The sequence below is a fragment of the Triticum aestivum genome, chromosome 5D, assembly GCF_018294505.1.
Source record: "Triticum aestivum cultivar Chinese Spring chromosome 5D, IWGSC CS RefSeq v2.1, whole genome shotgun sequence".
Classification (NCBI taxonomy): Eukaryota; Viridiplantae; Streptophyta; class Magnoliopsida; order Poales; family Poaceae; genus Triticum; species Triticum aestivum.
The window spans coordinates 568,900,619-568,972,707 of record NC_057808.1 but is presented as its reverse complement, the minus strand read 5'-3'; the positions used below and the strand labels follow the sequence as shown (position 1 = coordinate 568,972,707).

At 43.8% G+C, this 72,089-nt stretch overlaps 2 protein-coding genes and 1 pseudogene across 2 annotated transcripts; 1 reads left to right on the top strand and 2 right to left on the bottom strand.

The window, feature by feature from the left end:
* The first annotated feature begins 579 nt into the window (after nt 1–579).
* LOC123126312 (protein MIZU-KUSSEI 1-like) lies at nt 580–1,808 on the top strand. The gene has a single exon (XM_044546676.1). It carries the CDS (start codon nt 706–708, stop codon nt 1,627–1,629), a length of 924 nt encoding a protein of 307 aa, XP_044402611.1. The 5' UTR covers nt 580–705; the 3' UTR covers nt 1,630–1,808.
* A 10,502-nt stretch (nt 1,809–12,310) lies between these two features.
* On the bottom strand, nt 12,311–15,457 carry LOC123126311 (4-coumarate--CoA ligase-like 7). Its single transcript, XM_044546675.1, has 5 exons — nt 14,420–15,457; nt 13,071–13,257; nt 12,826–12,971; nt 12,685–12,752; nt 12,311–12,539 (listed from the first exon to the last, which is right to left on the bottom strand). Exons 1-5 carry the CDS (start codon nt 15,455–15,457, stop codon nt 12,311–12,313), a joined length of 1,668 nt encoding a protein of 555 aa, XP_044402610.1.
* Nucleotides 15,458–24,928: 9,471 nt separating this feature from the next.
* LOC123121263 (disease resistance protein RGA2-like) lies at nt 24,929–67,579 on the bottom strand (annotated as a pseudogene).
* Between the last annotated feature and the right edge of the window lie 4,510 nt (nt 67,580–72,089).

Genomic DNA, 72,089 nt, shown 5'->3' with positions numbered 1-72,089 from the left:
GGGCTGTGTCCCTGGCCACTCCTTGCGTGGGTTTCACTTTTACTCTCTGTTCCGCTTCTTATTGTAAGACTTCTAGACTGCTCGTGGCTTCGGCCTGGTTTCTATAATGAAAATTGGAGGGGAAACCCTCTTTTGCTCAAAAAAAAAAGCTAGGCTGGGGTACGGTGTTGAAGACCAGTCTTTTTTTTTTTGCCAAGTCAGCATTGATAAATGGACCTCACCTTGCTATCATAAACCCTTTCTTTCAGAAAGGTATGTTCTAGAGTGTGATTCTGATCCTGTGATTGGGTGCTTCGAAACTCTTGAACCCACCAATCAGTGTTTTATGCAACGAAATTACCCGTGAGTAGGTGTTACTTACTATCACAAATTCGTAGCTCGGTGGTTTCTGCAAACCTAGTCCATGGTTTTTGCAATTGATGCATGCTTTTTTATTTTATTTTCTCCAATCAAATTACTTTTGTACTGTATGATATGATCGGATCCAAGCCCAAAAATGGCGGGCAGCTTGGACGACGACCCAGCAAAGCAACCCTAACCGCCAAAACAGAAACGGCCTCCCAGCTCACGCTTTGCCTTCCTTAATTTGGCACCACAAGATAACAACAGCCAGCCATCGAATCGAAACCACCTGCAACCCCGCACGAGGGATCTAGCCGCCATTCGTCTCGGTCTCCGGCCTCCGGCCACCGCGCCCGCGAGCCAATGGGCTTCGCCAAACGTCCTAATAAGGTCGACGGCCCGCCAAGCCGGACCAGCAGCGTGGCCTCCTCCGGCACCAGCGCCAGCGCCCGAACGTCCTCCATCTCCAGCGATGACGGGAACGGTGGACGGCCAGGCCAGTCCCCGGCGCGCGGCGCCCCGGGCCACACGCTGGAGGCGCCGTCGCGGAAGAACCGGCCCGCACGTAGCCCCTCCCGGCCGGCGCTGCTGTTCCAGAAGCTTCGCCGCGCGCTCCCCATCCTGGCGCCCCGGTGCGGGAGGACGCCGGCGGGGTCGGCGCGCGAGGTCGCGGCGTCGACCTCCTCGGGCGCCGCCGACTCGCACCTCATGTCGCGGCACGTCGCGTCGGGCGGCGGGAGGCGGCCGTGCCGGCGTGTGACGGGCACGCTGTTCGGCCGCCGCAAGGGCCGCGTCGCGCTGGCGCTGCAGGAGACGCCCCGGAGCCTGCCGAGCCTGGTGGTGGAGCTGGCGCTGCAGACGCACGCGCTGCTCCGCGAGCTCGGCAACCCCGCCGGCGCGCGCATCGTGCTGGAGACCGAGCGCCGCCGCGGCGGCACTGGCGAGGGGCCTAAGCGCGCGCCGCCGCTGCTGGACGAGGTGGCGTGGACCATGTTCTGCAACGGGAGGAAGACCGGGTACGCGGTGCGGCGGGAGGCGACGGACTACGACCTGACGGTGATGGAGACGCTGCGGGCAGTGTCCATGGGCGCCGGCGTGCTCCCGGTCCCAGCTGGAGCTGGAGCTGGAGGTGGGGTCTCGGGGTCGGCGCCGGACGACGAGGTGGCGTACATGCGCGGCTGCTTCGAGCACTTGGTGGGGTCGTGGGACTCGGAGTCGCTCTACATGGTGACGCCCCAGGGCGGCGGCACCGGCCCGGAGCTCGCCGTGTTCTTCGTCAGGCTCTGACCAAAACGCCCTCTCCTTAGGAAGGAGATGGGCGGTGGAAGATCCGTACGTGATCGGTGATGGTCGGGTCGCCCTGCTATAGTTGCACGGATGTATAGATTTTGATTAGATTTAATTTATTTATTCTTGCCCAAAAGCATGCACGACCCTTGTATATATGGTTGAAAGAAGTAAAGCTAAGCTATGCTGATCAAGATGCCATCAGCATATACTATATGGGGCATGGATCATACATTCGTACTGCTAGCTATTTTTCAATGGTTTTTTCTTCTTCTTAAAAGTTAAAACCCACCTCAACTACAAATCTGCCAGGAGAGGCTTCAAGGTACTATAATGTTATTGACAATTGCAGCTCTGGCAGGATGATCACACGATTCTTTCGCTGCATGCATGATAGCAAATTCTATACTTTGTTGTGTTGCTTGAACTTCCAGTCAACACCATGAATGTCGCACGCAAATAGGTCCTGCTGCTGTGTCTGTGTGAAATCCTGACACACAAATTAAATTTTACTGGTAACAGCAAAAGGTCACAGAGAGGATGAGAAGTAGAGAAGGTTATACAAGAGGCGGGAACAAGCGCTCAGCTACATCGCGGGGCACAGAGCACCCCCAACTAGTATTGACGTCGCTACTCGTCACCGTCTTCCAATAGTAATTCACTGGCTTGTTCACGATGCCCATCTCGGCGGGCAGTTCGTGGGAGATCTGCTCTAGGTTCAGCGGCTGCAGCTTCATGAGAGCGTACACTTCTTCTGTCTTTAGATCCGCCTAAAAAGTTTCTCACCAAAGCTCAGCATCTGTAGAACTGAAACAGGCAGTAGGGATTCAGATTGTGGATTCTACATTCCCAACAACACAAATGTGTTTGCTTGATGAAGAACCAATGTGAGTTACATCCTAATAATTTTCCGCTCATGCATTCTAAAGTAATGAACATAGGTTTGACCAGCATTTCTCGCCGATTCCTTCTTGAGAGTTTAATTCGCTGAGCTTTGAGTCGATTACCCTCGCTCGAGTTCTATAGAAATGGCTTGTTGTTATAAGCCAATGCGTACTACATTCATGAGGGAATGCCCTTCTTTTGTGATAACTTCCATACTTTAGAAATATGGGCAAGGGGGCCGATGCCCCCCGTGCACACATAAAACCTATACTCTGCTATGTTGTGATCCAAATTCAAGTATAAAGTAAAAGGCCAACTTTTGTACTGAACAATTCTAACTTTCTCTCGATCAACAAGAATTTCTCAAACAGTTTTCAACCTGGCAGCATACAAGAAGGTCTTTGAGAGCAAGAAAGGACCTGAGATTTGATGTTTAGATGCTCATTTGGTTGCTGTTAAATACTACTCCCTCCGTCCGGAAATACTTGTCATCAAAATGGATAAAAGGGCATGTATCTAGATGTATTTTAGTTCTAGATACATCTCTTCTTATCCATTTTGATGACAAGTATTTTCGAACGGAGGGAGTAGGAATGATGTTCATGCATGGTCTCTGCATTATGTCCATGTGGTCCTTGTGTACTCTGAAATTTACAGTAAATGATGTGGTATATTGTTCAGTAAATGATATTTGATACTGTTCATTTGCTGTATTTAAAATGATCTTTGGTGCTGTCCATGTGCTGTCACTAAAATGATCTTTGGTGCTATTCATTTGCTGTCATGTACATGATCTTTGGTACTGTCAATTTACTCTATTTATTGACGCCACCATGTATTATGCACAAAATGAAAGTACGCTTATGATCAAGAATAGTTTGCTTATTTGAACAAACTGTTTGTTGTTCATTTGTGATGCCGTCCAATAGTTGCTCATGATCATGTACATAAAAACTTTAGATGGTACAGGACTAGCAGCTCACAGTCAATAGTTTGCTAATTTGCATCAGCAAGAATGTTTTTGACTGAACAACATACAAACATTTTCTGATAAATTCTTAGCAAGAAGCACTACTCATGTGAATTACAGCAGGCACTACTCATTTCTACATTTTGCTAATTTCTCTGCAAGTCTTGTACTACTGATGCGTCCTTGAATTGCTTCTCATTCACAAACAACTTCCTGCCATCTCCAGTCAACTACCTACGCCATGCAAGCTTCAGCCTGGATGCATTTTTTTTAAAGGAGGAAGACCCCCGGCCTTTGCATCTGGACGATGCATGCAGCCACTTTATTAATTATTGAACAAGACCTTACAAAAAATACAACAGTAAGTCTAAATCCACCATCTAGGCAACATCTATGGCTAATCCTATCTAATTGATGAAGGGATGCTGATAGTCGGGGCCTAATATCATAGACCTCGCAGCCAAGCCTAACATCTAAGACCTGAGACTTCAACCAAGCCACTCGCCGGGTACGGGGCACACGCCGGTCCGGTGCGCTCTCAGAGGCCGCTGTCACCAACTGCCACCACTCAAACTTCAGAGCTGTATTGATGCATCATCCTTGCCCGGTCTAGCTGCCGTCGACGCCACCACGGCGCCCAACGCCACCACCTCCCTGCATGCGAACTACTGAGCACGTCGCGGTCGCCGCAAGTACACCTCAGCACCATGCCACCAAGTACCACCAGCCGACACGGCTTGAAGTCTCTGGAAGATCTGTCGTGCGTAGCACTTGCCAACCAGGCATGACAAAGCGTAGCACCTATCGGCTAGGCATGACTTGACATCTCCACCGAAGCTCCGTGCAAGACGAAGCCGCTCAACCTCCTACCTCTGACTTCCAGCGCTGCTCCACAATCGATGCTCCCAAGAGAGAAACGACACCACCGTGCCGCCATCGTCCGATCTGGAAAACCAGATCCTAGGGTTTTCCCGGAGAAGCACGAGTGGGTCGACAGTAGTTACACGATGATGCCTTCATCAAGGTAACGACACAAAACACCGCCATCGCCTGCCGTCGGCTCAATTTTCACCGGCAACTCGGTCTCCCCAACTCGCAGCCGGGACTAGATGGTGGATCTTGAGATCCGACCACCCAGGCTCTGACCAAAACGCAACGGCATCCCCTTCCCATTAGGAGATGGCCAGTGGAAGGTGTCATCGGTGATGGTCGGGTGGCCCTGCTATAGCTGCATGCATTGCATGTAGGGTTGTGAGCTACCCTTCCTCAAATGCAAATGCTCATGCTTAGTTTTTTTATTAGATTTAAATTTATTTATTCTTACCCAAAAGCATGCATGCATGCATGCACAGCCGATGTATATATGGTTGAAAGAAGTAAAGCTAAGCTATACTTAGCAAGATACCATCGGCATATACTATATGGAGCATGGATTATACATTCATACTACTAGCTATTTTTCAATGTTTTTTTTTCTTACAACCCACCTCAACTGTAAATTTGCCAGGAGAGGCTTCAAGATACTATACGTTATTGACAAATGCATCTCTGGCAGGATGATCAGACGATTCTTTCACTGCATGAGAGCAAATTCAGGAACAAATATATCGCAAAGCTCTTAAGAGGCAAAAATGGTTTATTGCAGAAAGAGAACAACATTAGATGGGCTAATTTTGGCGACCAGAATACCTAGTTCTTCCCATGACCTGTTGCTAGACAGGCTGCAGGACATCCGGCTCTCCCTCGGCATACTCGCGGAGAATGGCAACCGCCAGGCGGCCGTCTCCTTCGCGGCGGTCTCCTTCAACGTGAGCTTCGGCAGCACCATGATCTTCAAGCTGGGCGCCAATCCCTTCGACGTGGCGAGCAAGGCCACGCATGCCCTCCACTAATCGACCGGCAACAGATGGAGGAGGCACTCAAGAGCGGCGTAGTGGTCTTCAACCAAAAGAGAGCATGATGGACTTCAGATTGTGGATTCTACAGTCCCAGGACCCAACCAAGCGCCAGGACCCAATACGTACTCCTACACTTGCGAAGTAAGGAGTAGCACGTTGAGAGGAAGATGCAAGGTGGCGAGGAAGCGAATCATGTGCTCGAGGGAGCGCACGCCAGGAGGGCTCGCGCCCTTGCTTCTGCTGCAATGCAGGGCTTGGCACCTGCCACTGCGACGACCGCAGCGCTTGTGAGCACCCGCGGGAGGATGCTCCCCACTGACGTCGAGTCCGGCGTGCTCTCCGCGATCCTGCAGGTACGTAGGGATTTGAGCCGATCATGTCAGTCAAATTTGAGTTCATTTTGAGCCTGTTTCTTTTTTTACTTTTCCACTCCCTTGGTTGCAGGGCATGGTACATGTGACCTTCGGCGAGATCACCAGCGGACCGCGCGACGGGTCGATGACGATGCGTACAGTTCAGGGCCTCGCCCTGGTGATGGCCTACGGCGTTGGAGGGGTTGTTCCCCTTGCGGGACAGTGGATCGGTGGCATCCTGGGTACTGCGGTGGCGGCCACAACTGTGGCCTCGCCGTCATCGGGGGCGCCACGACAGAGTATGCCGGCAGGAACTCAGGTCTTCTACTCGTTGTTTGTGGTATACTAGCATTCGGAGCGAGTTACATTGTGCTCATCTATCACGGCAATCATTGACCGGCTGGCGGGTCTTCCAACTTCCGAGGCGGGTTGTAGTCGTCCTTCCAGTATATGAACCTGCATAGTGGTCTGCTGGTATGCCCTTGCTAAGATATGAACTGTTAGTAACTTGTAGTCCTACTGTTTGGAGGTCGAGGAGTATATTTGTCACCCGTATTTAAATCTGTGAATGGGTGGGTAACTGAACCAAACCTAAACTGAACCCACGTGATGAGATTTTGGAAACCAAACCTAAACCAAACCCACGTAATTGGCATTGGCGCCCAGGCCAAACTAAACCACATGACAAATTTACCAAAACAGAACTAAACCATTGTAGGAACTATGGTTTTAGCCTATGGCTCTAGATCAGTTCCCCACCCGTACAAAGTACGATCCTGCAATTGACAGCTAGAAACATAGCACCAGCTTAAAACACATACAAATATTGCACTTGACAACTTACATATTCTGCAGTACAAAACGCAGATTCTACAATCCCAGGACCCAATACGTACTCCATTCATGAGGGCAATGCCCTTCTTTTGTGATAACTTTCATATTTTATAAATATGGGCAAGGGGGCCGATGCCGCCCTCCCCCCATGCACAAATAAAACCTATACTCTGTTATGTTGTTATATGATTCAATTATGTTAGCGTTGTTAAGAGATTGCACTAGCGAAAGTATAAACCCTAAGCCTTGTTTTCAAGCATTGCAATACCCTTTGTGCTCCATTTTATCACTTGCTACCTTGCTGTTCAGATGACAAAAACCTATATCTATTATCCATACTACACTTGTATCACCATCTCTTCGCCGAACTAGTGCACCTATACAATTTGCCATTGTATTGGGTGTGTTGGAGACATAAGAGATTTTTTATATTTGGTTGTAGGGTTATTTGAGAGAGATCATCTTCATCCTACGCATCCCACGGATTAATAAAACTTAGGTTATCCATTTGAGGAAAAGTTTTTACTGTCCTACAAAACTCTGCGCTTGAAGGCCCAACACGAATGTGTAGTAGATATCACGCCGTTGGACTAGTAGAATCTCTGGATGCAGGCGAGGTACATCCACAACTCGAGGTCGACCACCGCACCGTCCTTCAAGTATGTCCTCGTTTGGCCGGTGAGGTTGAAGGCTGCCACACCCGTTTTAAGCACGTGCTCTATTTCTCCATGGACGACTGACACAACATTCATGTCATGTGCACAATGTAGTTGAGAGAAGATGTGCACTCTTTACTTGGCACGTCGAAGGGAGTGGCTCCCAGGATTCAAAATGAGATTGTTGTCGAAGGTGAGGTGAAAAAGGAGTCGTCCGTCCGGCGGTTGCTGTTCTCCATGGGAAAGTTGGATGTTTGGGGGCTCATCTTGATGTCGGACGTAGGTGCATCACTGCCATATTTTTATGCATGTTTTGGTCATGGAGGTATTTTTATTAGTTTATAAATATTGTAAATAGCTCAGCTGAATGTTCTAGGATTTTTTTAAAACTCCTTTTCTTTGTTTTATTTTTCATTTTACCTTCTTTTTAGAACATTTTTCTTATTTTATTTTACCTGGGCCACACCTATTAGCCTGCCAAACTTCTTCTTCCCTCACCTTACGCGTTTCGGAAATAATGTAAATAGATCAGGTGGAACGGTGTCAAGTGAAGCGAGAGGGTCACTGCCATATATCTACTCACGTTTTGGTTGTGGAGATGCATTTACTAGTTCATAAATATTCAAAGTAGCTTTGGTGTATCTTCTAGGTTTTTCTTTTAACTCATTTGCTTTCTTTTATCTATTTTTTTTTTGCCCGGGCGACACCAATTAGCCAGCCAAACTTCTTCACTTGCCCTTTCCATCACATTCATTTATTCACCCCCTTCTGAACAGGCCGAAGCCATAGCCAGTCTAGTTCATCTTTTCCTTTTCCATTTTTTTTTGCTTTTACTCCACCGAATGAATGGGCACAGTAACTGAAGAGTCTAGTGGTATCAGCTTCTTCCAGCCTGACGGCACAGTAACTGAACAAGTGTTTTTATGACTTGGCACTAAATGAGTTAATAATATGCGGTGGTGGATCATTGAGTGCAAGCGGGTGAAGGGGATACGTGAATCCGATTTAGAAACCTTCTGGAAGGTTCAATCTAGTCTGGTTTGAATTTTTCTGTTTTTCTTCCTATTTTTTGTTTTTTTCTATATAAAAGTTTTGGGAAACATTTTTTAAGAACGAAAGTTTTGAAAAATGTTCATAAAAAATATATTTGGATTTTAAGGACATGTTTGTGATTTAAAATATGTTCCCATGTCAGTGCAAATGTTTTTTAATTTCTAAGACTATTCACAATTCTTTTAAAAAATGGAGTTTAATTTTTCAGAATTTTATTAAATATTCATGTTTTACTGTTTCTGAAATTTCTATACAGTTTGTACGTTTGCAATTTTTTTTGAAAAAACGCGTGCTACAGTGCTTCGAGTCAGCACGGTGTAGCCTTAGTCGCATGAAAAAAATAACTAAAGCACGTGAATGTCACTTAATGGGCCGCCTGTTCGCTCGTGGGCTGTGCTAAGATTATGTACTATCTAACACAGAGTGCGTCATATAGGAATTGCTGTTTTTTCTTTGTGTCCGGGTCAACTAATGCCCTGCAAGGAATAGACTGGGCCCAGTTTCTATTCCGCGTCTTAAGCGCCGGTTACAGGGGCGCCACTAGTTAACGAGCGCTTCTTCGGGAGCCTCACAACGATCAGCGCCACTTGGCACGCTCTCAGCTATTCGCCACGTGTCGCGCTCTGGACGCTCGCTTCGGGTTTTATTTTTTTATTTTTTCGCACGCGTTTTCGGCTATTTAAACGGTTTTTTTTCAACATTTTGGTTTTCCACCGGTCTTCCTTAGCTTTTCGATAAAAAAACATTTGCGCGAAAAAACGCGTTTTCTTTTGTTTTTCCTTCCGCGAGAGTCACGGTTTTTCTTTCGCGGGAGGCACGGTTTTGCTTTCGCGAGAATCACGGCCGTGCCTCTCGGAAACGGAAAAAAACGCGTTTTTTGTTTTTTTTGTTTCACAAGTCACGGTTTTGCTTCCGCGAGAGGCACGGTTGTGCCTTCGCAAAAGTCACGGCCGTGCCTTTCAGAAACGAAAAAAAACACGTTCTGTTTTTTTTCTTTCGTGAGAGTCACGGTTTTGCTTTCGCGAGAGGCACGGGTGTGTTTTCGCGAGAGTTACGGCCGTGCCTCCTCATAAATGAATAAAAAATGCGTTTTTTCCTTCGGCAAGAGTCACGGCTTTGCTTCCGTGAGAGACACGATTGTGATTTCGTGTGAAGCACGAGCGTGCCTCTTTCGAAAAGGGAAAAAACCCGTGCTCCCGGTTCGGTTTTTTCTTAAAAAAAAGTTCGTAAAAACCTGTCAACATAGGATTTGTTTTGAAGGTCTCGACGTGAGGAATCCAACGGTGAAAGCGATTCAAGATTTGGACGCATGTATTGAGAGATAAAACGTTTTGAATAAACGGATTTACGAAAAAAGGAAAAACTCCCAGATTGCGACAAGTGGCGCACAAGCGCTTTGCATGTGCGCCACTTGTCGCAACCTGAGGAAATGGAGTGATCTTGCAACGAGTACTCCTCAACTAGTGGTTAAGTTTTATTATTGTTGATAAAAAAAATGAATGGTTAAGTTTTGGCTGCCGTTTGCGCCTAACGTTGCAGTGGAGGTTAACCACTAATGTTGTCTTCACTGTGAAGTCTATGTACGTGGATCTTACAGATTCTAGACCTATTTTTTGCAGAAAACACATTTGAAAGACAAAGGTTTCTTTCAAGATCAAAGTTTTCATGTGGTCTTTTGCAGAGAAAGGTAGTTCTTACCAAAGATAACCTTACTAAGCGTAACTGGCATGGCAGCAAAAAATGTTATTTTGTGATTGGGAGGAGATAATTCATCATTTATTTCTGTCATGTCCTTTTTCTACATTGATCTGACGCACGGTTCATGTTTCATACAATTTAGCACCACGAAGGAGTATTTCAAATTTATTCGGAAACTGGTTAGATGGTATTCATCATAAGTTGCCGGTCCTCGCTGAAGACCTCTTGTGAGCAACTGTGCTGAGACTTCATTCGTTAATTTGTAGTCTTGGAAACTAATACAAGCGGCACCTCTCTTCGGACCCAAGTGAACGCCAGGAGGCCACAGTGTTACAAGCAGTCCAACCACGTTATAGTGGCTCGGAGTGGAACCGGTGAGCAGCTTGCTTCTCTCCCTTATAGCGTGTGGTGGTGGTGGTGGTGGTGGTGGTGTGTGGGTGTGTGTGTGTGTGTGTGTGTGTGTGTGTGTGTGTGTGTGTGTGTGTGTGTGTGTGTGTGTGCGTGCGTGCGTGCGTGTGTGCGTGCGTGTGAGGGGGGGGGGGGGGGGGGGGGTCGAAGATCGGAACCCTGAACCAGCCACCTATAGCGTCTACCTCTTCACCCACCTCCCGGCTCTTCTCTTCCAGATCCCCTTTCTTGGTGCTACTTGGGCTACATGTACCTGATATTCATGAGAGATAGATCACTAATCCGCTTGAGGTAGTTAGATCTGTGTCGTAGGACCCCTCCTCTAACACTCCCACGGTCCCACCCCACTTCCCCATGTCCTCTTATTATTTACTAGTAACCATGCATGTGCGACGCACTTGTCGACTTATATGTTTGAGTTAATCATATTCGAAGGATATGAAATTTAGAAGCCATATTTATGGTGCATTTATTTAAAAATTAATCGAGCGAAAACATATAGGACATACAATTGTCTTTTTGAGAACCATATTGTATAGTTCCTCCACCCGGTTTTATTGGGCCCCCTCGTATGTCAGGTAAAATGTTGACCATCTATATGACTAACAAAACATGATGTATATTCTACCAAAAATATAATATTGGATTCGTATTCGAAAGATTTTTCACACGGTATATTTTTGGTGACATGAAGTTTACATATTATTAATTAAATCTTTTACCAAAATTTGACATAAAATACAAAGGGTCTTAATAAACCAGAATGGAGGAAGTAATACGCAAGTAAAATTCGACATATCATCAATTACATCAGGTTGTGAATTTAAAAGCCGTTAGTCCCAAATCAGTTGGGATAGGCTAGAGGTGAAACCCATAAGATATTACAACCAACTCATGGTTCTGGCACATGGATAGCAAGCTGTAAAATACAGGAATGTAATATACATCACCTCCACTAATAGTAGCTTTAAATTAGCACCTGATATACATGTTCTCGGGTTTCTTTCTGCCGTTCGCCATCATTAGTTTAATCTGAAATACCTCTTTGGCGGCCACATTGTCCCTTCCGTGAAGCAAACATGGAAGTAGTTAACTAGAAAATAAGGACATCAACAAACCCAGTAGAATTCTAAAGCAAGTGGATCGCTAGAAGCATGAAACTGTTACAACTCGTCACAAGAGAAACTATTCACCACATCTGCGTTCATCAGTGTCGCTAGCTGCCGTGTTCCATGCTCCTTGCCTTGTGCCTACGACCATCTCCCATGCGGATCCTTTCTTTTTCCTATGTTTCACCAGATATGATGCATTATTTCTTTCCTTAATTAAGGTGTTTTATTCCTAATTAAGGAGTTTTGATGTGATACATCATTTGGAGGATCTGGTGCGTTGGTGTTCGGGTGTGAGGGGTTAGGATTTGTTGGATTCACACAATTCCCTCCTTTTTTACGTGAGAATTCGCTCTTTTATAAGTAGTGGAGATTTTCTAAGATGTTTAACGACCATCAACCTGTGGCATTAGTTTAGACTTGCGCAGTTGCAATCAAACAAGACCCCCAAATTCAAATACGACATATTTTCTACACCCGTCGCCAGCAAACTATGCCCACCCTCATTTCTTTTAAACAATATCTGCACTCTCGTGGTCAGCATGCGTCTACGTAGGCAGTGTAGTCCTGGCGATTTGGAAGTATAAATTCTAAGGAAAAAATAATGCATCGCGCCATGTTCGAAGATAGCACTGCAAGGTTTGAGCAATAACTTTGAGCAGTCCACAGTTTGAATCTATACAACATATACAATGGGATGGAATCGTGATTTACCATCCATTTAAATTTTATTGTATCGGTTTAGGAGCATGCATGCCTGCCACTCTTGTTTTTGCCCATTGCAACACATACGGAAGATGGTCACGATGGAGCTTCATCACAGTCTCGACACATGACACGACGGCACAAGGTTTGGCAACTGCCTCCTCAAGATCTTCCCAGCCGGCGATTTGGGTATGGAGTCGACGAACACCACCTTGCGCACCTTCTTGTACGGCGCGACCTGCTTCGCCACATGCTCCATGACTTGTGCCTCAGTGACCTTGCTTCCGGGTCGCCTCACCACGAGCGCCATTGGTATCTCTCCTGCCTCTTCATGAGGATATCTGCAGGTCCACTCGCACGGTCAGTACTGCATGACCGACCGACCGAGTAGAGTCTCCATGTTCATTGTCAAATTCACAACATTTATATTATATGGTATGCGGTAAGCTGTCACGATCCTTCTCGGAATAATTTCAGTGGACTTACGGCATAACAGCGGCGTCAGCAATTTCTGGCAGTGATTGCAGGATAAGCTCCAGCTCTGCAGGTGCGACCTGCAGTATTCAGTTTATCTAGCTAAGCATCCATCATTAGAGGTAAATTGTTCACGAGCTAATAAGAGCAGACCTGATAGGCCTTGTACTTGATGAACTCCTTGAGCCTATCGACAATGAACACAAACCCATCCTCATCAATGTAGCAAAAGTCGCCGGTCCTCAGCCAGCCTTCCGAATCGAAAGCGGCCGCGTTCGCCTCGTTGTCGCCTACGTAACCTGCACCGACATAGAAGATAGAACCATAAGTGATCTCAGTGCACCTGAAAGAACCAAGCGAGGGCGACGTGCATTGCAGGAAGATGTTCGTGGGGTCACCTGTCATGATGGAAGGACCTCTCACGCACAGCTCCCCTTTCTGGCCGACCGACAAGGGCTCGCCGGTGACGATGTCGACGATCCTCACCTCGACGTTGTGGTAGATGCGGCCGGTGGAGCCTACGCGGGAACACTCCTCCTGATTGCTCATCAAGGATATGCCCCCAGTCTCCGTTGAGCCATAACCCTTAAGCAAATTTACAGCAGAAGATTTTAGAATATGTACCGAAAATCTCTTAGGCTTGCACAAATTTGACACGTACGGTGAGCATATCTTATCGCTGCGGATTGCAGTCGTCATAGGGTGCCATCTTATAATGGTCTGTGTTCAAAAGTAAAGCAACATTCTATGGTCAAAAGCGTCTGGGATGGATGATGCTCGTCTGAAGATTTTGCAACACCCTTTGTGCGATCCCAGTCCAATCACATGGTTCGTAATCCGTCATCGAAGATTCAGGCAATTGCATGAGTGACGCTGAGACATGGGAAGCCAGTAGCATGGGAGCATGTGAATCCCGTAGCGCTTACCCTTTTACATGTTCATGTTCAAGTTGTTTAAAATTTTCAAATAGATTCAGTTTGTGCTTGGTTCAAAGGATCAAAGGCTGAAAATGGAAACCGTGGTTCTAGAGTTTTTTGTTTATGAAATATTTCGAGAAAAGTTGAAACACTGAAATTTTGGTTGTTGCGGTTTTCATCTCGATTAGTGACCAAATGTTCACATCAACTTGACTGAATTTCAATAAAAAAATTCAAATGACTAGATTATAGTTCTACTATTGTTTGACTATGTCCCGAACTGGTTTTTTTGACTTAAGATTATAATATTATACTTGTATTGTTGATGTATGCCCAATTGGCATGCCACATTTCTTCTGTGAGTGGCAGTAGGCTTGGTGGCTTGAGATATGCCAGAGCTCACACTTCCGCCTCACGCATGTTGAATGTGAGATTTAATTTAGTTTATCTTTAAAAAAAGTGGAGGCAAAATACTGCTACAGGGCCATAAACACATTTCTCTTCCCAACATGCATGCTGCACTTTTGGTCGATATGCATTTGCTAGATTACGAAATATTTTACGTAATTTATTTTTACCCGTATGTGTGCATGCTTAGTTAGCAATAGCAGTGCGAGCACGGTCAACGTCAAGCACAAACATCGCTGGTGTTATATTAATTATGTTTTGCAGTTTTGCTAAAGATTAAGAGGGTGTTTGTTTTCAGGGACTTAAAAAAGTCCCTATAAATCCCATCTAAACCTGCAAAATTTCTTCGCGCTAGTCACTTCCGTCCAAACGAGGGTCCATGACGAGGGTGGATGAATAAGATGAAAGGAAATACTACTCACCACGCAGAGATCGACGTGAGGGAACCGCCGCCGGAACTGCTCCGCCACCGATCCTGGCAGAGGGGCGCCGCCGCAGATCACCCGCAGCAGACTCGTCAGCCGGCGCGGGTGTTTGGTTATCCCCAGCACCACGGGAGGCGACGCCATTATCTCCGTCACCTCCCACCGCTCTGCTGCCCCCAGCATCCCCCTTAACCCCGTCCCCGTCCCGGTGTCCGTCATCACAACAGTGGTGAGTCCCCGCGCCAGCCCGTTGAGCGCGAAGAAGAAACCCATGGCGTGGAACATGGGAGCACCCATCAGAGTCCTCTCCTTCACCTTCCGCGACTTGACGTGCAGGTGCAGGGCGTGGAACCCCAAGGCCTGCGCGATCAAGCTCCGGTGCGGCACCGCCACCGCCTTCACCGGCCCTGTGGTGCCAGAGGAATAATGGATCGTCGCTGTCGCCGACTGGCACACTACTCCAGTACTGTCCAGCTCCAGCGGCGCCGGCTCCTTTTCATCCCTGCCGTTGTGGAGGTGGAGGAGGGAGCGGAAGTGCGTGGAATCCAGGAGGACGGTGGGGAGGCCGGCGGGGAGCTTGGCGGCGGTGGAGGAGACGGCGAAGGCGACGGACGCGCCGGACAGGGACACGAGGCGCGACACCTCGCCGGCGGTGAGGGCCGGGTTGGCCGGGGACACGACCACGCCGACGGCGAGGAGCGCCAAGTGGAGCACGGGCACGTCGAGCCGCGCGGGAGCGAGGACGAAGGCCACGTCGCCGCGGCCGAGCGGGACCAGGCGCGATCGCAGGGCGCCCACGAGCGCGCGCACCTGGGACAGGAAGGCCGGGTAGGAGATGGCCTCGCCGGTGGCGGCGTCGAGGAGCGCGGGCTGGGTGGGGAGAGGCGACGGCAGCAGCGACAGCACCAAGGCCGGGAATGTGAGTGGGACTTCCGCCGCCGGCAGCGGCGGGCGAAGGCTGACGAACGATTTGGTCGTTGCGCAGTAGCCGGCGCCGCTGCTTCCCCCGTGGCCGTGGCCGTGGGTGCTCGACATTTTGGACTGGGAAACTGTCGTGGGTCGTCAGTCAGAGTTTGCATATACTAGTACTATATCGATATATATATAGATCGAGTGGAGGTCTCGTCTTGGCGATTGGCGCCCAAGGAGGTCTTCCACACCCTCTGGACTCGTCGCTTCCGTGCCCCGTCCTTCAATATAATATCCTGCTTAAAGCTGAGCCAGACCAAGTCGCCAAACTGCTTGGTTCTCTAGTCCTAAGACTTTTTCTAGTCCCTAAAACTTTTTGAAAAATACTCTTAAGGAGGTGCTTCTAAGGACTTTTAGAAAAAGTCCCAAAAAAGTCCCACCCTGTTTGGTTTACTAGGGACTTTTTCTAGTCCCAACACAAAAAAGTCCCTGGAACCAAACATCCCCTTAAGAACAAGTGCGCGCCTTGATCCCATCAATGTGGAGCCTGAGACGGCATGCCAGCTCGCTGCTGTGTTCGGATGCCCCGTCGCCGACTTCCCACAACAATACCTGGGGCTACCTCTCTCTGCTTCTAAACTCAAGCTGGCTGACTTCTATCCGCTGATCGCAAGGGTGGATAAATGGCTTGCTGCTCTCCTCTGCTGCCAAATGGACCCTGGTACATGTTGTCCTCACGTCCTTGCCCACCTACGGCTACGCCATAGGCTCCATTCAACTGGCAGAAGGTACCCACGCCACGCCAGCTTTGAGAAAAAGTGCCGAGCCTTCTTCTGGACAAACCACACCACAGTTAGCGGAGCTTGATGCAAAATTGCTTGGACTCAAGTCTGCAAGCCTCGTGACCGGGGTGGTCTAGGCGTCCGGGATATCAGAGGATTCATGTCCCCTCTGACACCGGTTGGTAGACATGGTTCTCCTCCCAATATGGTTGGGCCGGCACACGCGACCTTGGTGACGCCGGTCGCCTTGATGTCTCCCTCTGGAGATGGAGATGCTCCCGCACTATCTGCAAATTTATCTTAGAATCATGGGTGCAGTGTTCTGCTGCCTTGCTGTAGATTCTTAGTTCTTAGTCCCTGGTTCCTTTTCTTTCTGATCCCACTGCCCCTGGTGGGGTTTGTAAGTTGTTACCTCTCTCTCTCATTACCCTTGTATGACAGGCTTTTGAGCTGATTATATGAAAATTCAGGTGGGCATTCTTTTCTGTCCCCCGGTGACGTTTCAAAAAAAAAAAGCTTGTGATGTTAACTTTTTGATAACAGAAAATTGTATACACATTCTTTTATAAAGGATGCTTTTATTGAGTCAAAATGTAGCATCAAGTAAATACAACTCATGATGAGCAACATCCAGCCTCTGCATAACTAAAATGCACACAGTCAAACCAACAGTCTAACAAAAGAAAAATGAAAACCGACATACCGGCAACAGAAGAGTCATATAACCGATGGCCCTTTCGATCATGCATATTTTGATATGTATGCATAAGAGCGATATTACCGAGAAAAATGACATCTAAAATCTCAATAAGACCCTATCTCTTACTTCTAGTTCATAGTTTTTTTTTGCGATGGAGTTCCTAGTATTCATTGTGAGAGAACAAAACTAAAAGGGGAGGAAGCTAAACCTTACCAATAACAGGGGAAGGGCCTCGAATGATGACCAACGCTGCCGGCTTGCCGGAGGTTGATGTGACTCACACCCATATCAAAGGCCGCACCTAAGTTTTCTATTTTGGAGAGATTTACACGGGAAGATGAACTCTGCCATGCCATGACTCATTAAACCGGACATGCATCATATTTGCTTGTGCATCATGCCATGATTATGCTTGTTGGTTTACCGTGTTGTTTGCTTCTTTCCGGTGTTGCTTCTTCTCGATAGTTCGCGGTTACGTTGCGATTGTGAGGATTCGTTCGACTGCGCCCGTTCGTCTTCTTCATGGACTCGGTTTTCTTCCTAGCGGGATTTCAGGCAAGATGATCATTAACTTGGATATCACTGTCTTTGCTTTGCTAGTTGTCTCGATGCTATCACTATGTCGCGCTATCTACCACTTATTTATCAAGCCTCCCAATATGACATGATAAGCTTCTAACATTTTTCACAATCCCAGCAAACCATTGGTTGGCTATGTTACCGCTTTGCTCAGCCCCTGTTATAGCATTGCTAGTTGCAGGTGCAGTTTCAGGTCGTTTCATGTTGGAACATGGATATCATGGGATATCACAATATTTCTTATTTAATTAATGCATCTATATAATTGGTAAAGGATGGAAGGCTTGGCCTTTTGCTTGGTGTTTTGTTCCATTCTTGGTGCCTTAGTTTCCGTCATACCGGTGTTATGTTCCTTAATTTTGCGTTCCTAACACGGTCGGGGTTTATGGCCCCCCTTGACAGTTCGCTTTGAATAAAACTCTTCCAACAAGGTCCAACTTTGGTTTTACCATTTGCCTAATAACAACTAAAACTTGCATTGGGACTTCCCGGGCCCCGAGGATAATTAATCAACAACCCGGGCTAGTGCTCCTCATGAGTGTTGGTCCAAACTAGAGCAGCTTGCGGCACCGCTCGGGGCAACTCATGGATTGGACGCTGTAACCATAGCTCATTCGTCGTGGCCTGAGACGAGATACGCGCGGCTACTATCAAGGTGTCGGAACATCGGGAGGTCTCATTGGTTTTGTTTTACCATTGTCGTAATGTCTTATGCACTGGGATTATGAGTTTGATCGGGTTGTCCCGAGATGGAGACTTACCTTGGTGGATCATGAGAGTTTGTGATGGACTAAGTTGGGACACCCCTGCAGGGTTAAATCTTTTCGAGAGTCGTGCCCGCGGTTATGTGGCAGATGGAAAATTTATAATATCCCGTTGTAGAGAACTTGACACCAGATCCGAAATAAAATACACCAACTGCGTGCGTAACCGTAAGTAGTTCAGGATCACTTCTCGATCATTACTAGTTTGCGACTGTTATGCGTAGTTTCTCTTCTTATTCTTATACTTGTAAGTTAGTCACCATACAATGCTTAGTACTTGCTGCAACCTCACCACCTATCCATTCTATACCCATTAAACTTTTTTAGTCTTGATGCCCATGATAATGGGATTTCTGAGTCCTTGTGGCTCACAGATTACTACAACAACAGTTGTAGGTACAGGTTAAGCTATGCTTTGACGTGAGAGCGATGCTTGCTTATTTTGGAGTTCTTCTGCTTCTTCTTCGATTAAGGGATAGGTTCCGGATCGGGAGCCTGGGATTAGCAGGGTGTATATCGTTCTTCTTTTTCTTTTGATTTCATCCTTAGTCGGATCCTGCTCTTCTGTATGATGATTGTTATGTATCGATGTATTCATGATGTAGCTTGTGGTGAGTGTAAGTCTTTATCTTGTATTCTCATCTATTCAGTACATGGTATGTTGTAATGATATCCACCTTGCTATGTGCTCGAAATGCTGTTGTGCCCTAATCATGAATTGATCAATTAATAAGGGATAAAAACGCATTCGGTCGCTAACCATAATGTTGTAACAAAGACATAAACAGGGTAAGAACAAATGTAGACCCAGAACTAAAGAAAATCGAATGTAGACCACAACTCAAAAGAAAGAAGGAATGTAATTATGTAAACCACACCTAAAGCAACTTGATGGCCTCTTTTCTCTTGGATTTGGGTCTACTTGCAGTGTATCCCCTACAAGCTCAATTCGTGATAATGATAAAGACAACTAAATTAAATCGAATGCTTTTGATATAAGACAGGATAAATGAACAAACTAATTGGGTCTATGCATCGATCGATGCACATGGAAGGAGAAGACGGAAAGGCTATATCCTGCCTGTTGCAAAATATACATTGCGCTTGCCTTTAGCACCCCGACATGGGTCATTGCCCAATACTGGACGACAAAGAAGTGCTTTTGTATGATTTCTTTTTTTAATGCGTTTTTCCTGGTTTTTAGCCCTTTCTTGTGACCGGTTTTACTCACTTTAGCATAATTTCTTTTGTGTGTTTCTATTTCCTTTCAATCTTCATTATTTCCATATTTTCTTCCAATTTATGTTTCTTATTTATTTATTCTTTATGTTTAAAAAATACACAAACAATATTATAAAATATTATTTAAAACATGAAAAATATAAAAAATTAACATGCATAATTTTTGAAAATGTGAAATTTTGCATTTGCGAACAAATTTTGAAAAAGCAAATATTTATTAAGATTCCAAAATAGTTTTTGACAGCACGAACAATTTTTTGAAAATTAGCAAAAATTAAAAAAGGAAATTCATTGTTTTTTTTAAAAAAAGTGCATAAATTTGGCAAGTTGTTAATTTTTGTAAAAAGCTTGATTTGTTTTTGAATTGTTTTAACATAATTTTACAAAATCTGAAAAAATTTGAAACGCGAAAAAAAATTGTAACTTCTAACATTATTTGAGAAAACGGACAATGTTATAAGGTTCTGAGTATTCTTCTAAGATTTGAACATTTTTAAAATTTATTAATTTATGAAAAACTTAAATGAGAAATAAGAAAGAAAGTACGAAAAAAATGAAAAAAGATAAACAATAAAAAGCAGTAAATGAAACAAAACCCTCTAGAAGGTTCCAAAAACCGTACTGAAAAGCTATGTCTACAGCTGAGATGGGCTAGGCCAATATATCGACAGTGCATGTGATTGATAAACGATTTGTCATAACGTGCTGTCTGGGCCTCGGGCGCGGGAGGTCCTGTTCGGCGCCTTAAGCGCCCGAACAGTTCCCTGGCGCACACAGCCGCACCTTGTTGGGACGGCCCATGAAGACGGAGCGCAGAAATCTATAACGCCAAAAAACGCAAAAAGTGCCTTCTCCAGGATTCGAACTCAGATCGTTGTGATCTTAACACGAATTTAGCTAACCACAAAAACAATTGGTCATTCGTGGCAGATCTTAACACAAATTTAGCTAACCACTAGAACAATTGGTCATTCGTGGCAGATAGTAGTGCCCACTGTATAAGAACAAGACAGGCGCGCTATTTATTTGACCAAATGCAATCTATTATATCACTTCGATTTGTGAATTATTTTGAAAAAAAACTCGTCAATTTGAAAACGTTCGTCTTTTCTGAAGAAAAGTTCACAAACACAAAAAAACTTCATCAGTTTTGAGAAAAGTTCATGAAAAAATGAAAAAAGTTCCATCAACTAAAAAGGTCATCGATTTTGAAACAATATCATCAAATTAAAGAAAAGTTCATCAATTTTGGAAAAACTTCATAGAATTTAAGAAAATGATCATCAAATTTGAAAAAAAGTTCACAGAAGTTTAATAAAAGTTCATCGAATCTGAAAAAAAATTCATCGAATTTGGAAAAAGTTCATTGAATCTGAAAAAAAAAGTTCATCAAATTTGAATAAAAGGTCACCGAATTGAAAAAGATCATTGGATTTGAAAAAAAAGTTCATCGGATTTTAAAAGAAGTTCATTGATTTTTCTAAAAGTTCACCAATATGTTAAAAAAATTGATTTCGGAAAAAAAGGTAACCGAATTTGAAAAAATAATCATTGAAATTGAGAAACGTTCATCTAGTTAAAAATGGTTCACAATTTTCAGAAAACTATGCATTAACGAAAACGAAAAAGGATGAGAAAAAAAGGAAAAGAATAAACCGAACTGGAGAACAAACTAAATGGAAAAAAAGAAGTACCGGTACACCGTCGGGGTGATCGTCTGGTGGTTGGAGTTGACTGCTCGTAACGAACGCGTCGGACGTTCGACTCCTTGTGCCCGCATGTTTTTTCCGTTTGCAAATTGCACTGTAACGGACGCCTGAAGCGCCTAGTAAGATTTGCGCTCGGGCGCTGCTCTCCTCTCTGCGGGGGCTCCTATTCGGCGCTTCAGGCGCCAGGGAAGCTCCATGTAGTTTGTACTGTCCTCACTAGTGAAAATCATGTGCATCAGTCTAAGGCAAACATCTAAGAAGTAAATTTTATAGCTTCCATTTGTTTTTCTCATATCTAGTATATATGTAAGAATAAATAAAATAAATGGGACACATTGCTAACAGTAAAACCAAATTACATATATGCATAGTGTAGGGATGCCCTGGCTGGAACAAGATAAAACTCAACTTTGGTGTACAAACCAGTATTTACTATGAACAAGTAGATTAAATAGATCCTTAAACAATAGGACCCCCTGACAAAAATAAACACCTCCCATGAAAGCGTCACACAAGAGTTATGGGTTGGTTGCTGTCATGGTAGTTAAAAAGCAGCAAACAACAAAGAATGAGCAAACTATTGTAGGCAATTATATCTGCTTACAAGTTACAACATAAATAATGTATCATTTTAGTTTCAGATGTTTATACTGTAATTATTCTAAAGAGAAAAATATACTTTTCGTCCCTCAATTTTTGGCGGAGTCTAGATTTGGTCCCTTAACTTTAAAACCGGACAACTTGCACCCTTAACTTCTAAAACCGGACAAGATTCATACCTGGTCACGGCTTTGACCGGTTTTGGTGCTGTTCCACCCCGGTTTTGACCGTGCCGACTCAAATTCGTGTACTTTTTTCAAGTCCACATAATGTTTTCAAATTCTGTTACTTTTTCAAATGCGTGAACTTTTTGAAATTTTGTGTACTTTTATCAAATCCACGTACTTTTTCCAAGTTCACGTACTTTTTTCAAATCTGCGTACATTTTGAAAGTTCATGTATTTTTTTTAATTGATGTACTTTTTCATATTCGCATACATTTTTTGGAAAGAGTTCATGAATTTGAAAAATTTATGCGAACTTGAGAGAAGTACGTGGATTTGGATTTTTTTTTTACGCATAAATATGTGGATTTTAAAAAATTATGTCAACTTGAGACAAGCACGTGAATTTCAAACAAAGTTCCTGGAATGGAAAAGGAACACGTACTCGAAAAAAATACATGAACTTTAAAAAGTACCCTGATTTGAAACAAGTACGTGAATTTCAAAACCAGTTCATGGATTTGAAAAAACATACTTGGATTTGATAAAATTACACAAACTTGGGAAAAATACGCAGATTTAAAAAAAAGTATGCAAATTTTAAGAAAACACGAATTTGAAAAAAGTACGTAGATTTCAAAATAGTTCACTGATTTGAAAAAGTATATTTTTTTTGAAAAAATTACGTGACGTTGAAAAAACTGCGCGGATATGAAAAGTGTGTGTGTGTGAATTTCAAAAAGTTCACGGATATAAAAAAAGTTTCCACGAATTTGAGTGAGCACCGGTCAAAACCGGGGCGACTCAGCACCAAAACCGGTCAAAACCGAGACCAGGGACGAACCTTGTCCGGTTTTAATAGTTCGGGATGCAAGTTGTCCGGTTTTGAAGTTAAGGGACCAAATCTAGACTTCACCAAGAGCTGGGGGACGAAAAGTATACTTTTCTCTATTCTAAATTTGTAACCACACACTCTCTGGTTTCTCAATCAGAACCCTAAATGAGAAAAGCAACAAAGAAAATTACGAGGCACGACACATGCCTCTGGCCAACTTCGTGTTGCTGCGTTCATGTGTGTGTTCTGGTCTCGGTGTGTGCGTGAGCGCCGGCGAGATATCAAGTGCTACAGCTATAGTTCTTATACGTCGAGGCGAGTTACGTGTATACAACCAGTTGAGCTACAGCGTGATCGTGTGTTCGATCCTTGGGAAAAGCCAACATACTTCTCTAGACACGACAAAATCAAATCAGGGCACCATTTTGAATAACAGTCAATTTGCGGAATGAGTTTGTCTACCATCTGATTCCACACTCTCCAGCTTCAAAAAGTCATGTATAAGTTTGTACATACACAACGGTTAGGGGTTGTTTGTTCTTGCTCTCGTTCATGACGGCCGAGCCAAAGGACCTCGTCGCCGGCGACCGCTCGAAATGACGGACTGATGACTTCTCGTGCCAATACACTGATGCCAATGGCTGCGCAGACTCCTCGTCGACAGTGGCTACGCTACGCGGCTCGTCTGCTAGTGCCGTGAAGAAGGCACCGCAGAACTGCCGTGGAGCATAATCTCAGCCGTTCTTATCTCATCAAGCTGATCCAACGAACAGCAAAACAGCCCCGTCCACGCAGGGCGCGCGCCAAATCTCTCCTTCCTTTCTTTCGCTGGCGCCAAAAAGCAGCCGCCGGCTCGTATTCTGGCGCCAAAAGTTAGGTTCTCGGCTGGGCACGGAGAGACGAAGACGATCATCCACTGGCGCGCCGCTGTGGCCGCCGGCGATCATCGCTGAAGACGGCGATCAACTCGGAAGACGGTGGCCGACGGCATCCGAACGCCGCTGCCTCCCTCCATTAACCCTCACGCTCTCCATATTCTTCAAGGTAAAACACAATCCACCGGCGTTTGTTGGGCCGGCCCATGTATATTTTACTTTTTTTCGTAGTTTGCTTGATCGCATTTGGCAAAAAAGCAAAAAAAAAACCGAAATAACTCGCAAAGATAAAAAAATTCATGAACTTTAAAAAATGTTCATCAATTTTAAAAAAAGTTCATAAAACTGCAAAAAGTTCATCAAATTTGGAAATAGGCTCATTGAATTCGAAAATAGGTTCACGGGATTTTATAAAAAGTACAAAGATGTTTTAAAAAAAACTGTGCATTAAAGGAGAAAAAATAAAATTAAGAAGGACAAGAAAATAAAGAAAGAGAAAAAGGAAAAAGAAACAAAGCGAACCGAAGAGGTGAAATAAAGGAGCAAAACGAAGTTGGTGTATGTGAGTGGATGAGCGGCTAGGTGGTTGTTGCGCTCCCTTCGAACCTTGAGGTTGGCAGTTTGATCCCCACAGCCAGCATCTTTTTGGGGACTTTTAACAAAAGAAAAATGAAGGGGAATGGGCCGGCCCAGTGTGGTGTGGCAGTGTGGTTTGCAGTTTATACTGCAACGGACGGGCGTCTGAAGCGCCCCTCTCTGCTCCCAAATTGAAAGAAATACAGTTGCCCAATTTCTAGGAAACACGATAAGGAAATCGTATCAGGCAGAGTAAACAAGACATGGAAGAACCTAAGACAACAAAAAAACCAAAGCAGTGACAATGTAAACTGACCTATACCTAGTAAATTACTACTAGTACAGAAAACATAATATAGATTAGCACGCCCGGCAGACTGCCCACAAAAGTTTTTTAGTATATGTTAGTACCAGTAATGAAAAATACTCCAGCAAACAATGAAAATAAATTTAATAAAAGGAACAATAGGAGGTGGAAAACATCCAAAGGAAATACTCGAGGAAACAATGAAAGGACTCTCGCAATAAGATCACAAGACAGAATCTAAGATCATCATCTTAAATTCTTAGTTTGTAGGAGTATATATGAAAGTTGCAACAGTGTGTCGATAACAATCAGTCCATATATACATATACCTTACAAAAAACAGACAGTCCATATATAGCTGGCAGGCAATATCCCCGCAACACGCAGAAACATCTCATGGCATAGCAGCGGCATCAGCACACACGGGGTTCTGAATGAAGCAATTAGAACCCCTTATAAATGACTTATAAAAGCAGGTTGGGGTAATCCTTGATACACAATTCTTCTAGACAAGTCAACTGTCCCGGCCATCCCGGTAATGCTTCCAGGCCTTTGCACCCCATCAATCTCAGTCTTTTAAGAGCGGTGAGGTTCTTCATGCTTTCAGGCAAAGATGTCAGGTTGGGGCAATCACCAATATAAATCTCTTGTAGAGAAATCAACTGTCCCAAACATCCCCGTAATGCTTCCAGGCCTTTGCACTCTGTCAAGATCAGTTTTTTAAGAGCGGTGAGGTTCTTCATGCTTTCATGAAAAGATGTCAGATTGGGGCAATCATTGATCAAAATATATTCTAGACAAGTCAACTGTCCCAAACATCCCGGTAATGCTCCCAGGCCTTTGCACTCTGTCAAGCTCAGTTGTTTAAGAGCGGTGAGGTTCTTTATGCTTTCAGGCAAATATGTCAGGTTGGGGCAATCACAAATGCTAAATGTTTCTAGAGAACCGAGGTTGCCCAACCATATTGGGAGTGTTTCCAGATCCTTCACCGAAGATAAATATAGTTTAGTGAGTGAGGTGAAGCATAACATGACCTCTGGCAAAGCCCTCAAGCCACTGATGGAGTTTAACTGAAAAATCTCAAGGGTGGGAAAGTGTTGAAGTCTATCCCACTTGTCTTGAGAGAAACTACACCCCTTTATAATCACCTCAGAAAGTAGAATTGAAGACGAGAGCTTTCCAAATCCTTGTTCTGGCAAAACAGTCTAGCAATTTTCCAAAATCCAAATCATGCTTCTTGGAGGATATGGTAGGAACTTCAACTTCGGGCAATCACATACCGCCAAATGATGCAAATTAGGGATTAGAAACTCTTGGCTGTCGTCACTTGACTTTGTTGTCCACCATTCCACCAAATTCTCCATCAAATCCAGTATCAGTACTCTTAGTTTCAGACAAGGTCCACCCCTTCCATAGAATTCCTTACCGACTTTCCTAATGTTAGGAATGTTCCCCAGACCCAGTTTTCTTAAATTTGGCAGTGCCCCGAATGGAGGAAGACAATCACATGCTTCCAAATCTTGAAGACTCAGTTCGCTGAGAAAAGGGAGGTAGGAAGAGATGTGAAACATCCAATCAGGGAAACTCTTGCTCCTATACCCATTTAGCAAAAGGTTTTCTAGAGTCCGAGGAGGTTTCAGCCTGTCCAACACAGATTTATCCCCTTCGTTTTCCCATAGAAGTCTTAGTACTCGAATATCTGATTTATCATGCAGTTTGACTCTATCTGCATCTTCCGGATGCTTGACATTTTGAAGGTCGTAAAGTATCAGCTCTGAACAAGTCAATCCCACAAGATCCACTATACTGCTGCATCTTGTACTCTCTATCTCATGTACAAAATGCTCTACTGTGTCCACAAGATTTAGCCGCTTCCGAATGGCTTCAACTTTTTCCCGCAAAGCAGAAGTAGCGCTATCCATCACAATATGGGTGAGACTAGACATGTCACCAATGCTATCAGGGCAGTCAAACATAGCTAGAAGGCCATTTATGTGCAATATTTGAAGCTTAAGGTCACCAAATGAGGAGGGGAACTCACGGAGCCTCAGACAGTATGACAAATAGAGACACCTCAGCTTAAGCAACTTGCATAGTGACCCAGGCAATTGGCGGAGCTTCGGACTGTTGGGGAACGTAGTAATTTCAAAAAAAAATGTACGCACACGCAAGATCATGGTGATGCATAGCAACGAGAGGGGAGAGTGTTGTCCACGTACCCTCGTAGACCGAAAGCGGAAGCGCTAGCACAACGCGGTTGATGTAGTCGTACGTCTTCACGATCCGACCGATCAAGTACCGAACACACGGCACCTCCGAGTTCAGCACACGTTCAGCTCAATGACGTCCCTCGAACTCCGATCCAGCCGAGCTTTGAGGGAGAGTTCCGTCAGCACGACGGCGTGGTGACGATGATGATGTTCTACCGACGCAGGGCTTCGCCTAAGCACCGCTACGATATTATCGAGGTGGATTATGGTGGAGGGGGGCACCGCACACGGCTAAGAGATCAAGAGATCAATTGTTGTGTCTTTGGGGTGCCCCCCTGCCCCGTATATAAAGGAGCAATGGGGAAGGCGGCCGGCCTAGGAGGAGGGCGCGCCAAGGGGGGAGTCCTACTCCCATCGGGAGTAGGATTCCTCCTTTCCTTGTTGGAGTAGGAAAAGGGAAGGGAGAAGGAGAAGGAAGGAAGGGGGCGCTCCCCCTCCCTAGTCCAATTCGGACTAGTCCATGGGGAGGGGTGTGGCCACCCTTTGGGGCCTTTCTCTCCTTTCCCGTATGGCCCATTAAGGCCCAATACGAATTCCCGTAACTCTCCGGTACTCCAAAAAATACCCGAATCATTCAGAACCTTTCCGATGTCCGAATATAGTCGTCCAATATATCGATCTTTACGTCTCGACCATTTCAAGACTCCTCGTCATGTCCCTGATCATATCCGGGACTCAGAACTCCTTCGGTACATCAAAACACATAAACTCATAATATAACCGTCATCTAACTTTAAGCGTGCGGACCCTACGGGTTCGAGAACTATGTAGACATGACCGAGACACGTCTCTGGTCAATAACCAATAGCGGAACCTGGATGCTCATATTGGCTCCCACATATTCTACGAAGATCTTTCTCGGTCAAACCGCATAACAACATACGTTGTTCCTTTTGTCATCGGTATGTTACTTGCCCGAGATTCGATCGTCGGTATCTCCATACCTAGTTCAATCTCGTTACCGGCAAGTCTCTTTACTCGTTCCGTAATACATCATCCCACAACCAACTCATTAGTTGCAATGCTTGCAAGGCTTTAAGTGATGTGCATTACCTAGTGGGCCCAGAGATACCTCTCCGACAATCGGAGTGACAAATCCTAATCTCGAAATACGCCAACCCAACAAGTACCTTCGGAGACACCTGTAGAGCACCTTTATAATCACCCAGTTACGTTGTGACGTTTGGTAGCACACAAAGTGTTCCTCCGATAAACGGGAGTTGCATAATCTCATAGTCATAGGAACATGTATAAGTCATGAAGAAAGCAATAGCAACATACTAAACGATCGTGTGCTAAGCTAACGGAATGGGTCAAGTCAATCACATCATTCTCCTAATGATGTGATCCCATTAATCAAATGACAACTCATGTCAATGGCCAGGAAACATAACCATCTTTGATCAACGAGCTAGTCAAGTAGAGGCATACTAGTGACACTCTGTTTGTCTATGTATTCACACATGTATCATGTTTCCGGTTAATACAATTCTAGCATGAATAATAAACATTTATCATGATATAAGGAAATAAATAATAACTTTATTATTGCATCTAGGGCATATTTCCTTCAGTCTCCCACTTGCACTAGAGTCAATAATCTAGATTACACAGTAATGATTCTAACACCCATGGATCCTTGGTGCTGATCATGTTTTGCTCGTGGAAGAGGCTTAGTCAACGGGTCTGCAACATTCAGATCCGTATGTATCTTGCAAATTTCTATGTCTCCCACCTGGACTAAATCCCGGATGGAGTTGAAGCGTCTCTTGCTGTGCTTGGTTCTCTTGTGAAATCTGGATTCCTTCGCCAAGGCAATTGCACCAGTATTGTCACAAAAGATTTTCATTGGACCCCATGCACTAGGTATGACACCTAGATCGGATATGCACTCCTTCATCCAGACTCCTTCATTTGCTGCTTCCGAAGCTGCTATGTATTCCGCCTCACACGTAGATCCCGCCATGACGCTTTGTTTAGAACTGCACCAACTGACAGCTCCACCGTCCAATGTAAACACGTATCCGGTTTGCAATTTAGAATCGTCCGGATCAGTGTCAAAGCTTGCATCAACGTAACCATTTACGATGAGCTCTTTGTCACCTCCATAAACGAGAAACATATCCTTAGTCCTTTTCAGGTATTTCAGGATGTTCTTGACCGCTGTCCAGTGATCCACTCCTGGATTACTTTGGTACCTCCCTGCTAGACTTATAGCAAGGCACACATCAGGTCTGGTACACAACATTGCATACATGATAGAGCCTATGGCTGAAGCATAGGGAACATCTTTCATCTTCTCTCTATCTTCTCCAGTGGTCGGGCATTGAGTCTTACTCAACTTCACACCTTGTAACACAGGCAAGAACCCTTTCTTTGCTTGATCCATTTTGAACTTCTTCAAAACTTTGTCAAGGTATGTGCTTTGTGAAAGTCCAATTAAGCGTCTTGATCTATCTCTATAGATCTTGATGCCCAATATATAAGCAGCTTCACCGAGGTCTTTCATTGAAAAACTCTTATTCAAGTATCCCTTTATGCTATGCAGAAATTCTATATCATTTCCAATCAGCAATATGTCATCCACATATAATATCAGAAATGCTACAGAGCTCCCACTCACTTTCTTGTAAATACAGGCTTCTCCAAAAGTCTATACAAAACCAAATGCTTTGATCACACTATCAAAGCGTTTATTCCAACTCCGAGAGGCTTGCACCAGTCCATAAATGGATCGCTGGAGCTTGCACACTTTGTTAGCTCCCTTTGGATCGACAAAACCTTCCGGTTGCATCATATACAACTCTTCTTCTAGAAATCCATTCAGGAATGCAGTTTTGACATCCATTTGCCAAATTTCATAATATAAAATGCGGCAATTGCTAACATGATTCGGACAGACTTAAGCATCGCTACGGGTGAGAAGGTCTCATCGTAGTCAATCCCTTGAACTTGTCGAAAACCTTTTGCAACAAGTCGAGCTTTATAGACAGTAACATTACCGCCAGCGTCAGTCTTCTTCTTGAAGATCCACTTATTCTCAATTGCTTGCCAATCATCGGGCAAGTCAACCAAAGTCCACACTTTGTTCTCATACATGGATCCCATCTCAGATTTCATGGCCTCAAGCCATTTCGCAGAATCTGGGCTCACCATCGCTTCTTCATAGTTCGTAGGTTCGTCATGGTCCAGTAACATAACTTCCAGAACAGGATTACCGTACCACTCTGGTGCGGATCTTACTCTGGTTGACCTACGAGGTTCAGTAATAACTTGATCTGAAGTTTCATGATCATCATCATTAACTTCCTCACTAATTGGTGTAGGTGTCGCAGAAACCGGTTTCTGTGATGAACTACTTTCCAATAAAGGAGCAGATACAGTTACCTCATCAAGTTCTATTTTCCTCCCACTCACTTCTTTCGAGAGAAACTCCTTCTCCAGAAAAATTCCGAATTTAGCAACAAAAGTTTTGCCTTCGGATCTGTGATAGAAGGTGTACCCAACAGTCTCCTTTTGGTATCCTATGAAGACACATTTCTCCGATTTGGGTTCGAGCTTATCAGGTTGAAGCTTTTTCACATAAGCATCGCAGCCCCAAACTTTAAGAAACGACAACTTTGGTTTCTTGCCAAACCACAGTTCATAAGGCGTCGTCTCAACGGATTTTGATGGTGCCCTATTTAACGTGAATGCGGCCGTCTCTAAAGCATAACCCCAAAACGATAGCGGTAAATCAGTAAGAGACATCATATATAGATCACACCATATCTAGTAGAGTACGATTATGACGTTCAGACACACCATTACGCTGTGGTGTTCCGGGTGGCGTGAGTTGCGAAACTATTCCACATTGTTTCAAATGAAGACCAAACTCATAACTCAAATATTCTCCTCCACGAGCAGATCGTAGAAACTTTATTTTCTTGTTACGATGATTTTCAACTTCACTCCAAAATTCTTTGAACTTTTCAAATGTTTCAGACTTATGTTTCATTAAGTAGATATACCCATATCTGCTCAAATCATCTGTGAAGGTGAGAAAATAACGATATCCGCCACGATCCTCAATATTCATCGGACCACATACATCTGTATGTATGATTTCCAACAAATCTGTTGCTCTCTCCATAGTTCCGGAGAACGGCGTTTTAGTCATCTTGCCCATGAGGCACAGTTCGCAAGTACCAAGTGATTCATAATCAAGTGGTTCCAAAAGTCCATCGGTATGGAGTTTCTTCATGTGCTTTACATCGATATGACCTAAACGGCAGTGCCACAAATAAGTTGCACTATCATTATCAACTCTGCATCTTTTGGCTTCAACATTATGAATATGTGTATCACTACTCCGAAAAATACCCGAATCACTCGGAACCTTTCCGATGTCCGAATATAGTCGTCCAATATATCAATCTTTACGTCTCGACCATTTCGAGACTCCTCGTCATGTCCCTGATCTCATCCGGGACTCCGAACTCCTTCGGTACATCAAAACACATAAACTCACAATATAACCGTCATCTAACTTTAAGCGCGCGGACCCTACGGGTTCGAGAACTATGTAGACATGACCGAGACACGTCTCCGGTTAATAACCAATAGCGGAACCTGGATGCTCATATTGGCTCCCACATATTCTGCGAAGATCTTTATCAGTCAAACCGCATAACAACATACGTTGTTCCCTTTGTCATCGGTATGTTACTTGCCCGAGATTCGATCGTCGGTATCTCAATACCTAGTTCAATCTCGTTACCGGCAAGTCTCTTTACTCGTTCCTTCATACATCATCCCGCAACCAACTCATTAGTTGCAATTGTAACATCCCAAAATTCTAAATTTTGGAATGTTATAATAAACAGATAGATTGGATTGATTGCTTGATTGATTGACTGGAAGTGAGTGAATTCGAAATCTTTTGAAATTAAATGAGAGGGAATAAAAGGACTTTCCCAAACTTTCATTTTGCTTTTATGATCTCCGTGAATTCAAATTCTTTTCATCACAAAACCCTGGAGAGAAGATGACACGACTTCTTCCATTTATTTAAACGACAAGGGGTGTTGAAAATATTTGAATTTCATTTGAAAATATTTCACATTTCTGAAACTTTATGCAACTCAATGATTTTCACGAGAGAAGATAAAATGACTTCTTCAAAACATATGAAATATGAGTTGGGAGTTTCAAAGGTCAAATTCAAAGTCCTTTTGGAAATTATTTTTTATTTGGAGTTATTTGAATCTTATTCAAATTATTTTTCTCCAAAATAAAAATATACAGAAAATAGGGTAACATGATTCCCTACATCAGAAAATTGGAGAAAAATAAATTTGAAATCATTTTGGTATTTTTAAAATGATTTTTATTGGATTTTATTAAGGCAGTAGCACTGTTTGATTTATTAAAATTTGTGTGGACTTGATTTGACTCTACAAAAATGTTCATGCTGTAGGAAATCTTTTTCTGCAAATTTCGATATATAATATGCCTATATAAAGTTTTATTTTTATTTTCCTTATTCAGTTTTTCCTTTCCTGTCTCTATTTATAAAAAAAAAACTACATGCGCGTACTCTGTGACTATATGTCGCCCTCATGCGCAGTATAGTAGCTTTTGGCGCCCCATTGTTTTTTTTCTCTTAAATAGGCCAGGCCCAGCCGGCCATATTCCTCCCCATATTTTTTTTCTATAGTTTTTTTCTTTCTTTTCTTTCTTTTCAATGCTAAAAAAAAAGACTGCCGCGCGGCCGGCCGAACCGCTAAGGCCTTTAGGCCCATGCGAGGCGCTCCCCTTTTTGTCTTTTCGTCTACGTTTAGTCCCACATTGCCTAGCCTTTAACCCCTAAACCTCTTTTCCACCTATAAATATAGACCCATAGAGCCTCCAGAAATTATCCATTGCGGGTTAAATCAATATTTTGGTTTGACTAGCTAAAAATATATTTCTCCTCTCCGGCGGGACTTTGGAAGTTGTCTTCTCACTCCGAAGTCGTCTTTTAGGTATATTTATTCGTTCTCTGTATTTATGCGTTAGACCTATTTTTTTAGCCGCAGCTATTTTTCTTCTGCAAAACAGCTTGGCCCTGATTTTTCAAAACTTTTTACTCGTTCATCCAAATTAGATTAAACCAGCGCCAATAGTTTCGTCTTGTTTTCACCTATCCAGTTAACCTGTCACGTCAACTTTTTGAAATTTTCAAATTTCGAAATTTGTTCAAATTCATATTCAAACTTCTTTTGTTCATAACTTAAGTTCCGTAACTCCGTTTGAGTTGATTCTTTTTGCAAAGCGAAGCTCTTGACCTAAACTTTCTGATAAGGCCAAATTCACATAATTTTGGTGCTGTTAGAAATTGTTTTATGTTGCAAGAGTTATTTGCTTGGTTTTGAAGTTTTCTGAATTGTTTTCTTCGATCTTTCTGATCTTGAGTGATTGCTTATGTATGGTTGCTACTGCTTGCTTACGATAGATTGACCGGAGTGTGACGAGTAGATCTATCAAGAGTTTTGAGTGCGAATCATCTTCATCAACATTGCAGGCAAGTTCACACTTTGATCATATCCCTTTCATACCCAGTTTTTATGCATTAGATTCAACCCTCAACCATTGCATGGTTAGGACCTAATTAAATTGTGGGTATTGGGAAGTAGTTGAGGTAGTATCTATTACCTGTTTTATTATCAAACCCTTGGGAGTTACTTCTACGTTTGCTTATATTGCTATGCTATGCTCGTAGACGTGGATTGGGTTTGAGTGAATTTTCCATGACAGATGTGAGATTGTTAATTTAATGGTTTACTTAAGGTGGCAACTTAAACACACATCTAGGTGGATTGAGGTACCTGGGTATTCCAGGATTGCCTGTTTTTCTTTTGGACCGCCACCTAGGTTCAAAGGGATCATGAGATTATTCATGCTAGAAACTTCCGTGTGCAGCCACAAGCTATTATGGGCTCTAGCATAGTTGATTAAGTCGTGTGAACTCTTAAAGTGGTAGACTAGCAGATGTAGGGGATGTAGGTGTACCGGTCTACCCATCGTAAGGTGCTAACGCTTCTGAAAGACTGTGTCTCGGTCATCCGTTTCTCAAACACCTTGTAGTGTGAGAAATCCAACGGAGGAGATCGAGTCTTGTGGGGAAAAGTGCACAAACCTCTGCAGAGTGTATAAACTAATCATGATTAGCCGTGTCCCCGGTTATGGACATCTTGAGTATCTAGTTCTTGGATTATCCCGTTGATCTCATCATGTTACTTTAATTAATCTTGTTGGGTTAATGATGATACTTAATTGGGATTGAGATGCTGTCAACCATCTCAATGTTTCACAACCACCATGATAGTTAAATAAAATTTATTCCTTTGCAGTAGGGAAAAATTGGCTTTTCGCAAAAACATTATAACCATAGAGCTTTTCCACCAGCCATATATGCATGTAGTGATAGCCTTTGTTCATCATTTCTCTATGGTGTGAATTTGCCAGCATATTCCATGTGCTGACCCGTTTTCGGGCTGCAACGTTTCATGTTGCAGGATATCTTACGACGAGTAAGTGATACGTTAGGGTTACGATTTCTACACTCAACTTTGCCGTTGGTGTTGATGGGAATCCACAACCTTGTTACTTCCGCTATTTGGATTGAGGTAATAGTATTTATGTTACTTTATGCATGTGATTTACCTCTGTTATAAATCCTCGAGTACTGTGTGCGTCAGCATACCGATCCAGGGATGACACTTAAGCACAGAGACTTGATCCATTCGGGTCGGGTCGCTACAAGATGGTATCAGAGCACATGTTGACTGTAGGACGTGACCCTAGAAACTGGCAAGCCCATAGGAAGGATTTTTCTCTACAACTTTCTTTTCAAAAAGGTCTTTTACCTCTCTTCTCTTCTGAGCTTATTCAAATATTCCGTTTAGTGAGACCATACCCCTTTTCCCTTTTGACCACTCGAAGATTCGACTGATGAGACCACTTCAAGAAGGACAAGGTATCGGACAACTAAGACCACTTCGGAATGAAGAGTATTTTATCGAGCATTGTTATAATTGGAACTACAACAGTTAAGGACTCTGAAGACTAGGAGAAATTGAAGGCTCTGAAGAATTTCTAAATTGGTATAGGAAGGCTACCCTTATGGAACTTGGCAGACTATGGAAGCCGTCAATACCCGAGATCAAGGTGTATCGGAGAAAGGCCGGAACATGGAGCATTAGAACTCAAAGTTTTTGTTAAGAAAACCCAAAGCCAGGAGATATCAGTTATGGAATGAAAGCTCATGGCAGTAACATGGGCATAAACACGGCTATCCATGATGTTATCGTCCGCTTATGCTATTGTCACCGTGCCGAGTTAAGCATGCATATGCATGGAAGGATTGGATGGTAGAAGGCTGATGGAGCGCCTATCAGCAAGATGAAGTTTTAACTTTAGACCGGTGTATCACCAGGATCTGGAGTATTACATCAAGAAGTTAAGATGGACCTGCAGGAAATAGTATTTGATAAGGAAGTGTTTCGTGAAGAACTCAGGACGCAGAAACTGAAAGTAGCCAAGCGCTAGACGAGCAAAACCTTGAGACATCAAAGATTCGTCAGGAACTAAAGGACAGTAGGATCATGGTTCATGTCAAGGATGTTGAGACCCAGAAGTTGGAGCGCAACTCCAGAAATATTAAAGGATGTCATGAGAGACTTCGCGTCAACCGAGATGATCTGGCAAAAGAACTTGAGAAGGACAAGCATGATTGGAAGAAGCCATCGAAGACATTAACAAGACTTGAAGAGTTTGGCGACATTGAAGACTTATTGACCTTTAGAAGACCAAACCCCTGTTATACCTACGTTAGATGCGACGTTTGTGAGCTGTCATTTGTTTGTTGTTTTTCCGACAGCCACAATAAAAAACCTATCTCTTCAAAACTATTGTTTGTATTGTGTGCATCCCTCTCGACCTCTCTTATCTCACCCCAAACCCATGGACCCCATAGAGGATGAATGGAGATGAGCTTGTATTTTCTGGACCAATGAGTCAATTGGAGACGGACCGATGGATTCAGAACATGGAGGATCGCATGAAGAATAACCCTATAGTCGGAAAGGATATGACCCGGCATGCTCTTCAATGTTGTGAAAGAGGTGCTGCTACTTGGTGGAGGATGTACCAAACCATCAATGGATGGCAAGGAGTAACCACTTGGAAAGAATTTAAGTGGACTCTACAAAGATCTCGTCTTGTGTCCCAGAAATTGAAGCCTTATGGAAAGGATATGAAGAAACCTTGTGCATACAAGCCTTGTGGAGAAATAGGACACAACCATAAGGAACACAAGGATGAATGCCCTAATTGTGAAGGAAGTCACCCAGCTGAAGAATGGCCAACTAGGCAGATCACTTGTTTCTTGTGTGAAGGGACTACCCACTACCCTGCTCAGTGTCACATCTACTCCATGGTACAAAGGACCGTCCAGCAGAAGAAAGAAACAATGAAAAGAGCCCTCATGGAAATTTTAGTGGAATCTGTGATGAAGGAAGAGGTGGAGGACACACCCAAAGAAGAACCAATTAAACCCTGCACCAAGTCATGCTATTCATGTGGAGAAGAAGGACACATCTCCCAAAATTGTCTGAATGGGGATTTAGTAGAATTTCCGACAGAGGAAGTAGAGTATTGTTGGAAATATGCCCTAGAGGCAATAATAAATGGTTATTATTATATTTCTTTGTTCATGGTAATTGTCTATTGTTCATGCTATAATTGTATTGTCCGGAAATCGTAATACATGTGTGAATACATAGACCACAACGTGTCCCTAGTAAGCCTCTAGTTGACTAGCTCGTTGATCAACCGATAGTCATGGTTTCCTGACTATGGACATTGGATGTCGTTGATAACAGGATCACATCATTAGGAGAATGATGTGATGGACAAGACCCAATCCTAAGCATAGCATAAAGATCGTGTAGTTTCGTTTGCTAGAGCTTTTCCAGTGTCAAGTATCTTTTCCTTAGACCATGAGATCGTGCAACTCCCGGATACCGTAGGAGTGCTTTGGGTGTGCCAAACGTCACAACGTAACTGGGTGACTATAAAGGTGCACCACGGGTATCTCCGAAAGTGTCTGTTGGGTTGGCACGGATCGAGACTGGGATTTGTCACTCCGTATGACGGAGAGGTATCTCTGGGCCCACTCGGTAATGCATCATCATAATGAGCTCTATGTGACTAAGGCGTTAGTCACGGGATCATGCATTGCGGTACGAGTAAAGAGACTTGCCGGTAACGAGATTGAACAAGGTATTGGGATACCGACGATCGAATCTCGGGCAAGTAACATATCGATTGACAAAGGGAATTGCATACGGGATTGATTGAATCCTCGACACCGTGGTTCATCTGATGAGATCATCGTGGAACATGTGGGAGCCAACATGGGTATCCACATCCCGCTGTTGGTTATTGACCGGAGAGGCGTCTCGGTCATGTCTGCATGTCTCCCGAACCCGTAGGGTCTACACACTTAAGGTTCAGTGACGCTAGGGTTGTAGAGATATGTGTATGCGGAAACCCGAAAGTTGTTCGGAGTCCCGGATGAGATCCCGGACGTCACGAGAGGTTCCGGATGGTCCGGAGGTGAAGAATTATATATAGGAAGTCAAGTTTCGGCCACCGGGAAAGTTTCGGGGGTTACCGGTATTGTACCGGGACCACCGGAAGGGTCCCGGGGGTCCACCGGGTGGGGCCACCTATCCCGGAGGGCCCTGTGGGCTGAAGTGGGAAGGGAACCAGCCCCTAGTGGGCTGGGCGCCCCCCATGGGCCTCCCCCCATGCGCCTAGGGTTGGGAACCCTAGGGTGGGGGGGCTTCCCACTTGCCTTCGGGGGCAAGGCACCCCCTTCCCCCCCTTTGGCCGCCCCCCCCACCCTAGATGGGATCTGGCCGGCACCCCCCCTCCCAGGGGGCCTATATAAACGGGGAGGAGGGAGGGCAGCAACCTACTGCCTTGGGCGCCTCCCTCCTCCCCTGCTACACCTCTCTCTCTCTCTCTCGCAGAAGCTCGGCGAAGCCCTGCCGAGAACCGCTGCATCCACCACCACGCCGTCGTGCTGCTGGATCTCCATCAACCTGTCCTTCCCCTTGCTGGATCAAAAAGGAGGAGATGTCACTGCACCGTACGTGTGTTGAATGCGGAGGTGCTGTCCGTTCGGCACTCGGTCATCGGTGATTTGGATCACGGCGAGTACGACTCCGTCATCCACGTTCATTGGAACGCTTCCGCTCGCGATCTACAAGGTTATGTAGATGCACTGCTTTCCCCTCGTTGCTAGTATACTCCATAGATGCATCTTGGTGAGCGTAGGAAAATTTTAAAATTATGCTACGATTCCCAACAGTGGCATCATGAGCCAGGCCTATGCTAGTTACTATGCACGAGTAGAACACAAAGCAGTTGTGGGCGTTGAGTTTGCCAATTCTTCTTGCCGCTACTAGTCTTTTCTTGTTTCGGCGGCATTGTGGGATGAAGCGGCCCGGACCGACCTTACACGTACGCTTACGTGAGACAGGTTCCACCGATTGACATGCACTAGTTGCATAAGGTGGCTAGCGGGTGTCTGTCTCTCCTACTTTAGTCGGAACGGATTCGATGAAAAGGGTCCTTATGAAGGGTAAATAGAAATTGGCAAATCGCGTTGTGGTCATACGTAGGTAAGAAAACGTTCTTGCTAGAAACCTACAAACCACGTAAAAACTTGCAACAACAATTAGAGGACGTCTAACTTGTTTTTGCAGCAAGTGCTATGTGATGTGATATGGCCAGAAGATGTGATGAATGATATATGTGATGTATGAGATTGATCATATTCTTGTAATAGGAATCACGACTTGCATGTCGATGAGTATGACAACTGGCAGGAGCCATAGGAGTTGTCTTTATTATTTTGTATGACCTGCGTGTCACTGAATAATGCCATGTAATTTACTTTACTTTGTTGCTAAACGCGTTAGCCATAGAAGTAGAAGTAATCATTGGCGTGACGACTTCATGAAGACACAATGATGGAGATCATGATGATGGAGATCATGGTGTCATGCCGGTGACGAAGATGATCATGGTGCCCCGAAGATGGAGATCAAAGGAGCATGATGATATTGACCATATCATGTCACTATTTGATTGCATGTGATGTTTATCATGTTTTTGCATCTTATTTGCTTAGAACGACGGTAGTAAGTAAGATGATCCCTTATAATAATTTCAAGAAAGTGTTCACCCTAACTGTGCACCGTTGCGAAGGTTCGTTGTTTCGAAGCACCACGTGATGATCGGGTGTGATAGATTCTAACGTTCGCATACAACGGGTGTTGATGAGCCTAGCATGTACAGACATGGCCTCGGAACACACGCAATACACTTAGGTTGACTTGACGAGCCTAGCATGTACAGACATGGCCTCGGAACACGGAGGACCGAAAGGTCGAGCATGAGTCGTATAGAAGATACGATCAACATGGAGATGTTCACCGATCTTGACTAGTCCGTCTCACGTGATGATCGGACACGGCCTAGTTAAATTCGGATCATGTATCACTTAGATGACTAGAGGGATGTCTATCTGAGTGGGAGTTCATTAAATAATTTGATTATATGAACTTAATTATCATGAACTTAGTCCAAAATCTTTACACTATGTCTTGTAGATCAAATGGCCAACGTTGTCCTCAATTTCAACGCGTTCCTAGAGAAAACCAAGCTGAAAGATGATGGTAGCAACTATACGGACTGGGTCCGGAACCTGAGGATCATCCTCATAGTAGCCAAGAAAGATTATGTCTTAGAAGCACCGCTAGGTGATGCACCAATCCCAGAAAACCAAGACGTTATGAACGCTTGGCAGCAGCGTGCTGATGATTACTCCCTCGTTCAGTGCGGCATGCTTTACAGCTTAGAACCAGGTCTCCAAAAGCGTTTTGAGAAACATGGAGCATATGAGATGTTCGAGGAGCTGAAGCTGGTTTTTCAAGCTCATGCCCGGGTCGAGAGATATGATGTCTCCGACAAGTTCTTCAGCTGTAAAATGGAGGAGAATAGCTCTGTTAGTGAGCACATACTCAGAATGTCTGGGTTGCACAACCGCTTGGCTCAGCTGGGAGTTAATCTCCCGGATGACGCGGTCATTGACAGAATCCTCCAGTCGCTTCCACCAAGCTACAAGAGCTTTGTGATGAACTACAATATGCAGGGGATGGAAAAGACCATTCCTGAGGTATATTCAATGCTGAAATCAGCGGAAGGGGAGATCAAAAAGAACATCAAGTGTTGATGGTGAATAAAACCACTAAGTTCAAGAAGGGCAAGGGTAAGAAGAACTTCAAGAAGGACGGCAAGGGAGTTGCCGCGCCCGGTAAACCAGTTACTGGGAAGAAGTCAAAGAATGGACCCAAGCCCGAGACTGAGTGCTTTTATTGCAAGGGAAGTGGTCACTAGAAGCGAAACTGCCCCAAATACTTAGCGGACAAGAAGAAGGCCGGCAACACCAAAGGTATATGTGATATACATGTAATTGATGTGTACCTTACCAGTACTCGTAGTAGCTCCTGGGTATTTGATACCGGTGCGGTTGCTCATATTTGTAACTCAAAACAGGAACTACGGAATAAACGGAGACTGGCGAAGGACGAGGTGACGATGCGCGTCGGGAATGGTTCCAAGGTCGATGTGATCGCCGTCGGCACGCTACCTCTGCATCTACCCACGGGATTAGTTTTAAACCTCAATAATTGTTATTTAGTGCCAGCTTTGAGCATGAACATTGTATCTGGATCTCGTTTAATTCGAGATGGCTACTCATTTAAATCCGAGAATAATGGTTGTTCTATTTATTTGAGAGATATGTTTTATGGTCATGCCCCGCTGGTCAATGGTTTATTTTTGATGAATCTCGAACGTGATGTTACACATGTTCATAGTGTGAATACCAAAAGATGTAAAGTTGATAACGATAGTCCCACATACTTGTGGCACTGCCGCCTTGGTCACATTGGTGTCAAGCGCATGAAGAAGCTCCATGCAGATGGACTTTTGGAGTCTCTTGATTACGAATCATTTGACACGTGCGAACCATGCCTCATGGGTAAGATGACCAAGACTCCGTTCTCCGGAACAATGGAGCGAGCAACCAACTTATTGGAAATCATACATACCGATGTGTGCGGTCCAATGAGTGTTGAGGCTCGCGGAGGATATCGTTATGTTCTCACTCTCACTGATGATTTAAGTAGATATGGGTATGTCTACCTAATGAAACACAAGTCTGAAACCTTTGAAAAGTTCAAGGAATTTCAGAGTGAAGTTGAGAATCAACGTGACAGAAAATAAAATTCTTACGATCAGATCGTGGTGGAGAATATTTAAGTCACGAGTTTGGTGCACACTTAAGGAAATGTGGAATAGTTTCACAACTCACGCCGCCTGGAACACCTCAGAGAAATGGTGTGTCCGAACATCGTAATCGCACTCTATTGGATATGGTGCGATCTATGATGTCTCTTACCGATTTACCGCTCTCATTTTGGGGCTATGCTTTAGAGACTGCCGCATTCACTTTAAATAGGGCTCCGTCCAAATCCGTTGAGACGACACCGTATGAATTATGGTTTGGGAAGAAACCTAAGCTGTCGTTTCTAAAAGTTTGGGGATGCGATGCTTATGTCAAGAAACTTCAACCTGAAAAGCTCGAACCCAAGTCGGAAAAATGCGTCTTCATAGGATACCCTAAGGAAACTATTGGGTATACCTTCTACCTCAGATCCGAAGGCAAGATCTTCGTTGCCAAGAACGGGTCCTTTCTGGAGAAGGAGTTTCTCTCGAAAGAATTGAGTGGGAGGAAAGTGGAACTTGATGAGGTGATAGTCACCCCTTCCGAACCGGAAAGTAGCGCAGCGCGGGAAAATGTTCCTGTGGTGCCTACACCGACTGGGGAGGAAGTTAATGATGATGATCATGAAGCTTCGGATCAAGTTACTGAACTTCGTAGGTCCACAAGGACACGTTCCGCACCAGAGTGGTACGGCAACCCTGTCCTGGAAATCATGTTGTTAGACAACGGTGAACCTTCGAACTATGAAGAAGCGATGGCGGGCCCGGATTCCGATAAATGGCTAGAAGCCATGAAATCCGAGATAGGATCCATGTATGAAAACGAAGTATGGACTTTGACTGACTTGCCCGATGATCGGCGAGCCATAGAAAACAAATGGATCTTTAAGAAGAAGACAGACGCGGATGGTAATGTGACCATCTATAAGGCTCGACTTGTCGCTAAGGGTTATCGACAAGTTCAAGGGGTTGACTACGATGAGACTTTCTCACCCGTAGCGAAGCTGAAGTCCGTCCGAATCATGTTAGCAATTGCCGCATACTATGATTATGAGATATGGCAGATGGACGTCAAAACGGCATTCCTTAACGGCTTCCTTAAGGAAGAGTTGTATATGATGCAGCCGGAAGGTTTTGTCGATCCTAAGAATGCTAACAAAGTATGCAAGCTCCAGCGCTCAATCTATGGGCTGGTGCAAGCATCTCGGAGTTGGAACATTCGCTTTGATGAGATGATCAAAGCGTTTGGGTTTACACAGACTTATGGAGAAGCCTGTGTTTACAAGAAAGTGAGTGGGAGCTCTGTAGCATTTCTCATATTATATGTGGATGACATATTATTGATGGGAAATGATATAGAATTCTTGGAAAGTATAAAGGCCTATTTGAATAAGTGTTTTTCAATGAAGGACCTTGGAGAAGCTGCTTATATATTAGGCATCAAGATCTATAGAGATAGATCAAGACGCCTCATTGGTCTTTCACAGAGTACATACCTTGACAAGATATTGAAGAAGTTCAATATGGATCAGTCCAAGAAGGGGTTCTTGCCTGTATTGCAAGGTGTGCAATTGAGCACGGCTCAATGCCCGACCACGGCAGAAGAATAGAAAAGATGAGTGTCATCCCCTATGCCTCGGCCATAGGGTCTATTATGTATGCCATGCTGTGTACCAGACCTGATGTAAACCTTGCCGTAAGTTTGGTAGGAAGGTACCAAAGTAATCCCGGCATGGAACACTGGACAGCGGTCAAGAATATCCTGAAGTACCTGAAGAGGACTAAGGATATGTTTCTCGTTTATGGAGGTGACGAAGAGCTCGTCGTAAAGGGTTACGTCGACGCTAGCTTCGACACAGATCTGGATGACTCGAAGTCACAAACCGGATACGTGTATATTTTGAATGGGGGAGCAGTAAGATGGTGCAGTTGCAAGCAAAGCGTCGTGGCGGGATCTACATGTGAAGCGGAGTACATGGCAGCCTCGGAGGCAGCACAGGAAGCAGTCTGGATGAAGGAGTTCATTACCGACCTAGGGGTGATTCCCAATGCGTCGGGCCCGATGACTCTCTTCTGTGACAACACTGGAGCTATTGCCCTTGCGAAGGAGCCCAGGTTTCATAGGAAGACCAGGCATATCAAGCGTCGCTTCAACTCCATTCGTGAAAGTGTTCAAAATGGAGACATAGATATTTGTAAAGTACATACGGACCTGAATGTAGCAGATCCGTTGACTAAACCTCTCCCTAGGGCAAAACATGATCAACACCAGGACGCAATGGGTGTTCGATTCATCACAATGTAACTAGATTATTGACTCTAGTGCAAGTGGGAGACTGTTGGAAATATGCCCTAGAGGCAATAATAAATGGTTATTATTATATTTCTTTGTTCATGGTAATTGTCTATTGTTCATGCTATAATTGTATTGTCCGGAAATCGTAATACATGTGTGAATACATAGACCGCAACGTGTCCCTAGTAAGCCTCTAGTTGACTCGCTCGTTGATCAACCGATAGTCATGGTTTCCTGACTATGGACATTGGATGTCGTTGATAACGGGATCACATCATTAGGAGAATGATGTGATGGACAAGACCCAATCCTAAGCATAGCATAAAGATCGTGTAGTTTCGTTTGCTAGAGCTTTTCCAGTGTCAAGTATCTTTTCCTTAGACCATGAGATCGTGCAACTCCCGGATACCGTAGGAGTGCTTTGGGTGTGCCAAACGTCACAACGTAACTGGGTGACTATAAAGGTGCACTACGGGTATCTCCGAAAGTGTCTGCTGGGTTGGCACGGATCGAGACTGGGATTTGTCACTCCGTATGACGGAGAGGTATCTCTGGGCCCACTCGGTAATGCATCATCATAATGAGCTCTATGTGACTAAGGCGTTAGTCACGGGATCATGCATTGCGGTACGAGTAAAGAGACTTGCCGGTAACGAGATTGAACAAGGTATTGGGATACCGACGATCGAATCTCGGGCAAGTAACATATCGATTGACAAAGGGAATTGCATACGGGATTGATTGAATCCTCGACACCATGGTTCATCCGATGAGATCATCGTGGAACATGTGGGAACCAACATGGGTATCCAGATCCCGCTGTTGGTTATTGACCGGAGAGGCGTCTCGGTCATGTCTGCATGTCTCCCGAACCCGTAGGGTCTACACACTTAAGGTTCGGTGACGCTAGGGTTGTAGAGATATGTGTATGCGGAAACCCGAAAGTTGTTCGGAGTCCCGGATGAGATCCCGGACGTCACGAGAGGTTCCGGAATGGCCCGGAGGTGAAGAATTATATATAGGAAGTCAAGTTTCGCCCACCGGGAAAGTTTCGGGGGTTACCGGTATTGTACCGGGACCACCGGAAGGGTCCCGGGGGTCCACCGGGTGGGGCCACCTATCCCGGAGGGCCCCGTGGGCTGAAGTGGGAAGGGAACTGTTGGGGAACGTAGTAGAAATTCAAAATTTTCTACGCATCACCAAGATCAATCTATGGAGTTTACTAGCAACGAGAGGGAAGGAGTGCATCTACATACCCTTGTAGATCGCGAGCGGAAGCGTTCAAGAGAACGGGGTTGATGGAGTCGTACTCGTCGTGATCCAAATCACCGATGATCCTAGCGCCGAACGGACGGCACCTCCGCGTTCAACACACGTACGGAGCAGCGACGTCTCCTCCTTCTTGATCCAGCAAGGGGGGAGGAGAGGTTGATGGAGATCCAGCAGCACGACGGCGTGGTGGTGGACGTAGCGGGGATCTCGGTAGGGCTTCTCCAAGCACTAACGGGAGGGAGAGGTGTCACGGGAGGGAGAGGGAGGCGCCAGGGGCTAGTGTATTGCTGCCCTCCCTCCCCCCACTATATATAGGGCCAAGGGAGAGGCGGGGGGGGGGGGGCGCAGCCTTGGCCCTTCCTCCAAGGAAGGGTGCGGCCAGGGAGGACTCCTTCCTCCCCAAGGCACCTCGGAGGTGCCTAACCCCTTTAGGACTCTCCGTTTATCTTATCTCTTGGCGCATGGGCCTCTTGGGGCTGGTGCCCTTGGCCCATATAGGCCAAGGCGCACCCCCTACAGCCCATGTGGCCCCCCGGGGCTGGTGGAACCCCTTGGTGGACCCCCGGACCCCTTTCGGCACTCCCGGTACAATACCGATAAAGTGCGAAACTTTTCCGGCGACCAAAATAAGACTTCCCATATATAAATCTTTACCTCCGGACCATTCCAGAACTCCTCGTGACGTCCGGGATCTCATCCGGGACTCCGAACAACTTTCGGGTTACCGCATAGTAATATCTCTACAACCCTAGCGTCACCGAACCTTAAGTGTGTAGACCCTACGGGTTCGGGAGACACGCAGACATGACCGAGACGACTCTCCGGTCAATAACCAACAGCGGGATCTGGATACCCATGTTGGCTCCCACATGCTCCTCGATGATCTCATCGGATGAACCACGATATCGAGGATTCAATCAATCCCGTATACAATTCCCTTTGTCTATCGGTATGTTACTTGCCCGAGATTCGATCGTCGGTATCCCGATACCTTGTTCAATCTCGTTACCGGCAAGTCTCTTTACTCGTTCCGTAACCACATCATCCCGTGATCAACTCCTTGGTCACATTGTGCACATTATGATGATGTCCTACCGAGTGGGCCCAGAGATACCTCTCCGTTTACACGGAGTGACAAATCCCAGTCTCGATTCGTGCCAACCCAACAGACACTTTCGGAGATACCTGTAGTGCACCTTTATAGCCACCCAGTTACGTTGTGACGTTTGGTACACCCAAAGCATTCCTACGGTATCCGGGAGTTGCACAATCTCATGGTCTAAGGAAATGATACTTGACATTAGAAAAGCTCTGAGCAAACGAACTACACGATCTTGTGCTAGGCTTAGGATTGGGTCTTGTCCATCACATCATTCTCCTAATGATGTGATCCCGTTATCAACGACATCCAATGTCCATGGTCAGGAAACCGTAACCATCTATTGATCAACGAGCTAGTCAACTAGAGGCTTACTAGGGACATGGTGTTGTCTATGTATCCACACATGTATCTGAGTTTCCTATCAATACAATTCTAGCATGGATAATAAACGATTATCATGAACAAGGAAATATAATAATAACCTATTTATTATTGCCTCTAGGGCATATTTCCAACAGTCTCCCACTTGCACTAGAGTCAATAATCTAGTTCACATCACCATGTGATTAACACTCACAGGTCACATCACCATGTGACCAACATCCAAAGAGTTTACTAGAGTCAACAATCTAGTTCACATCACTATGTGATTAACACTCAATGAGTTCTGGTTTGATCATGTTATGCTTGTGAGAGAGGTTATTAGTCAACGGGTCTGAACCTTTCAGATCCGTGTGTGCTTTACGAATATCTATGTCATCTTGTGGATGCTACCACGCGCTACTTGGAGCCATTTCAAATAATTGCTCTACTATACGAATCCGGTTTACTACTCAGAGTCATCCGGATTAGTGTCAAAGTTCGCATCGACGTAACCCTTTACGACGAACTCCTTTTCACCTCCATAATCGAGAAAATTCCTTAGTCCACTAGATACTAAGGATAAGTTCGACCGCTGTCATGTGATCCATTCCCGGATCACTATTGTACCCCTTGACCAACTCATGGCAAGGCACACTTCATGTGCGGTACACAGCATAGCATACTGTAGAGCCTACGTCTAAAGCATAGGGGACGACCTTCGTCCTTTCTCTCTCTTCTGCTGTGGTCAGGTCTTGAGTCTTACTCAATACTCACACCTTGTAACACAGCCAAGAACTCCTTCTTTGCTGATCTATTTTGAACTCTTTCAAAATCATGTCAAGGTGTGCGTTCTTTGAAAGTATCATCAGGCGTCTTGATCTATCTCTATAGATCTTGATGCCCAATATGTAAGCAGCTTTATCCAGGTCTTCCTTTGAAAAACTCCTTTCAAACAACCCTTTATGCTTTCCAGAAATTTTACATCATTTCGGATCAACAATATGTCATTCACATATACTTATCAGAAATGTTGTAGCGCTCCCACTCACTTTATTGTAAATACAAGTTTCTAACAAACTTTGTATAAACCCAAAAACTTTGATCACTCCATCAAAGCGTATATTCTGACTCCGAGATGCTTGCTCTAGTCCATGGAAGGATCGCTGGAGCTAGCATACCTTTTAGCATCCTTAGGATCGACAAAACCTTTCTGATTGTATCACATACAACCTTTCCTTACGAAAACTGGTAAGGAAACTTGTTTTGACATCCATCTGCCAGATTTCATAAATGCAGCTAATGCTAACATGATTCCGACGGACTTAAGCATCGCTACGGATGAGAAAATCTCATCGTAGTCAACTCCTTGAACTTGTGGAAATACTCTTTGCCACAAGTCGAGCTTCATAGACGGTAACATTACCGTCCACGTCCGTCTTCTTCTCAAAGATCCATTTATCTCGGATTTCATGGCTTCTAACCATTTGTCGGAATATGGGCCCACCATCGCTTCTCCATAGCTCGTAGGTTCAGTATTGTCCAACAACATGATATCTCAGACAGGATCACGTACCACTCTGAAGTAGCACGCATCCTCGTCGTCCTACGAGGTTTGGTAGTGACTTGATCCGAAGTTTCATGATCACTATCATAAGCTTCCACTTCAATTGGTGTAGGTGCCACAGGAACAACTTCCTGTGCCCTGCTACACACTAGTTGAAGTGACGGTTCAATAACCTTATCAAGTCTCCACCATCCTCCCACTCAATTCTTTCGAGAGAAACTTTTCCTCGAGAAAGGACTCGTTTCTAGAAGCAATTACTTTTGCTTCCAGATCTGAAATAGGAGGTATACCCAACTGTTTTGGGTATTCTATGAAGATGCATTTATCCGCTTTGGGTTCGAGCTTATCAGCCTGAAACTTTTTCACATAAGCATCGCAGCCCCAAACTTTTAAGAAACGACAACTTAGGTTTCTCTAAACGGTGTCGTCTCAACGGAATTGCGTGGTGCCCCTTTTAAAGTGAATGCGGTTGTCTCTAATGCCTAACCCATAAACGATAGTGGTAATTCGATAAGAGACATCATGGTATGCACCATATCCAATAGGGTGCAGTTATGATGTTCGGACACACCATCACACTATGGTGTTCCAGGCGGTATTAATTGTGAAACACTTTCCACAATGTCTTAATTGTGTGCCAAACTCGTAACTCAGATACTCTCTCTATGATCATATCACAGACATTTTATCCTCTTGTCACGACGATCTTCAACTTCACTCTGAAATTACTTGAACCTTTCAATAATTCAGACTTGTGTTTCATCAAGTAAATACACTCAGCATCTACTCAAATCATCTGTGAAGTAAGAACATAACGATATCCACTGCATGCCTCAGCACTCATTGGACTGCATACATCAAAATGTATTACTTCCAATAAGTTGCTCTCTTGTTCCATCTTACTGAAAACGAGGCCTTTCAGTCATCTTGCCCATGTGGTATGATTTGCATGTCTCAAGTGATTCAAAATCAAGTGAGTCCAAACGATCCATCTGCATGGAGTTTCTTCATGCATATATACCAATAGACATGGTTCGCATGTCTCAATCTTTTCAAAAACGAGTGAGTCCAAAGATCCATCTACATGGAGCTTCTTCATGCGTTCTATACCAATATGACTCAAGTGGCAGTGCCACAAGTATGTGGTACTATCATTACTATCTTATATCTTTTGGCATGAACATGTGTATCACTACGATCGAGATTCATTTTAGGTGCAAGACCATTGAAGGTATTATTCAAATAAACAGAGTAACCATTATTCTCCTTAAATGAATAACCGTATTGCGATAAACATAATCCAATCATGTTTATGCTCAACGCAAACACCAAATAACAATTATTTAGGTTTAACACCAATCTCGATGGTAGAGGGAGCATGCGATGCTTGATCACATCAACCTTGGAAACACTTCCAACACATATCGTCATCTGACCTTTAGCTAGTCTCCGTTTATTCCGCAGCTTTTATTTCGAGTTACTAACACTTGGCAACCAAACCGGTATCTAACCCCCTAGTGCTGCTAGGAGTACTAGTAAAGTACACATTCATATAATGTATATCCAATATACTTCTGTCGACCTTGCCTGCCTTCTCATCTACCAAGTATCTAGGGCAGTTTTGCTTCAGTGACCGTTCCCCTCATTACAGGAGCACTTAGTCTCGGGTTTGGGTTTAACCTTGGGATTCTTCACTAGAGCAGCAAATGATTTGCTGTTTCATGAAGTATCCCTTTTGCCCTTGCCTTTCTAGAAACTAGTGGTTTTACTAACCATCAACAATTGATGCTCCTTCTTGATTTCTACTTTCGCGGTGTCAAACATCGCGAGTTGCTCAAGGATCATCATGTCTATCCCTGATATGTTATAGTTCATCACGAAGCTCTACTAGCTTGGTGGTAGTGACTATGGAGAACCATCACTATCTCATCTGGAAGATTAACTCCCACTCGATTCAAGCGATTGTGGCACTCAGACAATCTGAGCACATGCTCGACGATTGAGCTTTTCTCCCTTAGTCTGCAGGCTTAAGAAACTTGTCAGAGGTCTCATACCTCTTGACGTGGGCACTAGTCTGAAATCCCAATTTCAGTCTTCGGAACATCTCATATGTTCTGCGACGTTTCAAAAACGTCTTTGGTGCCACAATTCTAAACCGTTAGCATTACGCACTGAACTATCACGTAGTCATCAAAACGTGTATGTCAGATGTTTCGCAACATCTACAGACGACGCTGAGGTTCAGCACACCGAGCGGTGCATTAAGGACATAAGCCTTCTGTGCAGCAATGAGGACAATCCTCAGTTTACGGACCCAGTCCGCATAATTGCTACTACAACTTTCAACTAAATTTTCTCTAGGAACATATCTTAAACAGTAGAACTAAAGCGCAAGCTATGACATAATTTGCAAAGACCTTTTGACTATGTTCATGATAATGAAGTTCATCTGATTAATGAACTCCCACTCAGATAGACATCCCTCTAGTCATCTAAGTGATACATGATCCGAGTCAAACTAGGCCGTGTCCGATCATCACGTGAGACGGACTAGTCATCATCGGTGAACATCTCCATGTTGATCGTATCTACTATACGACTCATGTTCGACCTTTCGGTCTCTTGTGTTCCGAGGCCATGTCTGTACATGCTAGGCTCATCAAGTCAACCTAAGTGTTTTGCATGTGTTCCGAGGCCATGTCTGTACATGCTAGGCTCGTCAACACCCGTTGTATTCGAACGTTAGAAACTATCACACCCGATCATCACGTGGTGCTTCGAAAAAACAAACCTTCGCAACGGTGCATAGTTAGGGGGAACACGTCTCTTGAAATTTTAGTGAGGGATCATCTTACTTACTACCGTCGTTCTAAGCAAATAAGATGCAAAACATGATAAACATCACATGCAATCAAATAGTGACATGATATGGCCAATATCATTTTGCTCCTTTGATCTCCATCTTCGGGGCACCATGATCATCTTTGTCACCGGCATGACACCATGATCTCCATCATCATGATCTCCATCATCATGATCTCCATCATTGTGTCTTCATGAAGTCGTCACGCCAACGATTACTTCTACTTCTATGGCTAACACGCTTAGCAATAAAGTAAAGTAATTTACATGGCGTTATTCAATGACACGCAGGTCATACAAAAATAAAGACAACTCCTATGGCTCCTGCCGGTTGTCATACTCATCGACATGCAAGTCGTGATTCCTATTACAAGAATATGATCAATCTCATACATCACATATATCATTCATCACATCTTCTGGCCATATCACATCACATAGCACATGCTGCAAAAACAAGTTAGACGTCCTCTAATTGTTGTTGCAAGTTTTTACGTGGCTTGTATAGGTTTCTAGCAAGAACGTTTCTTACCTACGTAAGACCACAACGTGATATGCCAATTTCTATTTACCCTTCATAAGGACCCTTTTCATCGAATCCGTTCCGACTAAAGTGGGAGAGACAGACACCCGCTAGCCACCTTATGCAACTAGTGCATGTCAGTCGGTGGAACCTGTCTCACGTAAGCGTACGTGTAAGGTCGGTCCGGGCCGCTTCATCCCACAATGCCGCCGAAACAAGATAAGACTAGTAGCGGCAAGAAGAATTGGCAACATCTACGCCCACAACTACTTTGTGTTCTATTCGTGCATAGAAACTACGCATAGACCTAGCTCATGATGCCACTGTTGGGGAACGTAGCAGAAATTCAAAATTTTCTACGCATCACCAAGATCAATCTATGGAGTTTACTAGCAACGAGAGGGAAGGAGTGCATCTACATACCCTTGTAGATCGCGAGTGGAAGCGTTCAAGAGAATGGGGTTGATGGAGTCGTACTCGTCGTGATCCAAATCACCGATGATCCTAGTGCCGAACGGACGGCACCTCCGCGTTCAACACACGTACGGAGCAGCGACGTCTTCTCCTTCTTGATCCAGCAAGGGGGGAGGAGAGGTTGATGGAGATCCAGCAGCACGACGGCGTGGTGGTGGAAGTAGCGGGGATCCCGGTAGGGCTTCGCCAAGCACTAACGGGAGGGAGAGGTGTCACGGGAGGGAGAGGGAGGCGCCAGGGGCTTGTGTATTGCTGCCCTCCCTCCCCCCCACTATATATAGGGCCAAGGGAGAGGGGGGCGCAGCCTTGGCCCTTCCTCCAAGGAAGGGTGCGGCCAGGGAGGAGTCCTTCCTCCCCAAGGCACCTCGGAGGTGCCTTCCCCCTTTAGGACTCTCCGTTTATCTTATCTCTTGGCGCATGGGCCTCTTGGGGCTGGTGCCCTTGGCCCATATAGGCCAAGGCGCACCCCCTACAGCCCATGTGGCCCCCCGGGGCTGGTGGACCCCCTTGGTGGACCCCCGGACCCCTTTCGGCACTCCCGGTACAATACCGATAAAGTGCGAAACTTTTCCGGCGACCAAAATAAGACTTCCCATATATAAATCTTTACCTCCGGACCATTCCGGAACTCCTCGCTACGTCTGGGATCTCATCCGGGACTCCGGACAACTTTCGGGTTACCGCATACTAATATCTCTACAACCCTAGCGTCACCGAACCTTAAGTGTGTAGACCCTACGGGTTCGGGAGACACGCAGACATGACTGAGACGACTCTCCGGTCAATAACCAACAGCGGGATCTGGATACCCATGTTGGCTCCCACATGCTCCTCGATGATCTCATCGGATGAACCACGATATCGAGGATTCAATCAATCCCGTATACAATTCCCTTTGTCTATCGGTATGTTACTTGCCCGAGATTCGATCGTCGGTATCCCGATACCTTGTTCAATCTCGTTACCGGCAAGTCTCTTTACTCGTTCCGTAACACATCATCCCGTGATCAACTCCTTGGTCACATTGTGCACATTATGATGATGTCCTACCGAGTGGGCCCAGAGATACCTCTCCGTTTACACGGAGTGACAAATCCCAGTCTCGATTCGTGCCAACCCAACAGACACTTTCGGAGATACCTGTAGTGCACCTTTATAGCCACCCAGTTACGTTGTGACGTTTGGTACACCCAAAGCATTCCTACGGTATCCGGGAGTTGCACAATCTCATGGTCTAAGGAAATGATACTTGACATTAGAAAAGCTCTGAGCAAACGAACTACACGATCTTGTGCTAGGCTTTAGGATTGGGTCTTGTCCATCGATCACATCATTCTCCTAATGATGTGATCCCGTTATCAACGACATCCAATGTCCATGGTCAGGAAACCGTAACCATCTATTGATCAACGAGCTAGTCAACTAGAGGCTTACTAGGGACATGGTGTTGTCTATGTATCCACACATGTATCTGAGTTTCCTATCAATACAATTGCAGCATGGATAATAAACGATTATCGTGAACAAGGAAATATAATAACAATAACCTATTTATTATTGCCTCTAGGGCATATTTCCAACAGGAACCAGCCCCTAGTGGGCTGGGCGCCCCCCATGGGCCTCCCCCCATGCGCCTAGGGTTTGGGAACCCTAGGGTGGGGGGGCTTCCCACTTGCCTTGGGGGGCAAGGCACCCCTTCCCCCCCTTTGGCCGCCGCCCCCCACCCTAGATGGGATCTGGCCGGCGCCCCCCCTCCCAGGGGGCCTATATAAAGGGGGGAGGGAGGGCAGCAACCTACTGCCTTGGGCGCCTCCCTCCTCCCCTGCTACACCTCTCTCTCTCTCTCGCAAAAGCTCGGCGAAGCCCTGCCGAGACCCGCTGCATCCACCACCACGCCGTCGTGCTCCTGGATCTCCATCAACCTCTCCTTCCCCTTGCTGGATCAAGATGGAGGAGACGTCGCTGCACCGTACGTGTGTTGAACGCAGAGGTGCCGTCCGTTCGGCACTCGGTCATCGGTGATTTGGATCACGGCGAGTACGACTCCGTCATCCACGTTCATTGGAACGCTTCCGCTCACGATCTACAAGGGTATGTAGATGCACTCCTTTCCCCTCGTTGCTAGTATACTCCATAGATGCATCTTGGTGAGCGTAGGAAAATTTTAAAATTATGCTACGATTCCCAACAAGTATGACCCACAGGAAATAGAAGCCCTGATTGGAACGGAAAAGTCTAGGAAGAGAAGTAGATTGGATGCCAGGAACAACCCAATTTCTACAAAGAGAGACCTGAGTCATATCACATGTTTCAGGTGCAAAAATTCAGGACACTACCAAAATGATTGCCCAAAAGGGAAGATGAGGACCCCAGGAGGCTATATAATCACAAGGAAACCTCGAGATATGTCAGAAGTAATATGTTTCCGTTGTGATGAAGCAGGGCACTTTGCCAGAGAATGCCCCAAGGAGACGGAGACTTGTGATAAATAGTTGAGTGCAACGAGAAAAATAGTAGTAGTAGTGTGGACAGTTCTTTTATTAGTGAGGTGTCGGGTTGAGGCATGTAATGGAATGAAGGAGATTGTAATATTTGAGAATCAATAAAGTTAGCATCATTGGTATTGATTTGGATTTTATGAGTTGTTACTCTATGAAGAAATATTTTGACCATTTTCGAGGATATGAGAAATATGGTCTATGGAAGATTGTGCATCTTAAAGGTGGTAGTACCATGTGAGGAAACTTGACCCTTGGAAAAGGTAATGATATTCCACGAAGTGGATTTCGAACAAAATAAGTACGAGTTTTATCTCGATATATTGGATACCCCAAGAATATGAGGGTATGGAGTATTATTGAATGTAAAGTAGGTAGTCTATGAAATTGGAGATGGAGCATGTCTACGTGTGTTCCCTCTGCGAGGAGTTAAACTATTTGGAGTTAAGGGAAAGTTAGGCCCGAGATTTGTAGGACCATACCGAGTTTTGGAGCGTATGGGAAAAGTGGCCAACAAGCTGGAGTCACCCGAAGGACTGTCAAGAATTCATGATGTGTTTCATGTTTCCCAGTTGAAGAAGTGCCATGCAGAGATGGCCAATAAGGACGCTTGACCCTGGAAAAGATAATGATGTTCCACGAAGTGGAGTATGGACTTCATAAGTTAAGTTTTTTTCAGTATGTGGGATATCCCACGAGGATGAAGAGATAAATTACTATTGAATATAAAGGAGGTATGATGTTGGAAATATGGATCAATGGAAATTCCATGATGAGTCTGAGTAATCATGTCCCAGTTTGGTGCCAATAGAAGGAAGGAAGACAGTACAATTGGATGGATTTTAAGTATGCTAGGAAGTTGGATGTTGGATTAAGGATCAGTTTCCCCAATGATGAGTTCAAGGTTTACCAGTGATGAGATGGGCCATAACCCACAGTCCCCAGGACATGCCAAGAAACAAGCACATTCTTGCTGAAGGAAAAACCCTGGAAGAGGATATACCTGTATCAACCGACGATTTTATAGGAGTTTACGCAAAACCTGAGAGTTGTGAAGGAACGATAGATGTTTGTTTGGCTTGCAGAATCCATGGATTTATCTGAACTTGGTTCGTCGACAAGAGAAATTCTGCAATGCTTGTGAGGATGACCGAGTGTTAGAATGCAAGATTCGCTAAACCATGTACAAGGTAATGATTTGGGTGCGGGATGGATTGGTCACCATACCGACTTACTCTTATTGTTCGCTTTGCTATATGGGATGGTAAATCTGAGTGACCTACCTATAGTAGAGAGACGACGATATTAAACCTTGCTTGAACCTTAGAATGGTATAAGAATGTTTCCCTTGTACACGGCAGTTGATGCCAATCGTAGGTTATACGGTGAGGATCAACCAGACCCATTTCCTGCAGGAGAAACCATAAATTGTTGACCACCAGGAGATGTCGATAGTTGTTTAGTATTGGCGCCTGACCCGTCAGCTAAGAAGACCCAGTCATGGAATAACCATACCAAGATGAAAGGATACAAAAGAATTGAGGAAAAAGGTTATGCCACTACCGGAAGAGCCCAGAGAAGGAGTTTTCCAAGAATTTGAGAAGACTGACACCGTCAAAGATAAGGATGGAGTATATGAGTTTTGATGGAACAGTAACAATGCTTCTAAGGGTGGTAGCACCCCAGACCCCCCTGTGATGATCGATGGATTTTGAGAAGACCCCAAACCTAACCTATTACTTGCTAGCCTCTCCGAATCTCGAGGACGAGATTCATTTTAAGGGTGGTAGGTTTGTAACATCCCAAAATTCTAAATTTTGGAATGTTATAATAAACAGATAGATTGGATTGATTGTTTGATTGATTGACTGGAAGTGATTGAATTCGAAATCTTTTGAAAGTTAAATGAGAGGGAATAAAAGGACTTTCCCAAACTTTCATTTTGCTTTTATGATCTCCGTGAATTCAAATTCTTTTCATCACAAAACCCTGGAGAGAAGATGACATGACTTCTTCCATTTATTTAAACGACAAGGGGTGTTGAAAATATTTGAATTTCATTTGAAAATATTTCACATTTCTGAAACTTTATGCAACTCAATGATTTTCACGAGAGAAGATAAAATGACTTCTTCAAAACATATGAAATATGAGTTGGGAGTTTCAAAGGTCAAATTCAAAGTCCTTTTGGAAATTATTTTTTATTTGGAGCTATTTCAATCTTATTCAAATTATTTTTCTCCAAAATAAAAATATACAGAAAATAGGGTAACATGATTCCCTACATCAGAAAATTGGAGAAAAATAAATTTGAAATCATCTTGGTATTTTTAAAATGATTTTTATTGGATTTTATTAAGGCAGTAGCACTGTTTGATTTATTAAAATTTGTGTGGACTTGATTTGACTTTACAAAAATGTTCATGCTATAGGAAATCTTTTTCTGCAAATTTTGATATATAATATGCCTATATAAAGTTTTATTTTTATTTTCTTTATTCAGTTTTTCCTTTCCTGTCTCTATTTATAAAAAAAAACTACATGCGCGTACTCTGTGACTATATGTCGTTCTCATGCGTAGTATAGTAGCTTTTGGCGCCCCATTGTTTTTTTTTCTCTTAAATAGGCCAGGCCCAGCCGGCCATATTCCTCCCCATATTTTTTTTCTATAGTTTTTTTTCTTTCTTTTCTTTCTTTTCAATTGCTAAAAAAAAGACTGCCGCGCGGCCGGCCGAACCACTAAGGCCTTTAGGCCCATGCGAGGCGCTCCCTTTTTGTCTTTTCGTCTACGTTTAGTCCCACATTGCCTAGCCTTTAACCCCTAAACCTCTTTTCCACCTATAAATATAGACCCATAGATCCTCCAGAAATTATCCATTGCGGATTAAATCAATATTTTGGTTTGATTAGCTAAAATATATTTCTCCTCTCCGGCGGGACTTTGGAAGTTGTCTCCTCACTCCGAAGTCGTCTTTTAAGTTTAGCCGCAGCTATTTTTCTTCTGCAAAACAGCTTGGCCCTGATTTTTCAAAACTTTTTACTCGTTCATCCAAATTAGATTAAACCAGCGCCTATAGTTTCGTCTTGTTTTCACCTATCCAGTTAACCTGTCACGTCAACTTTTTGAAATTTTCAAATTTCGAAATTTGTTCAAATTCATATTTAAACTTCTTTTGTTCATAACTTAAGTTCCGTAACTCCGTTTGAGTTGATTCTTTTTGCAAAGCGAAGCTCTTGACCTAAACTTTCTGATAAGGCCAAATTCACATAATTTTGGTGCTGTTAGAAATTGTTTTATGTTACAAGAGTTATTTGCTTGGTTTTGAAGTTTTCCGAATTGTTTTCTCCGATCTTTCTGATCTTGAGTGATTGCTTATGTATGGTTGCTACTGCTTGCTTACGATAGATTGACCGGAGTGTGACGAGTAGATCTATCAAGAGTTTTGAGTGCGAATCATCTTCATCAACATTGCAGGCAAGTTCACACTTTGATCATATCCCTTTCATACCAAGTTTTTATGCATTAGATTCAACCCTCAAACATTGCATGGTTAGGACCTAATTAAATTGTGGGTATTGGGAAGTAGTTGAGGTAGTATCTATTACCTGTTTTATTATCAAACCCTTGGGAGTTACTTCTACGTTTGCTTATATTGCTATGCTATGCTCGTAGACGTGGATTGGGTTTGAGTGAATTTTCCATGACAGATGTGAGATTGTTAATTTAATGGTTTACTTAAGGTGACAACTTAAACACACATCTGGGTGGATTGAGGTACCTGGGTATTCCAGGATTGCCTGTTTTTCTTTTGGACCGCCACCTAGGTTCAAAGGGATCATGAGATTATTCATGCTAGAAACTTCCGTGTGCAGCCACAAGCTATTATGGGCTCTAGCATAGTTGATTAAGTCGTGTGAACTCTTACAGTGGTAGACTAGCAGATGTAGGGGATGTAGGTGTACCGGTCTACCCATCGTAAGGTGCTAACGCTTCTGAAAGACTGTGTCTCGGTGATCCGTTTCTCAAACACCTTGTAGTGCGAGAAATCCAACGGAGGAGATCGAGTCTTGTGGGGAAAAGTGCACAAACCTCTGCAGAGTGTATAAACTAATCATGATTAGCCGTGTCCCCGGTTATGGACATCTTGAGTATCTAGTTCTTGGATTATCCCGTTGATCTCATCATGTTACTTTAATTAATCTTGTTGGGTTAATGATGATACTTAATTGGGATTGAGATGCTGTCAACCATCTCAATGTTTCACAACCACCATGATAGTTAAATAAAATTTATTCCTTTGCGGTAGGGAAAAATTGGCTTTTCGCAAAAACATTATAACCATAGAGCTTTTCCACCAGCCATATATGCATGTAGTGATAGCCTTTGTTCATCATTTCTCTATGGTGTGAATTTGCCAGCATATTCCATGTGCTGACCCGTTTTCGGGCTGCAACGTTTCATGTTGCAGGATATCTTACGACGAGTAAGTGATACGTTAGGGTTACGATTTCTACACTCGACTTTGCCGTTGGTGTTGATGGGAATCCACAACCTTGTTACTTCCGCTATTTGGATTGAGGTAATAGTATTTACGTTACTTTATGCATGTGATTTACCTCTGTTATAAATCCTCGAGTACTGTGTGTGTCAGCATACCGATCCAGGGATGACACTTAAGCACAGAGACTTGATCCATTCGGGTCGGGTCGCTACAGCAATGCTTGCAAGGCTTTAAGTGATGTGCATTACCAAGTGGGCCCAGAGATACCTCTCCGACAATCGGAGTGACAAATCCTAATCTCGAAATACGCCAACCCAACAAGTACCTTCGGAGACACCTGTAGAGCACCTTTATAATCACCCAGATACGTTGTGACGTTTGGTAGCACACAAAGTGTTCCTCCGGTAAACGGGGGTTGCATAATCTCATAGTCATAGGAACATGTATAAGTCATGAAGAAAGCAATAGCAACATACTAAACGATCGTGTGCTAAGCTAACAGAATGGGTCAAGTCAATCACATCATTCTCCTAATGATGTGATCCCGTTAATCAAATGACAGCTCATGTCAATGGCTAGGAAACATAACCATCTTTGATCAACGAGCTAGTCAAGTAGAGGCATACTAGTGACACTCTGTTTGTCTATGTATTCACACATGTATCATGTTTCCGGTTAATACAATTCTAGCATGAATAATAAACATTTATCATGATATAAGGAAATAAATAATAACTTCATTATTGCCTCTAGGGCATATTTCCTTCACGGACAACTTGTTAGGTTCAAATATTCAAGTTCAGAGAGGTGATCAATACATTCAGGGAGTTCTTCGAGGTTCTGACAATCTGAAAGATCCAGGTATTTCAAACGATTATGTTGGCAAAATGATTGTGGCAGCACTGGAAGTTTGTAGCAACCAGAGAGGTTCATGAACTCAAGCTTCGAAAGGTGGATGAAATCAATTGGCGGGTTTTCTAGCTCATGGCAACTTGATAGGTTCAGATGCTCTAAGCATGGAAAGCTAACATTATCAGGTAGTTTAGTGAGCTTCAAACAACTTGACAAGTTTAAGAATGAGAGTTTAGGAAGGCTACGAAATTTATCGGGTAGCTTTTGAAGATCACAACAATCTGACATGTCTAGGTGGTGTAAGCATGTAGGCTCACATATTGACTCATGCAATTCTTGGAGTACACAACACCCAGATAGGTTCAGATGCTCTAAACACGGAAAGCTAAGATTATCAGGTAGTTTTGTGAGCTTTGAACAACTTGACAAGTTTAAGAATGAGAGTTTTAGAAGGCTGCCAAATTTATCGGGGAGCTTTTGAAGAGCACGGCAATCTGACATGTCTAGGTGGTGTAAGCATGTAAGCGCACATATTGATTCAGGCAATTCTTGGAGTATACAACACCCGGATAGGTTGAGGAAAAAGAGCTGAGAGAGCTCCCCAAGTGATGCAGGTAGCTTAATGAGGCTGCTACTGCCTGATACGTCCAAATAGCAAAGTTTGTTGAGGCGACAAATACTGGCAGGCAAGGTTTCAAGCAAGGAATTGGACAAAATAAGTGTTTCCATGTTTTGAAGTTCATGGAAATACTTAGGAAGTGATGTTATTGGCCAGCCTGTGACATCAAGATACCTAATTAGCTTCAATTGATTAATGGAAGATGGCAGCACCACACTACCTCGAGCAGATTGACCTTTAGCTGAATGTCCACTTAGGTCCAAGACACGTATGTACTTGGATCGAGAGAATGCCTTTCTCGGGAATTGCAGTCCCCCAAAATCCCGAAAGTGGAGGGATCTAATCTTGCGTGAAATATATTTGAAAACCTTAGGATCATTCTTGAAGTTGATTAACTGTGCATGTCGGCTGTAACGAGCTATTTTCCAGCTGGTGCGGTTGGTAGCATCCAGCACAACAAAATCATCAGCAACAATTATTGATGCAAGATCATGAACCAAATCATGCATCACGAGTTCTGGTGGAGATTTGTAGTGCAATGGCCTTGGACCAACCTGCAGAGGTAACTACTATCAGTATAGTACTGCAAAGAGAAATGTAAAGCCCATTGAGAAAAAGGTAATGTTAGTAAAATGGAGTTAAGAGAAGACACTAGGATCCAATAAGATTGCAACTTAAAATCGTTCGAACCCTTACACAGAAGAATTATCCTACACATATTATTTTTACTAGAACAGTGGATTTTCATAAATTGTTTTTATGCCATTAAAATTTGAATAACGAACAGAGCATGTAAACCTAATAAACGTATGGTGCATATGAGACATACCATATTTCTCTAGATAAGTTTTTTGAATTTATTTACATGTCAAGTTTGACTTGTCTACTACGTAGTTTAATAATTTTGAAACCAAAAAAGAATCTATACATAACTTGCTTACTAACAATAAGATAAGTGCTTACTAAAGGAACCGCTCCCATGCCACTCCTTGAGCGGAACCAGGGCGCCTAACTCTAATCGCCAGAAGTCCATCCATGTGTGTAGTTCCTGCCGCTACCACTACCGACGGCATCTCCACGGCAGCGGTCGCCCTGCCCCGAAGGTGATGGGGGACCTCACGTTTGCACAGCTCTAGGTGAAGAAAATGGAAGCCACCTCTTCTTCAAGAGGCGGTGCTCATGACTTGGGATCCCACAAACTGGAATGTTCCCCCAATTTCAATTTAACATTCCATCCTCGTATTCTATGATTGGATTTTAAGTATCAATTTTACCAAAAATATACGAGTCACATGTCATAAAAAATATACGGTTGGAAACAATTTTTTCTTATGAATTGAATTATAATATATTTTCTGTTATATAATGCACGTTTTAGTGGTCATATTGATGGCCAAAGTTGATCTCAGAATACTTGGACACCATATAAATAAGGGTGGAGGGAGTACAATAATTTTGAATGGTGCTACCTGTTTACTTGGAACATGGGCGCAGTCCTATCCGGGCTAGATGCACATGAACCACATAAACGAACAAGAACCATCTCCACCATCTGCGACGAGGAGGTGGGCAAGATGAGTCCGCGATGACCCTCCGGTGAAGATGAGGTGTGGGAGGTGTTATGGATGCAAATTAATTATCTCTATTGCACAAGACTTGGGGTACAAGGAAATAGACATAGCCTAATAAGGAGTCCTAGACCAATACTAATATTCCTTAATAGGAGGCAGGTTAGGGAGGTAGGTGAGGTGCGCCCAATCAGAGGAAAGGGTGGAAACAAGATGTATCTGGATCCTCACTAGGCAACCAGAGCCTCCAGGCCAAATTGAGCATTCCAACATTGCACGACACTGGAAAAGCCCCGAGACTCCCTGAATGCACCCAGAGCCTCCGGCCTTCATGCAACAGTAAAACGAGCTAGGGCCATGTATCTTTCCCTTCTACTTACCCCTTCTTGGGAACCTATATAAGTCGTACATAGGACCAGATCTAGGGTTAGCAAAGGATTTATAGAATAACTTAGAGAGAGTTTTGCTCAATCTACCTTCCCAAGGGGATCTCCCGCGTTGGGATTCAAGGCCTCCTCTTATGGTGAAGAGTGAAGACACTGAGGAGTAGCAAGACCTCCTCTTGTGGAGAAGATTCCTCTTGGAATACAAGGTCTCCATGTTGGAGATGAACTATCCCCTCTGTTTACCGTTTCTAATTTGGATGTTGTTGGATCAACGTGACTTTGGCTATGAAATGTGTAGTTGGTTGTGGGATTTGATCTTCCTTTGTGTTTACCCCCTTCGATTTCCACTATTTTCTAGTTTTTCCTCATGTTCTTCCTCAAATCCACCGTCAGTTTGTGAATATAGGGACACCCTTATGGTTTGTCCCGTATCATTTTGTCTTTGGGGCCATTGTTAAATAACGCCAACCCATAAGAATAATGCAAATTTCAACGATATGCGTGCTAATCCATTAAAAATAACACTTACCTAATTTCAATTGGATAGGTGGTTGACAAGTGAGAGATGCATTGAGGAGTGCACATGGCTCCTAAAAAAACATTTCTAGAAAAGCAAATCCTACAATACGTCAGCAATACAACCCTTGTATCAATTTCACCAAACTCGGAGAAAACCAATGGCTCATATTAAGAGCACCCCGTCGCTCGTCTCCCAGATCGCCTTTTTGCAAACAAAACAGGAAATTTAGGTGTGAATATACTCTTGAGTTTTTTTCGTATATATCCAGGTCAAGACTTTGGATACCGGATAACTTAAATTTACAAAGGGATCTCGGGATCTGCGGTTACCCATGGTTACCCGAATATATCGGATGGATACCGAGCGAAAATATTTGAATGAGTTTTGACTTTAATTTTTGTTTAAATCAGGAAAGTAGCGGGAACCAATAAATTTAATAATTGCACTTCTGCTTCGGCAGACCCCGTAAACACATTGACGGCTGAGATTAACCCATACATCTTCATAATAAAGGGCATGATGGTCTTTCTTGAAAGTACGTCGTATGCGCTAGCGTGCCCATACATGACATTTCCACCTCTGTCATGGGCCGGCCCATTTACACCATTGGGACATCTTAGTTGTTTTGACATTTTTCTCTCAAAAAAAAGTTGTTTTGACATTTATACCTCCGATTCTTTTTAGTGTGCGTATAAGAAAAATTCTGTTTTCCTAATCTGTGCGCCCCTGTTTGTAGCACCGGTTTCTATGCTCCCCCCCCCCCCCCCCCCAACCATCGGCTTGTACCCCATTAACTACGATTACGCCTAATTAAGATTTGAATTTACAATAATTGAGATTTATTTCCATAACCACTCCCTTAAATTACGCCTAATTAACACAAGATCTAATCCATACTTGATGTGCACGTTAAGCCATTTGCTTCCTTACCCAGCAATCTAGATTCAAGTATATTATTTAAAATTGCTTCCAAAGTGAGGTTTCTCAGCTCCACGACACGTAGAAAATATTTCTGATGTGATGCTTTGGTTTTCTTTGGAGCAATATATTTATTTCAAGGTGATACTTGCTTCCATGGTGAAAGCAACATGCTACGGTTTAATATAAATTCGTTTATATGTAATGATAATTTTTGCTTTGAATAATCAAAATCTTGTTTCCATCGACTAGATAATTGCTTCTCAGAAAATCAGACATACGCTATAAAAAATACCCATTATCATGTGTACACAAGTCACAAGCACACTAGGTGGTAACACAACTTGGCATGATGCTTTAAATTAATCATACAAGGTCATGCAAAAATTGGGACATTCAAGGATGTCGACAAACAATGGACCAGCCAATCGTGGCGGCCTCCTATGGAAAAAAGTATTTAATTCAATAACTTTTTTCAAAACAATAAACTTTTTTCAATTTCGTGAACTTTTTCGTCCTTGGAGTTAGGGGTGGGTATAAAAACTGATAAACTGAAGACCGGACCAAAAAAACAAATTGTTAGTTTCTATGTTGGTGTCGGAAAATTTCTGCTACATGTAGCGACCAGCGCACGCCTACGGCAGGGACTTCAATTACATGGGCCAAACTGATCACTTGCAAAAAAAAGTTCACGAATTTGAAAAAGTCCGTGAAACTGAAAAGGTTCATCGATTTTAAAAAAAAGTTCATGAATTTGCCAAAAAAAAAGTTCACGAATTTGATAAACGTTTGCAAAATTTAAAAACATTCATCCATTTGGAAAAAATCAGGGATTCAAAAAAAGTTCATGTTTGAAACAAGTTCACAAATTCAAGTAAATATTCTTGAATTTAAGTAAAAATGAAAAAGAAAAGAGAAGAAGAAAGAAAAATTTAAAACGAAAAAGTGTCCAAACAAAACCAAAAAAGAACTAGACTGGGAAGATGTACAACAAGAAGAATTAAACCCATTAAGCTACGCATGAAGGGCGGCCAACTAGCTATGCCACGTGGCGCAAACTGGTTGGCCGCGGTGAGAAATCTTTTAGATGAAGGTGTGGATTATTTTTTAAATGTATTTTTTTAAGATAGAGGTGAGGACCCCTGATATTTTTTAAATGAAGGGTTACGCAAAGTGGCACTCGCTGGTAGGCTGCGGTGCTAATTTTTTTTTTAATTTTTTACTTTTTTAGATGAAGGTGAGGACTTCTTCTAAAACATTTTTTTAGACAGAGGCGAGGACTCTGTATTTTTTTAAATGAAAATGTGCGCACAACTTCCTGTCAAGCGGCGCCACATGGTGGCGCCCCAACCACTAGTAAAAGAAGTAACTAGGCATAAACATGTATGAGGTGGGTATACTGCCCTTATATGATTTGGCCGCGGGGGGGGGGGGGGGGGGGGGGTTGTACTGAAGCAAGCCTCATTTAATTATACGATTTTTGGGGGGGGGGGGTACCGAAGCAAGGCTCATTTAATTATCGCGAAATCTAACTCATTGGGCGGTAAGTTCTCTTACTGCCATCTGCTCCAAGGTTCAACAAATATTTTGTTTCGAGGGATTCAAAATTTCTGAGATTCTTTTGTCCGGGAAACCCATTTACCGAGGTGTGCTAGGAAAACCCGTTTCTAGGCGGTAACTGAATCTACCACTTGGTAACCAACACCAAGATCCAAGGTGTTTGTACCAGAGGCACAGTAGTGATGAGCGCTGCCTAGCGGACAACCATGAAGGACCATGTGCGGAGTGCAGGGACTAATTTTCATCTTCACACTCAAACCAACGAATGTGATTTACCTGCGATTTTCTTTGCTTCCATAATTCGTGCATGAACTTTTAAGTCGATCTAGGTTTGTTCCTGCTAACCATTGTGTTGTGATGTTAGGTTGGTAGCTCTCGTAAATCATATCTTGTGGTTTACTAATCTACTAAGTTGAGCTAGACTTCGAGAGCCTATATTAAAATTATTAGAAGTGGCAGGTTGCAAAAGAAATGCCACAAATGCTCATGAGAGAAGAATAGCGCTACGCGAATAATTTGGCGGATTCGATATACCATATTACTGGAGAGAGATCTAGCAAAGAATCTCAGATTTAAAATGAATAAAATTATTTTTTTAATTAATAAATTGATCGAACTTTATATTTTAGTATTCTGGTACATAATCTGGGCATTAAATCCAGGAACCGAAGGACAAGAAATAATCTCAACCCAATATAATCAAAACAACAGACCTAGTAAACTACAAAACCAAAATTATCAGAATTAAAAATAAGTGCTAATTTGGAAATGGATATATTAAGCAAGAAAATGTGTTATTGACTTTAAAGTTAAAAACAAATCTAGTAGAAGAAAAAATAAACCAGTCATCCAAGTGAAAGATACTAACCGAAGCAGTTCCTGGAATCCGAAGAAAGGACATCCCCAAAAGGTAGTTGATGCATCTTTGACCATCGTACCCTGGATAAATGTATCCAAGTGCATTCCATTGCTGGATTAGACGATTTTTGTCCATGACAAAGCCCTTGGGGAAGGCTGCCAAGTATGTGAAACACATTTTGAATTCTAGCTTCATGTAGCAATAGCTAAGCATTAGTCTCTCTAATGTTTTTTTCTGATATACTTCTCTCAAACCCAAATCAAACTTGGTATCTCTTATATCTTTCCATGCCCCCACGGTCCTTATCTCCGACATTCCTTGCCCAAGAGCATTTGCCACGAGTGGTAAGCCCCCACACTCCTTGCAATCTGCTTCCCAATTTCTTCCAAGCCATTGTGGTCATCATCAGGCCCAAATGTCCTTTGCTTTATTAATTCCCAACAGTCACCAGGTTCTAAAACACCCAAATCGATTATGTCAGACTCAGGAACTGGGCAAATTTTCCTCTGATTTGCGAGAAAACCAGTGCGCAATTGTTGCACTACGCCTAGGTTTCGGGTAGTTACTATGATACGACTACCCTTGCGGCCATGCTGTAACATCTCCTTCAACCTTTCAAGATTATTTCCATCTTCTTCCCAGAGATCATCCAGAACAATCAAGTATCTTCTTTTAGCAAGTTCTTTTTTCAGAACTTGTTGCAAATCACAGTTGTCATGGTTGATAGTGCCATCCATCATTCTTCTCAGGATTGCACTCGCAATTTTGTGCAAATCAAACTGTTCAGACACATTAATCCAGATTGAGGCGTCAAAGACACTGACCCTCTTTTCAGTAAGAACAGATTCAACCAGTGTTGTCTTGCCTATGCCACCAAGGCCAACAACTGGAATGATGGAGATATCCTGGTTAGCTTCACTTGTCAGTAACAGGCTGATTATTTTCTCCTTCTCCATATCCCTCCCCACCATTCCAGTTTTCATGCCACAACCATTCCAGTTGGCTGCAAAAGTTTCACTGTTTCTGCTCCCTTCTCCCCTGGCTTCTTGAGGCACAAGATTGAGCACCATTCTGCCCTCCTCTTTAATTGCGTCTATTTTCTTCATCACCTTCTTCATCTTATGGGGCATGGTTTTTCGCTGCAGGAGTTGATTGTTTCTGGAAATCCATAAGTTGACCTGCAAAAATAGAAGTTGAAGTCAATTTCAGTCTCTAAGAACATCTTTTTCAGATTTGTTTCAGCTCTCATCCATGGAGGCACCGATGGAGAAGAAGGTTGCATGTTACAAAATACTCCCTCCGTCCGAAAATACTTTTCATCAAAATGGATAAAAGGGGATGTATCTAGACACATTTTAGTTTTAGATATATCTCTTTTTATCGATTTTGATGACAAGTATTCTCGGACGGAGGGAGTAAGAGATAAAGATGGGCTATTGCATAATCAAATACACAAAGACATTTACAAACATGGTAATCAAAGAATCAATATCTTTTTAGATAAGAGAAGAAGAATAATATCCGAATGAATACCTTCGATTGACTCTTCTTGATGAGCTCATTAGCGTCCAACTCATCAATCATGTCCTCGACATCATATGAAACGCGCTTAAGTTTTGTAAGCCACTGCTGATATAGTCTTCCACCTTCTCCTACTCGACGCGACTTGTCGTCGGCATCAAGCAACACAGCCTCCAGATCTTTCATCTTCTCCCCCAGGTCCAACACGTCCTCTCTGTACCTCCACTGCAGAGTGATCTCCGATGCAGCATATTTACCGAGCTTGGTGACGACTTGTTTCCCGACGGCACCCGCAATCACCGCCCCAAGCACGCTCATGGCTCCCCAGCAAAGCTATTGCTCTCTTCAATGAGAATATTGCTGTGTTTGTGAAGTGTAAGAGTGCAGCGAGTTAGGCATAGGGAGGCAGTCTTGACTAGACACATACAGGCTTTCGAGGAAAAGATGATGGTATTTTTGTGTAGGGTTGGTGGGCAATACAGCTCCTTCAACCAATAGCCTCCACCGGTAAGTAACCACACAGAACAAGTACAGACAAACCTCAAGGAATTAAGAAGCAGAGAGTTGCTTGAGCCCATCCAACCAGTAGAAACAATACTCTGTGTTAGCTAGCTCCGATTTTTTTTTCAGCAAGTGGCAGATTTGATTAAGCCAGAAAACTTGCTAGCTTGCAGTATTGTACTCCCTCCGTTCCGAAATAATTGTCCGAGGAATGAATGTATCTAGATGTATTTTAGTTCAGATGCATCCATTTGTATCCATTTCTACGACAAGTATTTCCGGACGGAGGGAGTATTTGGTTAGGTACAACAACTATGTCTCATCTGGCCGGCGGCAATCAGACCCAGATACCAACCCATTTTTCTTTTGGTGCCATGCTTGACAAATATACTACTAATGTGATGTGCCCCCTTCACAACCATGCTTAAAGCAGAAGCACAATTATTTGGATTTTCTTTGGCTAATTCTCCAACCTTTTTATTTCATTTTTGATGCAGAACATGAAGTAGGTTCTTGAAACTTCAGAAAGATTGGGACCACAGGAAGCTCTCTGCAAACACTAACATCAGAATGTGATGACGAAATAGTTTGATCTCTTCCCTCCTGAGCTAAAAGCCTGATGTAAATTTTTGACTGCTTGAAGGCTGACTGAGGTTGCAAGGGGATATATTCAGAACAGACGTGTTTGTAAATTGGTTAAGAGTGTAGCGTCACTCCTTCGTTCAAGGAAAAAGATTTAAATATGGTTGGGGGACTCCAAATATCAAAAAATGGTTAGGTGTGCCCCTGACTTCTGTCGGCCGCAAATAAGGCTGGCTCAAGTTTGTCCCACGGAGAAAATAAGCAGGAACACGAGAAGCTCTCTGCAAACACTAACAGCAAAACGTGACTGACGAAATAGTTGGATCTCTTCCCTTCTGATCTGAAACTGTAACAATCAAAAGCAACGCAGTCCATGTATTAGCAAATATCAACATTGAAAGGCATCAATAATTAAAGACTGACTGAAAGAGATGATCTCGTAGATGAGTGAAACTGGCCATTCAAAGAAAGTAAATAATAAATTTCAATATCTGCTGCAGCTGATGGCGAGCTAGGAGAAGCTAGCAGGAAGGCCCCAAAGCTGAAAGCACTCACATCACATTGCTGCCACTGAGGAATTAACCCTAGCGCCACATTAGCACCGGAACGTAGACAACTTGCTAGCTTGTACTAGTACTGTACTGTATTTGGCTAACCCAGATACCTTCATTTTGTTTACAATAACAGAAGAAGAAGAAATTAGTGACACGTGACGTACCCTAGCGGTGACTTGGCGGGCGAGCAGATCCACAAATCCAGCGGTGACTTGCTGAGGGAAGAGCGGGAGCGGCGGAGAACCGGCGGCCACGGCGGGGCGAAGAGCGACATGACCGGCGGCGGCGCTAGGTTTATGGATCTGTCAGGCTGCAGAGGAGGTGGAGGGGGCTCGGCGGAAAAAAATTATATGAGACCAGGTCTCACAATTAGCAGGCAGGGGGAGAGATTAGATGCTTTGTGATTTGTGAATGTCACGTGTCATCCATCAGGGCGGGCCTCACCTGCTAACCCGTGAGACCTGGTCTCATATAATTTTTTTCCGGGGCTCGGCTATAGCCTGCTATGTGAGACCTGGTCTCATATAATTTTTTTCCGGGGCTCGGCTATAGCCTACAGAGCAGAGGAGAGTGGCATCCGAAGGTAATTTTGCCACTCCAAGCACGTTTTTTTTCTTCCTTTCTTTTGATTATTTGGGATCATTAATCATGATTTCGAACCAATATTATATCCCCAATGATTTTTTAGTATTTGGAGTTATTTAGTTATTCCAAAGATTTTGTGGTATTTTTTAACCTATATATACCCAATAATATTTTAGGCAACTTTTTTTAAAAAAATATGTCACTTTGTGATCGTAGAGGGGCAGCGGAAGTGACCAAAATAGTAAGCTAGTTCTTCACGAGCCCCCAAATGGTGAAACAAGAGCTGCACATTATCACAATTTCTCCACCTCGGCCATGATTGAAACATAGAACAAACACATCAAGGATCTTGATGCCAAAAATTCAATCTCCAAAGATTCATCTCCATAAGAACAAATTAATAAGTGACATATTCACCGCCTCCAGTGCTCCACTTGGGAGCTAGCTCGGACATGCACGGATGCCCACCAAGTCCAAGCAATGCTCGACCTGGGCCTTCGGGACAGCCTTGGTTAACATATCAGCTAGATTATTCTTTGTGCCAATCTTCTCAATATACAAAGTTTTCTCTCACGCGTGATGCCTAATGAAGAAGTTGTCCACGTCAATATGCTTGGTTCTCTCATGAAACTTTTCATCTCTTTTGCAAGATGAATTGCACTTTGGATTATCACAAATCACAACACGATCAACTTGCTCAATGCCCAAATCACCAAGAATACCATGCATCCAAATGGCTTCCTTCGCTACCTTTGTTACTGACATGACTCAGCTTCTGTGGGATGACAAAGCAACAACATGCTGCACGGTTGCTCTCCCGCTAACACAAGACCCACAAAGTTGAAATACATAATCGGTGAGGGAACGACTCTAACCTTGATCTCCACATCATCAGAATATGAATAACCAACAACATGTCCCGGATTTGCTGCCCTTTGATCAAACATCAAGCCATACTTACTTGTGCAACGAAGGTACCTGAGGATCCACTGTACAGCCTTTCAATGTTCTTTGCCTGGCCTTGACATAAAACGGCTCACACCATGCTAACTGCATGAGCAATATCAGGACGCGTGCAATCCATAGCATACATGAAACTGCTAACAACACAAACATAAGGAACTTTAGACATGCACTCTTCCTCCTCTTTATCTAAAGGCTTCGATGAGGTAGACAATTTAAAATGTGCTACCAAAGGAGTAGAAAATGGCTTTGCGACATGTGAAAGCGATGTAGAACCTTCTCAATATACCCACTCCGTGAGATATAAAGTCTACCCAAAGACCTGTCACGACGAATATCCGTACCCAATAATCTCTTGGCTCCACCCAAATCCTTCATCTCAAACTCACTCTTAAGCAATTTGTCGGCATTTACGGCAAAATAGTTTACTGTAGTTGAATTAGGGCTGTGGCCCTTTCGCTCTAAAAAACCAGCCAAATATATTATGTAGCTGACAGCCGGACCATATATATGCACGTACAAAAGATTCTTACAAAACAGAGATAGCTATCCTCCATGTCCATATATAGAAGTAAACATCTCAACATGAACCATCGACAACCTTTATTTATAAATAAATGACTTTACAAAACAAGACGAATAAGGGAATATGTTGCCAATTTGCATGGCATGGCTGCTCCCAGTGAGTTGAGCACGGTCTCCAAAATTAGACGGCGCTTTGGAGAGCGGGCACAGGATCATGGCTGCTCTGGTCAATTTGCATGGCATATACTCAGTTACCAAACAAAATGGCTAAGTTTGTTGCAAGAAAAATGGAAGGGCTGTAAGAACCTGTACTCAGTTACCAAACAACATCAGATGATGCCGTCTGGTGGATCTTAATTGGTCAGGCTGGAAGAAATTTATTTTTGTGTGTGATGAGGTTGCTTTCACAACCAACAATCAATCCATCTGTACACATAGCTGACAGCCGGACCATAGATATTACTACTTCTTGTAGTTGTCACTGATTGCTCCCACTACTGAACAAGACTTGTATTACTTCTGTTGTGCTGCTGTATACTTACATGTGTTTTTGCTGGTGGGTGTAACCGAACAGAGATTAGGTGATCCCTCTAGTAGAATGGTTCCACGTGGGGATTGGGTGGCGACACCAAAGCCCTGCACGGACTAGTGGATATAATCCCTTGGAACCGAACATAGCCTCACTGCTCTTCCACCATCAAAATGTATATGCTCCTTGAGAATCCCGGCTCTGAAAGAAACTGTTCCTTGCAACTGGCCACTCCCTTAAGCTCAGCCTCATTTCTTGCAAATTGTGAAATTGATCTTCATTGAGATTCGGCAAGTACGGAGCAGCGATGTGAGCCTGCACGCATAGTTGACCAGGTCATGTGGATGTCGGCTAGATGTTACTGCGCAATGAAAATTTGACTGCTTGAAGAGATGAATTTTCTTCTTTTTTTTGCGGGGTTTTTTTTAGAAAAGGAGGATGACCCCCGGCCTCTGCACCTGGTCGATGCATA

Excerpts from the sequence above, each read along its gene's own strand:
- LOC123126312 (XM_044546676.1), top strand. The coding sequence starts at position 706 with ATGGGCTTCGCCAAACGTCCTAATAAGGTCGACGGCCCGCCAAGCCGG.
- LOC123126311 (XM_044546675.1), bottom strand. The coding sequence starts at position 15,457 with ATGTCGAGCACCCACGGCCACGGCCACGGGGGAAGCAGCGGCGCCGGC. Across the intron at positions 12,972-13,070 it reads AGGTCCTTCCATCATGACAG|GTTACGTAGGCGACAACGAG; the intron begins GTGACCCCACGA and ends ATGTCGGTGCAG. Across the intron at positions 12,753-12,825 it reads TCAAGTACAAGGCCTATCAG|GTCGCACCTGCAGAGCTGGA; the intron begins GTCTGCTCTTAT and ends TGAATACTGCAG.